Raw genomic sequence first — 72,089 nt, 5'->3', positions numbered from 1 at the left:
ATCACGTTACTAAAATCGCTCGCGACGATCGAACGCAAAACGGGTCGCATAAGACGGAAAGCCTACGAGGGCACACAAGCGCCGGGTCATAGCCATTCTTCGTCTTGCGTTCTTGCACAATGATCTCATTTATATTTCTATATTGCACTTCTCCACAAAAGCTTACTACAGTTGGGGGGGGGCCAATAAAGGGGAGGCGGCCATCTTGGAGCGCGCTCAGTAGCATACCAAACAACGCCGGATTTGGACAGGGGCCCGTTTAACCTATCGGCATGCCTTTGGAGTGTGGGAGGAGACCAGAGTAACCAATAGAAACACACCCCAGCCCAGGGAGAACCACTGTGCTGCCATAACCATGTGCAATCCAGAGGAAACCCATGCAGACTCCATGCAGAATAATGTCCTGACTGGGTCTAGAACCCAGGGAGCCCCTCTGCTTCCCTAAGCATGTCCAACTCCAGAGGGAACCCACGCAGGCACAGGGAGAACATGCAAACTCCATGCAGACAGTGTCCCTGAGTCTAGAACCCAGGGACCACTAAGCTACCCAGCTGCTCTAAGGGAGGAAACCCATGCAGGCACAGGGAGAACATGCAAACTCCATGCAGACAGTGTCCTGAATGGGACATGAACCAAAGACCCCAGTGCTGCAAGGCACCACTAAGCCTACTGTGCTGCCATAACAATGTCCAATCCAGAGGAAACCCATGCAAACTCCATGCAGATAATGCCCTGAATGGGACTTGAACCCAGGCTCCACTTAGCCCCTCTGCTTCCCTAAACATGTCCAATCCAGAGGGAACCCATGCAAGAACAATGGGACGTGATCCCAAAGACTCTCCAGTGCTGCAAGGCGCCACCAGCATGCCTTTGCAGTGTGGGAGGAAACCAGAGTAACCAATGGAAACACACACCAGCCCAGGGAGAACATGCAAACTCCATGCAGATAATGTCTTGACTGGGAGTTGAACCCAAGGGACCCCGGTGCTGAGCAATCCACCACTAAGCTACTGTGCTGCCATAACCATGTCCAATCCAGAGGAAACACATGCAAACTCCATGCAGATAATGTCCTGACTGGGTCCTAGAACCCAGGGAGCCCCTCTGCTTCCCTAAGCATGTCCAATCCAGAGGAAACCCACGCAGGCACAGGGAGAACATGCAAACTCCATGCAGACAGTGTCCTGAATGGGACATGAACCAAAGACCCCAGTGCTGCAAGGTACCTCTAAGCTTCTGTGCTGCCATAACAATGTCCAATCCAGAGGGAACCCAATGGAAGAACAGACAGTGTCCTGAATGGGACGTGATCCAAGGACCCCGGTTCTGCAATCCACCACTAAGCCACTGTGCTGCCATAACCATGTCCAATCCAGAGGAAACCCATGCAAACTCCATGCAGACAGTGTCCTGAATGGGACTTGAAACCAGGCACATTACTAAACCAGAGAAAAACCATGCAAGCACAGGCAGAACATGCAAACTCCATGCAGACGGGAAGGGAATGGGACATGATCCAAAAGACCCCAGTGCTGCAAGGCACCACCAGCATTGCCTTTGGAGTGTGGGAGGAGACCAGAGTAACCAGTGGAAACGCACGCCAGCCCAGGGAGAACATGCAAACTCCATGCAGATAATGTCTTGACAGGTAGTTAAACCAAGGACCCCGGCGCTGCAATCCACCACTAAGCCACTGTGCTGCATAACCATGTTCAATCCAGAGCAAACCCATGCAAACTACATGCAGACAGTGTCCTGAATGGGACTTGAACCCAGGCACCACTAAGCTACTCAGCTGATCTAATCATAGCTAAACCAGAGGAAACCCATGCAGGCACAGGGAGAACATGCAAATACATGCAGACAATGTCCTGAATGGGAGTAAATACCAGGCCCCACTAAGACACTATGCTGCCCTAAACACATCCAGTCCAGAGGAGAACATGCAAACTCCATGCAGACAGTGTCCTGAATAGGACATGAACCAAATCTGTAGGGTTGATTTTCTATCAGCGATCGATCTCTAGCGGTCACCCACACCTCCCAACTTTTTGAGATAGGAATGAGGGACACCTATCAGCAAATGTATGCAGGCATAGGACACACCCCTGGCCACGCCCTCCTTAAAGGAGAATTGTACAAAAAAACAAGATTGGTTAAACCCACAAGTGCTTTTTTTTTTTTTCTTTTTTTACCACTACTATTCCTTTATATTGGCTTTTGGAATTTACAAATGCAGCAATTTAGAAATTAGATGAAAGGTTTAGTGCTGGAAAACACTAGCTAAAAAGTTCTTTTTTTTTATATACATCTCTATAGATCAGAACAAAATGAGGGACAAATGAGGAGGAATGAGGGACAGAGAGACATCACTCCAAATCAGGGACAGTCCCTCGAAATCAGGGACAGTTGGGAGCTGTGGTCATGTAGAAGGTCCCCTGCACCCCTAAGATGACGGGGTGATGGCCAGCGAGTGCCTGAACCTCACCGCAGCACAAAATGACCCCCCCCCCTCATATGTAGCTCAGCCCTCGCTTTCAAAGATGGCAGCCTTCCCCAAAAAAAAAAAAAAAAAAAAAAAAGTACAAACTGTTCCTGTAAAAAAAAATGGAAATGTAACAAGTCTGGACAGAGCAAAGTCTGCTCGACCTTCACATTGCACAACCCCCGGCCGATCGCACGCCTGAGCGCAGAGCGTGACGCCTGCTTTTGTTTTTCCACCCAGGAATGCCGAGAGTTCCAGGAACTGACAAACACCTCAAATACACAATAAAAAGAAATGTCGTTGCCTAAGAAGTCTGCAAATATTTCACCTGCTGGAGCAAAAAACAAAAAAAAAAAAAGGTCTAAAAAAAGGTGCCCACCAGGGGGCAGCATTCTGGGAGATAAAATGTCTAATTCCACAAATAATACACAAAGTGATGAGAATGACAAAGAGCATCAATTTTATACAAAATGAGCAATATATATATATATATATATATATATATATATATATATATATATATATATATATATATATATATATATATATATATATATATATATATATATATACGCAAATAGAATAATAATTATATATATATATATATATACACACACGCAAATAGAATAATAATTATATATATATATATATATATAAATAAAAATAAAATAAATATATATTCTAAAACCAGAAAAAAAGAAAAATGCTATTTTCCTTCTTGATTTTTTTTTTCTTCTTTTTTCTTCACTCCAATTTAGTTTAAAAAAAAAAAAAGGATAAAATTTCCTTTTTTTTTTTTTTTTTTTTTTTCTTTTTTTTTTGCATTTAAACACATCATCTCAGCCCGTCAGGAATTTCCCTTTGTAAAATACAACAAGAAAACAAAAATTCCCAAATGCTGATCACAAGACATCAGTGAGATCAGAGGTATTACAGAGCCGGCCAATGGCAGGCCGGGGAATGTGACCAGGCGGGGAATTTCAGCAATGGCATACGATTGGTACAGGGAGAGGGTTAATGGTGGGCGGGGCTGTCAGGGGTGATGTCACCTCTGGATATTGCAGTATGCAGCCTGATCCTAGGGCAGTCACACGTTATCTCTTCTTCATCTTCATCCTCATCATGGCTGTGTAGAGTTCCTCCCGCATGAGAGACAAGCTGGCATCTGCCAACATGGAGTGAGTACCACTGTACAGGGCACGGGGGGGGGGCAGGGGGGGGACATGCCCCCCGTGGGGCTTCTTATCACGTTTTCCTAAAATGTAATCAGTGCGAAGATGAAATCCATAACTCTAAGCTCACCATATACCATACAATCTGATTGTACAATCTCCTTTAAATCTACCATCAGTCATGTAATGCAAAACCCTGCCTGATGGGATACTATTAGAATGGATTGTTTAGGTTTGTCCTCAGATTGCATAGTATTGGTGAATCCTAAAGAAGATTGTACAATCGGATTGTATAGTGTATGGCCAGCCTTGGACAAACTGCTCTTTGGGATTGCTGTTCTTTACCCATCGTTCCCTGTTTTTGTAGCAATCAATTTTTTGTGTTAATTTACTGTTTTTACATTTTTAGTTTAGTTATTTAGTTAGTTTAGTTTTCATTTAGTGTTCTGTTTCCTTTTTTGTTACTATTATATAATGTAATATCTACAATAACCAACAGCAATAGTTTGTAAAAGAATTAAACCGGGGGGGGGGGGGGGGGGTTGTCTGATGATTTGGAATTTTTTTCCAGTTACCTTTTTATGTCATTTCATTATTTTATTTTTTTTATTTGCCAGTTTTTTTTTTTTTTTTTTTACTTTTTGGGTACTATTTCTTATTTTTATGTTATAGTAGAAGATCTACAGAAAGAACAAAATGCATTGACATAAAAAAAAAAAACTAACCGGGAGCTGTTGATTATTATTGTATGACCTTTTCCATTGGCCTTTTTTATTTAATATTTTTATCTTACTGTATTTACTAGTTTTAGTTACTGTTTCCTATTTTTGTTACTATGTTATACTATAATATTTAAAGAAGGAACACAAATAATTTGTAAAAACTACTAACCGAGAGCTGTTGATTATTACTTCATGACCTATTTTTTATTTTCTATTTTTTACATTTTAGTTATATTGTATTTTTTTTTCTGTAGTAAGTACAGAAATCAACAAAAATAGTTTATAAATAAAATAACTCGGGAGGCTGTTCATCGTTACTTTATGACCTTTCTCATTGGCATTTTTCATTTATGCTCTTTTTTTTTCTTTTAATATTTTAGTGATAGGTTTTTTTTTTTGTTTTTTTTTTTATTCTGTTACGATGTTATAAAGTAAAATCTACAAAAAAGCAAATAGTTTGTAAATACCTAATTGGGGGAGCTACTGATAAATCATTCATCATATTTTTCTATGGGTGTTTTTACTTAGCATTTTTTACATATTAGTTATATTTATTTTTTTATTATGTGTAAATAATATAGAAGGGTGTAATATAATATGTACATGATATCAGGAAATATAATAATAATATATATATATATATATACACACACACACACACATATACACAAACACACGCTGCCTTGAAAAAAATATTCATACCCCTTGAAATTTTCCACATTTTGTCATGTTACAACCAAAAACGTGAATGTATTTTATTGGGATTTTATGTGATAGACCAACACAAAGTGCAACATAATTGTGAAGGAAAATGATAAATGATACAAATAAATATATGAAAAGTGTGGGGGGTACATTTGTATGGCGCCCCCCGGAGTCAATACTTTGTAGAACCCCCTTTCTCTGCAATTACAGCTGCAAGTCTTTTTGGGGATGTCTCCACCAGCTTTGCACATCTAGAGAGGACATTCTTCCCCATTCTTCTTTGTAAAATATCTCAAGCTCTGTCAGATTGGATGGAAAGCGTCTGTGAACAGCAATTTTCAAGTCTTGCCACAGATTCTCAATGTGATTTAGGTCTGGACTGTGACTGGGCCATTCTAACACATGAATATGCTTTGATTTAAACCATTCCATTGTAGCTCTGGCTGGATGTTTCGGGTCGTTGTCCTGCTGGAAGGTGAACCTCCGCCCCAGTCTCAAGTCTTTTGTAGACTCCAACAGGTTTTCTTCTAAGATTGTCCTGTATTGTCTCCATCCATCTTCTCATCAACTCTGACCAGCTTCCCTGTCCCTGCTGAAGAAAAGCATCCCCACCACATGATGCTGCCACCACCATGTTTCACGGTGGGGATGGTGTGTTCAGGGTGATGTGCAGTGTTAGTTTTCCCCCACACATAGCATTTTGCTTTTAGACCAAAAGGTTGAATTTTGGTCTCCTCTGACCAGATCACCTTCTTCCACATGTTTGCTGTGTCCTCCACATGGCTTCTCACAAACTACAAACAGGACTTCTTATGACTTTCTTTCACCAATGTCTTTCTTCTTGTCACTCTTCCATAAAGGGCAGATTTGTGGAGAACACGACTAATAGTTGTCCTGTGGACAGATTCTCCCACCTGAGCTGTGGATCTCTGCAGCTCCTCCAGAGTTACCATGGACCTCTTGGCTCTTCTCTGATGAATGTTCTCCTTGCCCGGCCGGTCAGTTTAGGTGGACGGCCATGTCTTGGTAGGTTTGCAGTTGTGCCATACTCTTTCCATTTTCGGATGATGGATTGAACAGAGCTCCGTGAGATGTTCAAAGCTTGGGAGATTTTTTTTTATACCTAACCCTGCTTTATACTTCTCCACTTTATCCCTGACCTGTCTGGTGTGTTCCTTGGCCTTCATGATGCTGTTTGTTCACTAAGGTTCTCTAACAAACCTCTGAGGGCTTCACAGAACAGCTGTATTTATACTGAGATTAAATTACACACAGGTGGACTCTATTTACTAATTAGGTGACTTCTGAAGGCAATTGGTTCCACTAGATATTAGTTAGGGGTATCAGAGTAAAGGGGGCTGAATGCAAATGCCCCCCCACACTTTTCACATATTTATTTGTATCATTTATCATTTTCCTTCCACTTCACAATTATGAGCCACTTTGTGTTGGTCTATCACATAAAATCCCAATAAAATACATTTACGTATTTGGTTGTAACATGACAAAATGTGGAAAATTTCATGGGGTATGAATACTTTTTTAAGGCAGTGTGTGTGATGTGTATATCTATCTATCTATCTATCTATCTATCTATCTATCTATCTTATCAGCAGGAATGAAGTAGGGAGGATGTAGATCATTTTATTTATGACCTCTTCTTTTCTTCTAATGGGATATTTTTGTCCTATTATTTCCATGTTAGTTTTATTGTTTCTTTTTTGTAATACATTGTTATTATATATTTCCTATGATGATGATTATTATTATTCGGGATTTATATAGCACCATAATGTAACATCTACAGAAAGCAATGGCGTGGCAATGCCGAGTCAGGTAGCGTGTAGATCGGAGCTCCATGAGCGGTGACCTGTTTCGGTATAATTACCGGTGACAGCCCAACATCTGCTGGGACTTGTTCTTGTTGCCCCCCCAACGAATAATGGGCCCCAACGGTGGCAGGATGTGTCTGAACTTGTAGGTGTAAAGGGCAGGCTGAGACATGTAGTTCCACAGGACCTCGAGGGATTATAAAAAAAAAGATGCAAATAGGACCTGCTGGGACTTCCACTAGAGAGACAGGCAGAAGAGGATTGGCTGGGTATTCTGGGACTTGTAGTCCACAAAGAGGTAACAGAAGAAGCCTTGCACTGACCAAGTTCTTTTTAAAGAATCCGACAAACCCAAAGTCACAAAATGGACTATTTGGGGTCATTTTAGGGAGTTTACATAATAAACAGATAGCAGAGGCAGCGGAGGAGGGTGTATCTGGGTTATCCGCAGATGCCCGCCCCTCCCCCCCCCTCCTCCAGGGTTTAATTTAGCGTTGTTTTTCTGACAGTAAAAAGAAGTCCCTACAGACACTTGTAGGAGGAGCTAAACCATCCATTGGCCATGCTTAGGAGAAAGGAACCGAAGGAGCTTTTCAGTTTTTTATCTGGTCGACAAATCCGAGGTAAAGGGGTACTTTGTGCCTCGCACCTCGGCGCTGGGAGCAGATCCAAGTGCACGAGGCTCCCGAATTCTTTTTTTTTTTACAGTCCCAGCAACTCCAACACTAACAGTCAACAGTAAATGCCTTCAAATATGCTGAACCTCCCCATAAAAAAAAAAAAACAACCCCCCCCCCATAAAAAAACAACTCCCCTATAAAAAACGAAACCCCGCCTCCCCCAAAAAATGGGCATCTCAATGGACTACTCTGTCTTTTTTCTGCCATCATGTTTCTCCTATTGTTTTTAGTTGCCCTAGAAAAGGGTTACACCCCCTTATCGGGGGGGAGGGGGGAATTGGCCTTCACTTCCTGTCCTGGTGACACAACAGGAAGAGGCAATCTCTCAAGGAAGGCAACTCCTCTCTTAGGTAGCTGTCAACAAAACAGGTGTCCCCTTTTAAAAGATCCCCCCCCCCCCCTCTACGCCTGTTATGGTAACAACTGGAAAAATTTGGGATTTCCCCATCACTTTCTGCCCGACCAGGAGGAAAAAAAAGAGGGTGGATTTTCCCAGCAGGGACACAGACAGGAATAACAATACCTGGCAGGGGTTCTAACCCCCCCATGCAATGCTAAACTAAAAAAAAGAAAGCTTATTGGGATTACCCCTCAGCGCCACCTGCTGGCAGGGCTATAAATAACGCATTCCAGCATTCCTCAACCCCCCCTCCCCCCATGCCCTCAGCCGATTCCTCGAACTGCGGCGCAGGCTTGGGCGCTGAGAGCGGCTTTAGCATTGAACTTGTTACTTAATAACCGGGGCGGATAAACTTAGACGTTTTCCTAGAACTGCGGCGTCTCATCTTCCCGTCCCGTAGCTAGGAAAGGACAAACACAGATGGCCGCTCAGGATTTTGCCTTAGGTCAGCACAAGTCTTCCCTAAAGGAAGTGTTCACAGAACTGCAACATATACTGTAGATGCTTCGATGTATTTATAACAGATAGAATACACATTGTATCTTTTCACTATTTTTATTATTTTATTTAATATATAATATTTAATTTAGTATATGTATTATATATTTAATTTATTATAATATTTTATTTAATATTTAATTTATTTTACTTTTTTTTATTTTATTTAATTATTATTATTTATTTTATTTAATATTTAATTTATTATATATTGTATTTTATTATATATTTTATTTTTATATCATGTTTCATTTATTATTTTAGATTCTATATTTAATTGACATTAGATTTTTTTTATTTTAATATATATTTAATTTATTACATTCTGTTTATAGAATATCGCTGTTTAGATTTTTATTTCAATTACCTTTTTAGGCTTTTACTATCCCACAATCCATCACTCCTCTAGAGATTTCCTTCTATGTATTAAAGTCCAGACTTCACTATTTTTAGACTCTTAGATCATAAAAAACAACACGTTTCGGGGGGGGGGGCTTCATCAGGTCTGGTACTGGACTGATAAAATTTTTGGGACCCTGAGGGGCAATTAGTGTGATTCCTCCAGATGCTGGTTAAGATGAACTGAAATTCAAACCAATCATATAATTTCCCCTTCAGGATCCCTCATTTTTTTTACATCACTGATGAAGCCAGGCCCTTTGAACCGTGAAACGTGTTGGATTTCTTATTTTAGAAACATCTAAAAAAAATTTAATCTGGGATGCATACATTATTCTTTGGCACTTACCTTCTTTCACACCCAGTCCCTTCTGGAGAAAAAAGCCAACCTTGGAAGAGCTGTCTGTGCCCCACCGGGACAGTTGCTCCCTCTGTTGGTCCTGTTAACAGAAAGTAATAGGAAATCAAAAACTCTTGAGTTGTCACAAATAGGAAGAGAGTAGAAATCTCCCAGTGGGGACACCTGCTCCAGTAACCGCTATCTGACAGCGGAGCTGCTCTTGCATTGGAGAGATTTCCTCTTACTTCCTGTTCTGTCTCTGAGACAGGAAGTCAAGGGAAATCCCCTAATGAGACAAAACTACTAGATAAAAAATGGCTCTACATATCAACAGCTACACTTACAGAAATATGCAAATCAAAATATGAAACATACGCCTCAAGTCCACATGATGTGATAAAACCCACAACATTTAAAATAATAAAAGTCCACATGAATAATAATAAATAATAATCAATAATAAAAAAAATATGTAACCCCTCATGCTGTGATAAATCCCACAACATTTATAATAATAAAAAGCAATATTTATAATAGTAATAATAAGAAGAATAATAAGAATAATAAACCAATTTAAATATAAGTCCACACAATGTAATAAATTCACAACATTGAAAATCATTAAAAAAATAATAAAAGTCCAAGTAAATAATAAAACAAATATTTAAGTCCACATAATGTGATAAATCCCACAACATTTATAATGATAAAAGTCAATAATAATAATAATAAGAAGAAGAAAACCAATTTAAAATATATTCAAGTCCACACGATGTGATAAATCCACAACATTTAAAATCATTTAAAATAATAAAAGTCCAAGTAAATAATAATAATAATAATAAAATATTTTTAAGCCCACAAAATTTATAATAATAATCCATTATATATCCATATATATAATCCATTATATATCCATAATTTATAATAATAATCCATTATATATCCATAATAAATCCACAACATTTAAAATCATTTAAAAAAATAAAAATAAAAGTCCATGTAAATAATAATAATAATAATAAAAAAAATATTTTTAAACCCACATAATGTGATAAATCCCACAACATTTATAATAATAAATATCCATGTGAATAATAATACAAAAAACATTTAAGCCCACATGATCTGATAAATCCCACAACATTTAAAATAATAAGAGTCCACATGAATAATAATAATACTAACAAAAATAGTAAATAAAAAAAATAATACATAAAATAAATATAAAGTTCACGTAATGTGATAAAACACACAAACATTTAAAATAGGATGCATACACCTCAAGTCCATGACGTTATAAAACCCACAACAAACAGAATACAATACAAACAACATGCATGTATTTTACCTGTAAAACCATCCATTGTGTAGATCTCCAAAAGCCCCGTGACTGCTGCTAGGTGCCGCCATCTTAGATGTGACCTCAGCAGACTCAGGGCTATCGCTCGAATGACATGCTATAGTATTCCCCTTCCCTTCTCCGGCATCTTACTAAGAGGTTATGTAGGTGAAGGGTGGAGGAGCTGGACCAGCACACACCGTACTACTTCCAGAAGAGAAGAGGGCAAAGAGGTGGAGGAATCTGACTCTTCCTGAAGTGTCAATCCCTTAACACCTTCAAAGGCAGAGTTGGTGACAGGGTCTCTTTAATATTGAGCTAGCCAGTTTCAGCCTGCTTTTGCATACATCCTCTAGAATAACTTGGGCTTTATTGGGAACGGTTCAACTGCTTGAAGATGTGGACTGGGACAATGTCAGATTTATAAATGGTTTCCTGAATGTATAATACACCCAATGATGTCTAAAGCTATCAGTGATGGAAGTCCAGCTGGTGCTGGGGAACTTACAAGACTCATCCCTCTCGGCACACGTTGGGCCTTTTGGTTCTTGGACCGCCCAGAGGTTGGACATGATGTGAGTCTTCCAGTAGGGTCATTATTTAGGTCCATAAATGTCATAGGGCCTTATTGTATCAATTATTACAAATTTGAGAACTAAGTTGACTCTGCTCTGGTTTTCCCGGCAGGTCTTTTCCTCGCTCTGCGCCTTCCGCTGCCAACTACAGCTGGAATCGTGCCTCCGACCAATTCTCCGGCTTCAACCTGAATAATCCCGGTCAAAATGTCTCTCCTGGCGGCTTTGAATCTGGACCTGGAGATGTCCATGGTGCCAGTTAGCGCTCTGCACTGGCGGGCAGATCTCCTTAAGATCCCTGCTCATGGAAATCACTATGAACACCTATCAGTGCCCATGGAGGACGGGGTGAATGTGCACGGGGCCGAGGGAGGATGCCTGGCAGGTAAGGTGCTCCAGATTAAACCCCACTCCAAGGGGGACCCTTTAACGTACAGCTGCCTACTATATGCGTGGTGGAAAATCTTAAAGAAAACCTGCAAGGAGGCCATTTGTGACCTTTGCAGGCTGCCTGGTTCTCATGATGATCCTCTGGCTTTTGATCCAAAACAGTGGCCAGATAAGGTCTTCTGTCTCAGGCTTTCCTCATCTGTAGGCCTCTTCCTGAGGACTCGAGGATACTAAGAAGATGAGCATAACAGCCAGGCAGCTCATATTTTTGGCTAAAAGGGGGGTCAGCAATAGCACCCTCTATTTTGCAGACAGGACAGGTCCACTTTAAACTGTAAGAGAGCTTCCAAGGCTAACAAGTCCAGAGTAGGAACCTACCTTCCTCGTCCTTCATTTTCCTGCCTAGTGTCACTGACCTTACCAAGCATGCAGGACTTCAGGTCAAGACAGAGGGAAGGTGGCATTCCCCTTTAACATGGCTTGACAGATGCCTTAAAGCCAACAAGTCCCCATAAAATAGAAACTCACCAGTCATGCAAGAAATATAGGCCTGCCATTTATGACCTCCTGTAAATGCAAATTTCCTGGCTGTGTCTTGGCTTCAACACTTCTGAGTCGCAGACCTTGGGCAAGCATGCAGCAAGTGCATGTTAAACATTGGGAACCCCAAAAACTGGGGCTCTCTGTTATGCAAACGGCTACCAGATTCCATGGATGCCAGCTGTAGCCCACTCTTCTCCTGTTCCTTGCTGTTGGGCAGTCAAGCGATTCAAACACACTATTCCCAACGCACACGTTGCTGCAAGGTAGCTGTAGATGTTAAGAGGGGGCTGTAGCGACAATCGGCTGGAACCGAAGGTTATCGGAGCAAGCGAATGTCACCAGCACACCACAGACCTCCAGAGTGGGTCCAAAGCTTTTATTCAGCGATCACATCACTGAAACAGAAGCAACATTTTAGGAGCCTCGTAGAACCCCTTCATCAGGCGTGTGACCTTTCACATGCCCGATGAAAGGGGCCTGCGAGGCTCCGAAGGAAGCGCAGGAGAAAGGACAGGTCAGACGCAAGGACAGGTCAAGTCAGAGCTAGAGTCCACAGGAGATATTCAATGGTTTAGACATACAGGTTTCTCTGAACTGCTAAAAAAAGCAAATGGAAGGGTCTTCTAAGTTTTTTAAATGTTGGTTTAAGACCTTTTCATACGGACAGGAACCCTTATGTGTGACTTTACTGCCCCCATAAATAGAGGTGCCTTCATATATTCACGCTACCACTAGACCTTGTTGTAAAGTTTATCTACTGCGGTAAAATAATTTATTTCACTGGTCCTCATGAAAGCCATGGCTTCCATACACTGCACTGATGGTAACCAACAAACTTGACACAGATGTTCGCAGTTTGCATCTATAATATTAGACTGCATCTGTCCTGTGAACCAGTGGTTCTGGATGGAAAACTGTCCAAAAAGGAATGATCTGCATAGCTCCACCCAATATCCAAAAATAAACAAATTCCTTATTTTTGGATCTGTAATGGAAATAGGACCTAAAACATTCTGTTGTGAGAAGGCTCTAGTGTGCCCTTCACTTGTCCTATAAAACAGCCCAACTTGGTTCTCTATTGTTTGACCCAGAAAACCTCTATAATGGCCAAAAAACTGTGTTGTATTTATGAATATCCATAAAAAACACGTACCAACCAGCATATAAGATGTCCATGCTAGACAGGTCAAATGTTCCTCTTAGTCGGGCAACATATTTAGTTCTCCATTTCTTTTCTTTTCAGGGGATGGATTCACGGATTGGATGACGGAAAGGGTGGACTTTTCATGTTTTCTGCCAATGGTGGCGGATCCATCCATGCCAGGGCCTTCTGCCCCAGACCTGGAAATCATGGCCACCCTCCTGAAGAAGGAGCTGGAGCAGATGGAAGATTACTTCCTGGAGGAGAGTCTCTCCCCAGGGGTTTCAATGCCACCTGATCAAGTAGCTCCAAGCACACCTCCTTCTCATGAAGTCCACTTCCTCTTTCCAACGCCCGACCAGCAGCTGAGTGGGAGAGGAGTAGAGTTCCCTGCATACATTACGGAAATATCAGCACCTGCCCCCGTGGCACTGAACAATCTAGATTCGGGATGCCTCGAGCTCATGAATCTATACACAGATGTTCCAAGTGATTTCCCAAGAGAAGAAGAGCAGGATTTTATGGTGATCAACGACACCAATGACCCGCCAGCACAAACCAAACGACTAAACAGGCCTACCCCTTATGACCGCCCCGCCACAGCCAGCACCAGCTCCTCTGTCTTACACCAACCAAGAGGTGACCGCAAACAGAAAAAGAGAGACCAGAACAAGACGGCAGCGCTGCGCTACCGCCAGCGCAAACGCGCTGAATACGACGCACTGGATGAAGAATGTCAGGGCTTAGAAGTCCGAAACAGGGAGCTGAAAGAAAAGTCTGACTCCATTGAAAGAGAGATCCAGTACGTGAAAGACCTCCTCATTGAGGTCTACAAGGCCAGGAGTCAACGGCTTCGCAACAATTAGAAAGTTTTGTACACTGAAAAGCATAAACTTTGGACTAGTGACCACTTTCTAGAGCACACTATCCAGCATTGTAAAGTAAGGTATTAGTTTGGGTCCCTAAAAAAATCTAACACTTGTATCTATGCCTTATACTCTGAGACTAGCTGCAAAGCATGGATATCAACAGGTTCCATGGTTCTAATCATTCAATGCCTCTCTTGGTCCAGAAATCTCATGGTTTCCAAGATTTAGAAGCCCTTCCTGGTCCAGAAGTTCCATGGTTCTAAAATTTCAATGCCCCTTCTGGTTTAGAGGTTCCAGATTCCAAGGTTCCAACATCCCTTCTGGTCTAGAGGGTCCAAGGTTATACATTTTCAGTACCTTTCTTGGCAAAGAGGTTCCATGGTTCTAAGGTTCCAATACCCCTTCTGGTCCAGAAGTTCTAAGGTTCCTACCGCCCCCGGTCCAGAGGTTCCACGGACCTAAGGCTCCAAAACCCCCTCTGGTTCAGAGGGTCCATGGTTATAAGCTTGCAGGGCCTTTCTTGGCCCAGCGGTTCCATGGGTCTAAAGTTCCAATGCCAGAGGTTCTATGGTTCAGAGGTTCTATGATTCTAAGGTTCCTTCAGCCCCTGGTCCAGAGGTTCCATGGTCCTAAGGCTCCAATAACCCTTCTGGTCCAGAGATTGCATGGTTATAAGCTTTCTGTGCTTTTTTAGGCCCAGAGGTTTCATAGTTCTAAGGTTCCAATGCCCCTTCTGGTTCAGAAGTTCTATGGTTCTAAGGCTCCCACACACCCCCGGTCCAGAGGTTCCATGGTCCTAAGGCTCCAATACCTCTTCTGGTCCAGAGATTGCATAGTTCTAAGCTTTCTGTGCTTTTCTTGGCCCAGATTTTCTATGGTTCTAAGGTGTCAATACCCCTTCAGGTCCAGAGGTTCTAAGGTTCCCACACCCCCTGGTCCAGAGCTTCCACAGTCCCATGGCTTCAATACCCCTTCTGGTGCAGACGTTCCATGTTTATAAGCTTCCAGTGCCTTTTTTGATAAATAAAAAATAAAAGATTCATGGTTCAAATGCCCCTCCTGGTCCAGAGGTTTCATGGTTGTAAGGTTCCACCAGTACTCTTGGACAGGCCAATTACTGCAGCCCCCCTTTACCAAAGCATTGGTAATAGAATATAACTTTCTATGCATGAATCTTCCCAACATAGATCTTTTTAGAGACCCAACTGATATTTTACCAAGACAAAAAAAAAAAGAAAAAATACACTTCAAACCGGCAAAGGCGAATAATTCATAATTTTGCAGACCTCTGACTTTTTGAATGTGATGTAGTGAGGTGTTTATGTTACGTTTTTACCAAATAGTTGTAGCTTTTTGGAGTGGATAAATAAAAGGGTATACCAATTTCTGTCTCTGGGAAAAGCCTTTTACCCTCAACGTGTCCTTTAACATTTTATATTGAAAGAATAGTGATTTGGAAATTATAGAGGGATAAATACATCTCTACGGCCAAGAAAGAAACGCAAGGTTACCGACACACATCAAGGTCTCCAGAGTAAGAGGAACTTACCAACTGTGGGGAAGCCACTTTGTAAGCTATAGGCAGTAACAAAACCCCCAAAAAGGCTTCCCTTAAAAGGTGGTAGATGACTTCATGGTAAGTTCACACTAAATTGAATAATTTTGGGTTCTGTTCTCAAAAGCTTGAAAATAATTTTTGAGGGCCAACGTGCCCATTGGTAGCATACAATGGGCCACCAAACAGTAGACCTTTAATTTTATCTCACCTCTAACTTTGTAAAAAAAGGATTTGCCCAATGACCGGCTACCTCGATGACGTTATTCAGACTGACCACTTGATGGCATATATGGCTTTCCTGGTCGATTAAACTTTTTGGATTGCGGGATTTGTTGGGCAACCTATCAGGGATTAATTTTTATGTTTATTGTTGAAATATTCTAAGTGTGATTAAGAGGGATGTGGGTATTATGTTATATCTATAAAATAAAAATACAATGTTGCAATTATGAGCACTAATAAATACTAAATGTTGCACAAAAGTTGGTTCTTTTGCAGTCTATGCCACCAAACGTAACAGATTTCACCAGTCGGAGCAATCAAACTTGATTTCTGGTATGGACTAGTACAACTTACAAGTCAATCTTTATCTCTTTGCTTCAGTAGTTCTGCTGTACTTTATGTTCCAGCAAAAGCGTTGGTCGGCACTAAGGGGCCCATTCACACCAGGTGTGGTGGGACTGGCACTGGGTGGCTGTTCCATTACTGTCCCACCGCAAGTCTCATATGTGGCCAGTTCACACCATGGCATTGCGAAAAGGTACTTTTTTTTTTTTTTTTCAATGTGAGGCAATTTATCGCCTCGCAACACATGGCAGCCAATAGAATTTTCTGAAATGTCACAGTGGAACATTTTAATAGACAAGTGCAATTAGTTTAGTCCTGAATTCGTTTTTTTAACGAATTTTGACAAATTATTCGAATTTCCAAATTTTTCAGAATATTTGGAAGTTCCAAAAATTCTAAAAATCGAAAATTCAAAAATGAGAATGAAAATTCGAAAACTTGAAAATCCTGAAATATTTGGCTGTTGGTGAACGTAACGAATACGAATTTATCCGAAGTTACGAATTATCGAAATAACGAATGCCACATCTAAATGAATGGAACGTAATGAGTTAATAATAATGAATAATAATAATAAAAACGTTTTATTATTATTTATTATTCATTTGTTCCGTTCCATGTGTTCAGATGTGGCATTCGTTATTTTGGATAATTCCTAACTTCAGATAAATTCGTATTCGTTGCGTTCACGAGTCCCCAAATTTGAAAATAAATTCCAAACTGAGCTGAGCTGCTTAGCATAGCCTGGAGAGATGTGTCTATGGAGAATGGGTGGAGCTTACATCCATCCTGTGATGGTCTATGGGGCACAACAGGGAACAATGTCCATCGTGATCTGCAGAGCAATCAAACCGCAAAAAGATGCCTACTAAGAACTTGATATATAAGGAATTATACCACTGCAACTGCTATGTTCTTTTAATCTTCCTTGTTGCTTGGCCATCAGCCTAATTCTTGGTGACCCGCTGAATGCAGCCAGGAAATTTGGACCGCGCTGCTTTTTTCCTTGTCGGTATCTCAATGAGCCAAGGACAAGCATTATTGTAACGAAACAGGAAATATTCATTATAAATGAGCAGTGACACCCTTAAGTCTAACCTGACAAGTTCTCTTAACATCTTAGGGGTTAGTTAGTCCATCCAAAACTCAATTTTTGTTAACTCGGAGGTCTCCAAACATAAATAAGTTCTATGGTTTCCCCTACGCACCCAAGTTCCTGGGAAGGCACATGTACCACAGTCATCATGAAGGGGTCCCAATCCAGGGTTAAGGAGGATGAATTAGGAAAAGTAGGAATACCCCAAAAACCATCGAAGGGAAGGAAGGCGGATATTTTATCAACGAGATCTCCCTCGAAGTCCACCAGGCCACCAGGCTCAACCTAGAACTAAAACATCACAGTTGGGTGGAATGGTCCTTTCAGGTGTTAGAGGTAGAACCTCTATCAGGTTGGTTTTGCTGCTTGTCCTTTCCATTCACTTACTGTCTTGGACACACAACAGGAATTACGTGAAACGCTTCACAAAGTGATGGGAAGCCTCCTATTTCATATCTGTTGTGAGAACAGGTTTTACCATTGGGGGATTCCCTATCTCCTTCTGGTGACATTTTGGATTTTCCATCACATTCTAGCCTGGTGACATTCATTTTCAACAACATAGACAGCTTGAAAAAAATAATACTATTGGTTGCAAACCTTATCAACTCTATCTAGGCTTAAAAGCAAACTCTTTTTCTAATTTAGCATATGCAAACAAAATTGTTAGAGTTAATCAAGTTTATGGGACATGGACTGGAGACCCAATGTAGTTTACAGGAACAAAGACAGGAGGCTCAATCTCCAGGAAAAAAGACACGGGACCCAATTTACAGGAACAAAGACACGAGACCCAATTTGCAGGAACAAAGACCTGGGACCCAATCGAGTATATGGGATAGTATAAGGGAAAGCCATAAGACCTAATATAGTGTACAGGAACTAAGACATGAGACACAAAGACAGACAGAAAAAAAAGACATAAGGCCCAATAGCCGGAAACAAAGACCCGAAACCCAAACTAGAATACGGCAACAAAGACCAGAAGACCCAATCTAGTATATGAGAACAAAGACTGAGACCCAATCTAGTATACACTCAGGAACAAGGACCCGAGACCCAATCTAGTGCATGAAAACAAAGACCGAGACCCAATCTAGTATCTGAAAACAAAGACCGAGACCCAATCTAGTATCTGAAAACAAAGACCGAGACCCAATCTAGTATACAGGAACAAGGACCCGAGACCCAATCTAGTATACAGGAACAAGGACCCGAGACCCAATCTAGTATACAGGAACAAGGACCCGAGACCCAATCTAGTATACAGGAACAAGGACCCGAGACCCAATCTAGTATACAGGAACAAGGACCCGAGACCCAATCTAGTATACAGGAACAAGGACCCGAGACCCAATCTAGTATACAGGAACAAGGACCCGAGACCTCATTTAGTATATGGGAACAAAGACCTGAGAGCCAAAGACCCAAGACCCAATCTAGTTTTTGGGAACAAAGGCCCGAGACCCAATCTAGTATACAGGAATAAAGACCCGAGAACCAATCTAGTATACAGGAACAAAGACCCGAGACTCAATCTAGTATACAGGAACAAAGGCCCGAGATCCAATCTAGTATACAGGAACAAAGACCCGAGACCCAATCTAGTATACAGGAACAAAGACCCGAGACTCAATCTAGTATACAGGAACAAAGGCCCGAGATCCAATCTAGTATACAGGAATAAAGACCCGAGAACCAATCTAGTATACAGGAACAAAGACCCGAGACCCAATCTAGTATACAGGAACAAAGACCCGAGACTCAATCTAGTATACAGGAACAAAGGCCCGAGACCCAATCTAGTATACAGGAATAAAGACCCGAGAACCAATCTAGTATACAGGAACAAAGACCCGAGACTCAATCTAGTATACAGGAACAAAGGCCCGAGATCCAATCTAGTATACAGGAACAAAGACCCGAGACCCAATCTAGTATACAGGAACAAAGGCCCGAGACCCAATCTAGTATACAGGAACAAAGGCCCGAGACCCAATCTAGTATACAGGAACAAAGGCCCGAGATCCAATCTAGTATACAGGAACAAAGACCCGAGACCCAATCTAGTATACAGGAACAAAGACCCGAGACCCAATCTAGTATACAGGAACAAAGGCCCGAGATCCAATCTAGTATACAGGAACAAAGGCCCGAGACCCAATCTAGTATACAGGAACAAAGACCCGAGACCCAATCTAGTATACGGGAACAAAGACCTGAGACCCAATCTAGTATACAGGAACAAAGACCCGAGACCCAATCTAGTATACGGGAACAAAGACCCGAGACCCAATCTAGTATACGTGAACCAGAGACCCAAGATACAATCTAGCACAGGGGGAACAAAGACTGAAGACCCAATCTAGTATATAGGAATAAAGACCCGAGACCCAATCTAGCCTATGGGAACAAAGACCCGAGACTCAATCTAGTATATAGGAACAGAGATGCAAGACCCAATCTAGTACATGGTAACAAAGACCCGAGACCCAATCTTGTATACGGAAACAAAGATCTGAGACCCAATCTAGCCTATGGGAACAAAGACCCGAGACTCAATCTAGTATATAGGAACAGAGATGCAAGACCCAATCTAGTATATGAGAACAAAGACCCGAGACCCAATCTAGTATACGGGAACCAGAGACCCAAAACCTAATCTAGTACAGGGGAACGAAGACCAAAGACCCAATCTAGTATATAGAAACAAAGACCCGAGACCCAATTTAGTCTATGGGAACAAAGACCCGAGACTCAATCTAGTATATAGGAACAGAGACGCAAGACCCATTTTAGTAAATGGTAACAAAGACCCGAGACCCAATCTAGTATACGGGAACAAAGTCCTGAGACCCAATCTAGTATATGGAAACACAGACCTGAGAAACAAGTATAAAAAAAAGTCCCAATACCCAATCTAGAATATGGGAACAAAGACCTAAAACCCAATATAGTTTACAGGAACAAAGACACGGGACACTAGACAATGACATTCCACATACAAGTTTGGAAGCAGCTCAGCACATTATTACGTAGAGCTATAGAGAAGATATGATTACGAGGTCAGTGACCGCACACCAATCCGCCATAATGCAAATATTTGTTTATCCATTTCACTAGCGGAAGTTCATTTTACTGCCACTAGCATATAATTAGCATTGATAAGATAGGTCCATTTATGATGTGGAATAGCTTTCCACTCAAGCGGCTGTGAGCAACTCCAGTCGAAGATTTCACAGAGTCGCACAGGCCAATACAACTAATGAATGGAAACAGATCGATTGTAGAATCGTTTGCCCATCAATGCTGATGTAGATCGCCTCTTCAACTTCTGTTTTCTCATCAGTATAAACAGCAGACACAATTTCAGTCGATTTAGGTTGATTTATCATTCATCAAAGGTAACACGTCAAGATAAATATTTTTTAAAAGATTTAATGAGTTTCAATAAATCTTCAGAATAATACATAAACCTGCCCACTAGGAGCACAGTCTTCCCATTGCCGGCCTTAGGGCCAGATACCCAAAACCCCATAAATGCTGGTTTGGGCTACACAGATTCAGCGTCTTTGGTGGACCATGGAGCTTCTCCTCCTAAGGTAAAGTCTGATGGGAGGGTTCATCTTCTGGCTTCTTATATGTCTTGGCTGCTCCAAAAGTGACACCTTCCAATCATAATTCCTGCAAACCTGGGAGTTTTAGGTGATCCAACCCACCATTATGCATTCTAATCTCCCCTTGTTACAGTCTCCATAATAAAAAAAAAAAAAATCCTACAGGGATGGTAGGAACCTATCACAGCGGGTGTACAGACCCGGGAACTCAGCACAGGGATGGTGGGAACCCCTCATAATGGGCACAGCGGGTGTACAGACCCGGGAACTCAGCACAGGGATGGTGAGAACCCCTCATAATGGGCACAGCGGGTGTACAGACCCGGGAACTCAGCACAGGGATGGTGAGAACCCCTCATAATGGGCACAGCGGGTGTACAGACCCGGGAACTCAGCACAGGAATATTGGGAACCCTTCTCGGGGAACTCAGTGAAGAGATCTCACCAACAGAATCCTCAAGAGACAGGAGAACCTATTGGTTCCAACATCCAGCGATCAGTGAAGAATCTGTCTTCGGTAGAGGTTGTAGGACGTTTTTCACCTTTCTACCCTTTTAATAAATGATGCATGGACTTTCCGTATTTCTGATCACATTCTGAAAGTCATCATTTGCATAGACACACCCCCTTTTCTTTATATGATAATGCTGGGAAAGGACTGGCTGTGGCACACAGTGAGCCTCTTGTTCCTATACTGAATATTTGGGCTTTTCATTGAATAAGGTGTGTGTGTGTGTGTGTGTGTGGGGGGTGGGTGGGGGGGGTACATATATATATATATATACGATAAACCACATTTTGATACGTATTAACACACATGAAGTGAATGTCCCCCAAAGGCTCCAAGACTTTTCTAGCAGGGTACAATGTGGTGGTTGTTTTGCACTGACATTCTATAGATATAGTGAAGGTGTAATTACAGGGGGGGGCCCTCAGGGACCACACATAATTGGCTGGCAGTTTATAGAGCTCGCACCTCCTTTGGGATGGCTCTGGATTCTACAAAACAGGAAAACACACACCGAAAACAACGGACGGGGCCCGGCACCAACAACGGGGGGAACGCACCCAGGCAAGTCAGCAATGGTCTGCCACCATACGGGACTGCTTCACCCATGATGTCACAGTGCAGGGGGACAACCAAGGGTCAAAGCTCCGTCCCATAATTCTCTGGCACCAGGAACATTGGGTGCCGTGTGGTCACATGACTCCCCTGCAGGAGGAAAATATCATATTTTTCCCAGAATCCTCTGGTACCAGGAACATGGAGCGGGAATGTGTAGTCACATGACTCCCACTGTGGGGGACAACATTGCTAGACCATCATACACTTTATTACCAAAAGTATTGGGACGCCTGCCTTTACACACACATGAACTTTAATGACATCCCAGTCTTAGTCCGTAGGGTTCAATATTAAGTTGGCTCCGCCCTTTGCAGCTATAACAGCTTCAACTCTTCTGGGAAGGCCGTCCACAAGGTTTAGGAGGGTGTCTATGGGAATGTTTGACCGTTTTTCCAGAAGAGCAATTGTGAGGTCAGGCACTGATGTTGGATGAGAAGGCCTGGCTCGCAGTCTCCACTCTAATTCATCCCAAAGGTGTTCTATCAGGTTGAGGTCAGGACTCTGTGCAGGCCAATCAAGTTCCTGCACCCCAAACTCGCTCATTCATGTCTTCATGGACCTTGCTTTGTGCACTGGTCCAAATCATTTGGTGGAGGGGGGATTATGGTGTGTGGGGGGAGGGGGGATTATGGTGTGGGGTTGTTTTTCAGGAGTTGGGCTTGGCTCCTTAGTTCCAGTGAAGGGAACTCTAATGCCCTGTACACACGGTCGGACATTGATCAGACATTCCGACAACAAAATCCTAGGATCTTTTCCGACGGATGTTGGCTCAAACTTGTCTTGCATACACACGGTCACACAAAGTTGATGGAAAATCCGATCGTTCTGAACGCGGTGACGTAAAACACGTACGTCGGGACTATAAACGGGGCAGTGGCCAATAGCTTTCGTCTCTTAATTTATTCTGAGCATGCGTGGCACTTTGTGCGTCGGATTTGTGTACACACGATCGGAATTTACGCGAACGGATTTTGTTGTTAGAAAATTTTATAGCAAGCTCTCAAACTTTGTGTGTCGGAAATTCCGATGGAAAAAGTCCGATGGAGCCCACACACGGTCGGAATTTCCGACAACAAGCTCCGATCGCACATTTTCCATCGGAAAGTCCAACTGTGTGTACGGGGCATTAAGGTGTCAGCATACCAAGACATTTTGGACAATTTCATGCTCCCAACTTTGTGGGAAGAGTTTGGGGATGGCCCCTTCCTGTTCCAACATGACTGCTCACCAGTGCACAAAGCAAGGTCCATAAAGACATGGATCAGCGAGTTTGGGGTGGAGGAACTGCACAGAGTCCTGACCTCAACCCAATAGAACACCTTTTGGGATGAATTAGAGCTGAGAATACGAGCCAGGCCTTCTCCTCCAACATCAGTGCCTGACCTCACAAATACTCTTCTGGAAGAATGGTCAAACATTCCCATAGACACACTCCTAAACCTCCACTGTTTAGTGAGATATTCACCCTACATGCAGCCGTTGACGTCAGTGGCGCATGCGCAGTGAAGGTCCGGCGAAGGTTCCGGTGTATCATGCCGGACCTTGCTGGGCGTGGAGGATTCCTGCGGGCATGCGCGGGAGTGACGTCATTGTGGCTCCGGCCACTCACAGCACCGGAGCCGTGAACTAGGAAGAACTGCAGGGGGAAAATGTCAGCTCTCTCGGCGGTGACCGGGAGGTGATGCCGGCGCTTCCTTCTAAGGTATTTCATAATGAGCTAGTATGTGCGGTGCATACTAGCTCATTATGCCTTTGCCTTACAGGTTTTTTTCTTTCATTGGCGAGTATACAACCACTTTAAATCAGGGGTGGGCAACCTGGGGCCCTCCAGCTGTTGTGGAACTACATTTCCCATGAAGCATTGCAAGGCTGGCAGCTATAATTACTCCCAGAGGCATGATGGGACTTGTAGTTCTGCAACAGCCGGAGGGCCCCGGGTTGCCTACCCCTGCATTTGAAACCATCATGCACTGGGAACGTGGGGCAGATGCCTTGTAGTCACAGGATTTTGTTCCTTTGTTCGCACCTGGTGACCCAGACCGTACTACAGTTCCTCTCCCAGGGTGACAACTCTCAATCACCATACTGTATCTAGGGAGGGGCAGTGTTGTCACCTCCCGGACTACAGAACACCTTCCCCTCTCCTCCTCAATAACATAGGTGGGAGGCTTTCAACAGAGATAGCCGAGAACAAGGAGAGCCGATAACAGTCAGCCTAGGTAGAGAGCCAAGGACGTTCTCAGCTCACGAGATTTCGGGGCAGGATCAGCGGCGGCCGCCGGTCCATAGGGGCACCCGAGGCTCTAATTGGCTTCAAAAAGGTTGGGCTTTGGAGCGCCCACTTGTGACATTAGCGAATCAATAATCGATATGGTCTTCCGGCTTCTCCTCCCGGGCCAATCAGGACAGGAGGCGGATCTCAAGACCAGATTAGCCAGGAGGAGAAGCCGCGACCGTGGATGGGGTTTGTTTGCCGCCGCCCGGAAAAAAAATAAAAGACTGAGCACCAGCCGCCAGCGGGCAGGATCAACAAGTATAACAACAAATCTGATTCCCCAAATCAAAGCACTTAAAACACAGGAGCCCCTGGCTGAGCAATGGTGTGTACCGGGCCCCCCCCCCGGACACAAGACAACCTTTCACCCTCAAAGTCACGGCATGCTTGGCGGCCTAAAAAACACAACACGATCACCCCCCCCCCCCATCAATCCAACATTCGCCAACTGAAGTCAAAAGCTTTGGATGGAGTTGGGAAGGTTTGGACCCTCTGTCAGGTTTTTATTGCTGTCTGTGTCCCCTCTGGAGAGATTCATCCTCCTCTCATTGTCCTGGTAACCACCGGCGTCCATCGACGGGAAATCTACAAAATGTTACCGTTGTCACCAGAACACGAGGTGACGGGAAATCTTTCAATTGGGGGGGGACACCTCTTCCAGATCCTAATGTCTCTGAGATGGGATTTGCCTTTTTTCAATGGAGAGATTTCCTCTTACTTCCTGTTACATCTCTGGGACAGGAAGTGAAGAGAAATCTCCCCAACGGTATAGAGATAGCAAAAAAAAAAAAAAAAAAAAGAAATGATTAAACTGACGGGGGTTGTTAACCCTTCCCTACTCAATCAAAACTAAAAAAGTTTTTTTGGCTTAACTCAGCGTTTAATTAGTAGCAAAAGACTGAAAATAATTCTAAGTGATGCAAACTGGACGGAGAATTTAAAAAAATGCACCAAAAAAGACGTAAAAAAAAAATGAATAAAATGTACACAGAGTAGTAGAAGATGTATTTTGCAAACACACTATTGCTATATTTATACACACACAGGATTACACATCTTTAACAATAAACAAAAGCAAAAAACACACCAAAAATTCTCATTTCCTACCCAACCAAAACACAGATTTATTACAATGTAACCTCCTGGAGACAAAGTAACAGTGTAAGCTGTACAACAGACACATGGCCAGAGAAATGTGCAAACTTTACTCCACACATCAGCAGCTGCAGACAGCACACAGGTGCACACGATAGTTGCTAAAAAAGCTATATAAAAAAAAAAAAAAAAAAAAAAAGAATGAAGCAGAGAAGAGATGAAAATAGAAATCTATAAACTCACCTGTCATGGGGGCAAAACACCTGTGCTGACACTCACACCTTCCATGCTGCTTCCCTGATCCAATTCTCTGCAGCACAGCGCCACCTGCTGGCCGGAGTGTGATAATACAATACAGGCTCCTTACAGTAGGGGTTGGGAATAAATGTATACATAAAATATATTTATTATATAAAAGTAATTTATATTATATTACGTGCACTGTAATTCAAATATATATATATGTATATATCTAGATATAGATATCTATATCTATCTATCTATCTATCTATCTATCTATCTATCTATCTATCTATCTATCTATCTATATTACAATACAATATACTATAATTACATTATAATATAATATAATATATATAATTATATTGAATTTTATATATACAGTTAGACCTTGCTTTGCCTTGAGAGTAACTTGGTTTGAGAGCGTTTTGCAAGGCAAGCAAAAATTTTTAAATAAATTTTGACTTGATATACAAGTAGCGTCATGTCACAACAGAGTATAAAAGAGAAGAGAGGCGCCTCTAAGTGTAGCAATATGGTTACATTACATAGTTACATAGTAGGTGAGGTCGAAAAAAGACACAAGTCCATCAAGTCCAACCTATGTGTGATTATATGTCAGTATTACATTATATATTCCTGTATGTTGCGGTCATTCAGGTGATTATCTAATAGTTTCTTGAAGCTATCAATGCTCCCCGCTGAGACCACCACCTGTGGAAGGGAATTCCACATCCTTGCCGCTCTTACAGTAAAGAACCCTCTACGTAGTTTAAGGTTAAACCTCTTTTCTTCTAATTTTATTGAGTGGCCACGTGTCTTGTTAAACTCTCTTCCGCGAAAAAGTTTTCTCCCTATTGTGGGGTCACCAGCACAGTATTTGTAAATTGAAATCATATCCCCTCTCAAGCGTCTCTTCTCCAGAGAGAATAAGTTCAGAGCTCACAACCTTTCCTCATAACTAAGATCCTCCAGACCCTTTATTAGCTTTGTTGCCCTTCTTTGTACTCGCTCCATTTCCAGTACATCCTTCCTGAGGACTGGTGCCCAGAACTGGACAGCATACTCCAGGTGCGGCCGGACCAGAGTCTTGTAGAGCGGGAGAATTATCATTTTATCTCTGGAGTTGATCCCCTTTTTAATGCCAATATTCTGTTTGCTTTGTTAGCAGCAGCTTGGCATTGCATGCCATTGCTGAGCCTATCATCTACTAGGACCCCCAGGTCCTTTTCCATCCTAGATTCCCCCAGAGGTTCTCCCCCCAGTCCATAGATTGCATTCAGATTTTTGCCACCCAAATGCATTATTTTACATTTTTCTACATTGAACCTCATTTGCCATGTAGTCGCCCACCCAATTAATTTGTTCAGATCTTCTTGCAAGATTTCCACATCCTGCGGAGAAGTTATTGCCCTGCTTAGCTTAGTATCGTCCGCAAATACAGAGATTGAACTGTTTATCCCATCCTCCAGGTCATTTATGAACAAATTAAATAGGATTGGTCCCAGCACAGAACCCTGGGGAACCCCACTACCCACCCCTGACCATTCTGAGTACTCCCCATTTATCACCACCCTCTGAACACGCCCTTGTAGCCAGTTTTCAATCCATGTACTCACCCTATGGTCCATGCCAACGGACCTTATTTTGTACAGTAAACGTTTATGGGGAACTGTGTCAAATGCTTTTGCAAAATCCAGATACACCACATCTACGGGCCTTCCTTTATCTAGATGGCAACTCACCTCCTCATAGAAGGTTAATAGATTGGTTTGGCAAGAACATTTAGCAACATATTGCTACACTTAGAGGTGCCTCTCTATACTCTGTAGCTCCTGCTGGATTTTGCTTCCAATCCCCTTGTGGAGGCTTCCATTTGTGTGACCCTGGACTGGGGCTCGGGTGCATGCAGGAGGAGTGACGAGATCCTGGAAGCCACCACAGATACTTTGTCTAATTTTTTGGGGCACCCCCTGTTATAGTAGGTGTCTTCTATACAGAGCGGTATTGGCCAGCTTCTTCCAAAACGTGTGACAGCGATGGCCTTCTTGGCGTAGAATAGGAGAAGCCCTAATAACGTCCATTTGGCCACTGTGGAGACCACTGTAGATCTTTGACCAAGCCTACATAGAGAGGGGGAAAAAGCTACTCCTGAGACCATGTGGATGATTCGGACTACTGACTCCCAACATTGGGTGATAGCAGGCCATGACCAGAAGACGTGGTTGATATCTCCGAGAGGGTGAGAGCATCTCTAACAATCTTGATCTATCTTAAGAACTTTGTATGGGGTGAAATAGGCTCTGTGCATCTTAAATTGAATAAGCCTGCCTCTGAGAGAGACAAGTTGTTTAAAGGGAAAGTCCCAAATATCCGACCAGTCATCACCTTCACCATCAAGGTCCTGGGAAGCCATCTTCTCCAGAGGGAGGTTAAAGTGTAAAGGGCAAAACCTTTTTTTTTTTTTGGTTTTGGATGGAGAGGAGAGGGATTAGAACACCGGTCAGTTTCCATTGCTCTCTGTGCCCCCCCCCCCCCCCGTTACGTAGGTTCCCCCTCTCTATTGGTCCCGTTATCATTGAAAGCAAAAAGAAAATACCAAATTTTGGGTTGTCACCAGAAAAGTTTTAGACCTTGTTCACACCTATGCGTTTTTAAATGCTTTTTTCAAAAACATACTACAGTCGATCTAACATGGTTTCCTGTGGGACACGTTCACATCTTAGCTTTTTTTCAGCCGCTGTGTTTTTGGAAAGGGTAAGGAACCTTTTTAAAAGCAAAATGGTGCTTTTTTTGCTTTTTTTGGCTCAATTGCAGTGGTGCCCCGTCCATACAGGGCGCAGGGATGTGCGCCTAGACCTTATTTACATGCAGAGCGCCAGATGCATGGATTCCAATGGTTTTTTTTTGGTTTTTTTTTAAGCACATGATTAGAGCCAGAGGCTCTAATTGGCTTCAAAAAAGGGTGGGCTCCAGATGCGGAGCACTGCGCCCCCCCCCCCCTGCTCACCCAGTTGTGTAACAATAGCGAATTAATATTCACTATTGTCTTCCTGATTCCCCTCCCGGCCAATCAGGGAGCAGTTCCTGTGACCCGATTGGCCAGTCTTGAGACTCCTTGGCCAATCGGGTCTCAGGATTTGCTTCCTGATTGGCCGGGAGGAGAATCAACGGCCCTGGCTCTTCATTCCCCCTGACTCCAAAGGTAATGCCCTGACTGCCACTGTCCCATCTCCCAGGGAGCAGGGGGTTGTGGGGGTTGGACCACCGAATTCCCGCCTGTCTCCCATGTGATTTTACGGCGATTTTCTGTATTTTGCAGTTTAATTCTGCCCAACAATAAATTGACCAAAAAAAAAAAAAATGCAAAATGCAAATCGTGGCAAAATCACTTGTGCAAAAACGCACAGCAAAGAAGCACCGCAGACATGATCAAAAGCAAACTGCTTAGGTGTGAGCTGAGCCTGAGAGGGGAAATCTCCCAATGTGGACACTAGTTCTAGTGACCTGGGGGGGGGGGGGTCCCCAAGGGATTCCCTTAATTTGCAGGGATTTCCTCTCACATCCTGTTTGGCTATGGGACAGGAAGTGAAAGGAAATCTCTGCAATGGGACACAAATGGCAAAAAAAATAAACCTGACAGGGGTTATAACACACCTCCCAACATTTCGAGGTGGGAATGAGGGACATCTACTAGCAAACATATGTAGGACATATCCCCTGCCACGCCCCTTAAAGGGGACATAACCAAAAAAAAAAAGGATAGTAAAATCCACAAGTGCTTTTTTTTACCACTAATATTCCTTTATATTGGCTTTTAAAATTAACAATTGCAGCAATTTTGGATGAAAGGTTTACCATTGGGAAACACTTTTTGAAAGATAAAAAAGTGCATTTTATATACAACTATACAGATCAGACCAGAATGAGGGACAAATGAGGAGGAAAGAGGGACATTGTTCCAAATCAGGGACAGTTGGGAGCTATGGTTATAACCCCTCCCTTACACTATCCAAAATGAAAATAAGCTAATTCGCCTTGATCTACCAGATGGGGAATCAGCTTTATTATTCATTTAGTCCAGGCCTGTGGGGTCAGGCAGGGAGTACAGATGGGGCAAGTTGTGATTAAGCCTGGGGGGGGGGCGTTGTTTGGGGAATACTGCTGTGGGGTATGGGGTTCAAAACCTAAACCCACCCTCCAGGCCCTCAGGGTGCTGAGCATAGATGGTGTTAGGGGATACGGGGCCTTTTATGTATACTTTTATTCCTAGTTCTTAGCCTGCCCTGTGTTATTACACTCTGACCAGCAGGTGGCGCTGTCCTTCTATCTATCTATCTATCTATCTATCTATCTATCTATCTATCTATCTATCTATCTATCTATCTATCTATCTATCTATCTATCTATCTATCTATCTATCTATCTATCTATCTATAGATAGATATATCTATATAGGCATCTTCATGCCTTTACTTTGAATTTCGGTGCAGTAAAGGTAACCAGTATACTTCTATGGCTATTCTAGAAATATTGCAACCTTTTTTTATTGTTTTTTTTTTTTTTTTTTTTGCAAAAAGGTTCAGCAGGCTTTTCACAGGGTTTCTGGGTGAGATTGCAGCTGCTGGTCACATTATTATCTTCCTCTAGTGTTGGTGTAAGGGGGAAGCAGTGGGCTCAGACCCAAATAAAAGGCCAGTATTTTCTGGCTACACATGTCACAATCTGATGGTACAATCTGTTTTAGATTTATCACTGGGCATATTATGTAATGGAACAGCTGACTGCTCGTACACCAACTTGATTGTAGGCACTAAATCGCATTAAATCGTTTTTTTGGCGATTGTACAATAATTGCGCAATGTGTGCCCATTTTTTTTGACCCATGTCACTAAACGATCCAATCGCTGGAGGCCAGGAGAACGCTCACCGGCCACTAAAGAGTCGCTCCCTGGCTGAACCAGTCTCAGCATTGCTGCTTCTTAACTGCCAAGCTGGGTTCTGTAGTGCAGGAGCTTCCTGTAATAAAGACCGATCACTGCTGCTCTCTGTCCTTGTGCAGGATGACTGGTCTTCTCTCCGTCCCCCTCCTGTAGTTTTCTGCAGGCAGCCTGCAGTGGGTGGAGCCTGCCAGACCCCTCCCACAGCTCTGCTCCCTCTCCTTGTGCAGGGTGACTGGTCTTGTCTCCGCCCCCCTCCTTAGGGTGACCACATCTCCAAACTTCCATTCAGGGGCACCCCCCTGCCCCCCTTCCCTCCTTCCCAAAAAAGATGGGGGGGGGGTTGGGGGAATGTAGTCTCGGGGTTGACGGGGAATTCGGCGGCAGGGGTGATTTGTCGGGTGAATGGCTGGTGTTGTACTACATTGTAATATATAATGAAATTGTTCAACTCACCATTATGCAGAATCAGTGGGGACCCTGAGCTTGTCACTTGCCACCTGATGCAGTGTGCCACTTGCCACAGTTGTCTGCCACTAGATGCAGCTTGTTACTTGCCACTGGTCGCCTGCCCCCAGATGCAGCGTGTCACTTGCCGCCATTGCCTGCCGCCAGATGAAGCGTGTCACTTGCCACCAGATGCAGTGTGCCAAATGTAACCCATTACCTGCCACCAGATGCAGCATTTCACTTGCCACCGTTGCCTGACGCAAGATGCAGTGTGCCACTTTCCACCTGTAGCCTGCCACCAGTCTTATACACCGGAGCCCCGGGAAAGTGAACACCCCTCCCGCTGCTGGCTGCTGATGTTACTTCTCCCATGCGGGGACGGTGGGGGGGGGTTGTCACATCTTCAGCTCTGAGGGGTTCATGCTGGGACCTGTAGTCCTTCACTTTTGGTGGGTCACATCCCCCCAAAAGCGAAGGTCTACAAGTCCCAGCATGAACCTCTGTTATCTAAGGATGTGATCCCCCCCCCAAAATTGAAGAACTGCAGGTTCCAGCATGGACCCCTGAGAATTAAGGGAGTGACCCTATAGATTTCACATGCTAATGCTGGGACCTGTAGTTCTTCACAGATTGGGGGGAGCATCACATCTTCAGTTCTGAGGGGTTCATGCTGAGACCTGTAGTCCTTCACTTTTGGGGGGGTCACATCCCAGCATGAACCCTGCCCTGATATCTAAGGATGTGTCCTCCTTCCATCTCATCTGTCAGTGTCCTCTCCTCTTCTGCAGACCCCTTATCTGCCTACTGTCCTCTTATGGGCCAGGGGGCAATTCCGGGACACTGTATTGTCCCGGAATGAGGGTGACCAGGACCTGGGACAGACCTGCTAATTGCGGGATTGTCCCGGGCAATCCGGGACACGTGGGCACCCTACCCCTCCTGTAGTTTTCTGCAGGCAGCTTGAAGTGGGTGGAGCCTGCTGAGCCCCTCCCACAGCTCTGCTCACTCTTTCCTTGTGCAGGGTGACTGGTCTTGTCTCCGCCCCCCTCCTGTAGTTTTCTACAGGCAGCCTGTAGTGGGTGGAGCCTGCTGGGCCCCTCCCACAGCTCTGCTCTTCACACAGGCTATGTACAGCGCACAGCTACTTTTGCAAGGTAATATCTGGGTCTGTAAAGGCAATTGGTGCGAACTAAAATGGATTTATCCTTTGTGGCTATTAAGGAATATATTTAAATTTTGTTTTCTGTGTGTATAGTTCAGCTTTAGGCACCTCCACCGTCTGACAGGTCATTACCCACGATCACTGAGACTGCCCCCCCCACCCCAAAGCACCTTGTCTCCATGTTGATGGGGACAAGGGCCTCTTCCCCACAACCCTGGGCTGTGGTTGTGGAGGTCTGCGGGCGGGGGGGGGGCTTATCAGAATCTGGGAGCCCCCTTTAACAATTGTCAAAAACTGTGTGTTTTTATTTCTTTTTGACATTTTGGTGAATGAGTAGAGGTACAATGTACCCTATACCCATTCACATAGGGGAGGGCGGGATCTGGGGGCCCCCCTTGTTAAAGGGGGCTTCCAGATTCCGATAACTCCCCTGCACGCAGACCCCCACTGCCCAGGGTTGTTGGGAAGAGGACTCTGTTGAGTGGCCTGGTATGGTTCCTGGAGGTTTTATGCCAGGCTGCATTCTCGGATAAGGGTCTGGTATGGTTTTTGGGGTGGACACCACGCCATTTTTTTGTTTTTTTTTACATTTTGGCGTGGAGTTTCCCTTAAAAACCATACCAGACCTGAAGGGCTTGTTATGCATTGGGGGGGGGGGACACCCCACGCTGTTTTTTACGTAATTAATTTCTAATTACCGGCATGTTGTTTATACATTCAGATGTCGGCGGGCAACTCGTTACCAGCTAATGAGTCCCCTTGTTAAGGAAGTGGCGGCCGGCTTCCTGACACGCTCCTTAGCAACCAGCTCAATGCAAAAAATTACCACATGTAAAAATGCGGTAATTACCGTTCAATCAAACAAATACCACATTCATTATTTAATGCAACAATTCTTAGTGAATTGCACTTTTAAAACTTTTTTTTTCCCTTGACCTGTAAAGTAAAGGCATAATGTGCTACCATGCACTAGCACATTATGTGAAACTTAACTGCAAACGAAGCCCTCGCTGTCACCGCTGGAGGCCGCACCCGTCTTCGCCCCGTCTTCCTTTCCGGGTCCGCGGACTCCGACTGTGTGAGTGGCCGGAGCCGAGTGACGTCACTCCCACGCATGCGTGCGGGTGGCCCAGCCGGTCACATCACAGAAACGGCACAGGTGGTCGGTCCTTCAGAGCGCAAAGCGCCGATGACGTCATCATCAGCTGCATATGCAATACATATCACCTAAACAGTGCACGTTTGGGAGATATTTACAGTACCTATAGGTAGAGTAAGCCTTATTATAGGCTTATCTATAGGTACAAACTATCGATGGAAGTTAATTCGTCTTTAACTCTTAATAAATCAACCCCAAAATGTTCTATTCTTCACACTGTGTAGGGTCCTTGTGTACAGCACATAAAGAACTGGCAGACCTCTCATTCAGAATGACACCATGTATGACACCATGTATGACACCAAGTATGACACAAAGTTTTTCCATTACATTTTATTTATTTACAGCCCTTTAAAAGGTCATTCAAGTTTTCAGGGGGTGGGATTATTGCATACAGATACGTACAGTGCTATCAGAATGGCTTACAGTGCAGTGCCGGTTGCTGGATCCATAGTCTATAGAAGTAATGCTGCATCAGCAGTTTATCGTACCTTCAGTAAACAGGACCTGTAGGCTTTATTTATTTATTTTTTTTTTAAGACCTATATGTTCTTTGCGTAGCCTCTAAAGTTTTGTACTGATCCTCATCCTACTACAGTCTCTAATGACATGAAAGGCCCATAATGCTCCTGCTAGTCAGATAACAGTAAGCCCAATCTACCTAGTCTGCGGGGGCTACATTTGCCATTGACTTATCTTGGGAAAAAAACAATAATGATCAAGCAGGCTGGTCTATAGCTCTGCCCTCAAGGAAACAATATTAATCAAGCAGGCTGGTCTAGAGCTTTACCCCCGAGGAAACAATTATGGTCAAGCAGGCTGGTCTAGAGCTCTGCCCCCAAGGAAACAATATTAATCAAGCAGGCTGGTCTAGAGCTTTACCCCCGAGGAAACAATTATGGTCAAGCAGGCTGGTCTAGAGCTCTGCCCCCAAGGAAACAATATTAATCAAGCAGGCTGGTCTAGAGCTCTGCCCCCAAGGAAACAATAATGATCAAGCAAGCTGGTCTAGAGCTCTGCCCCCAAGGAAACAATAATAATCAAGCAGGCTGGTCTAGAGCTCTGCCCCCAAGGAAACAATAATGATCAAGCAGGCAGATCTAGGGCTCTACCCCAAGGAAACAATAATAATAAAACAGGCTGGTCTAGAGCTCTGCCCCGAGGAAACAATAATGATCAAGCAGGCTGGTCTAGAGCTTTAACCCCAAGGAAACAATTATGGTCAAGCAGGCTGGTCTAAAGCTCTGCCCCCGAGGAAACAATAATGATCAAGCAAGCTGGTCTAGAGCTCTGCCCCCAAGGAAACAATAATGATCAAGCAGGCTGGTCTAAAGCTCTGCCCCCGAGGAAACAATAATGATCAAGCAGGCAGATCTAGGGCTTTACCCCAAGGAAACACTAATAATAAAACAATAAAATAATAATAAAAGAGCTCTGCCCCCGAGGAAACAACAATGAACAAGCAAGCTGATCTATAGCTTTACCCCCAGAGGAAACAATTATGATTAAGCAGGCTGCTCTATAGCTCTGCCCCCGAGGAAACAATAATGATCAAGCAGGCTGATCTATAGCTGTACCCCCCGAGGAAACAATTATGATTAAGCAGGCTGGTCTATAGCAATCAACATCGGAAGAAGTTCTGGACAGCCGCACTCCAAAAAAGTTTTTGCCTTTTATTAAAAAAATATCATCAAAAATACATGCCACAGCAGAGCGGACAAAAGAGCTTATGCGTTTCACACTACAAACAGTGCTTAAGCGTAGCTAGCAATCACAAGAATCAAAAGTGAAATAAATACTCTTTGTTACAACCCATGTGACTCCATAATTAGTGGATTGATCAGTCAATTGACGTGCCAATTAAGTACCGTGAGGCACCTGAAGTTTCAAAAAATGCTGAGAATAAAATAAAACCTTTATTATGTGACTGAACAAAGTGCAACTAAGTAGAACCATGTGCAAACAATATGCGTATAAATATATGTGAAAATAAATAAAAAGGGAATATAAAGTGATGTGTAAAAGAATATTAAATAGTATATGTAAAGTACTTTGTTTGCACATGGTTCTACTTAGTTGCACTTTGTTCAGTCACATAATAAAGGTTTTATTTTATTCTCAGCATTTGTTGAAACTTCAGGTGTCTCATGGTACTTAATTGGCACGTCAATTCACTGATCAATCCACTAATTATGGAGTCAGATGGATTGTAACAAAAAGTATTTAGTTGATTCTTGTGATTGCTAGCTATGATTAAGCACTGTTTATAGTGTGAAACGCGTAAGCTCTTTTGTGCGCTCTGCTGTGGCATGTATTTTTGATGATATTTTTTGAATAAAAGGCTTTTTTGGAGTGCAGCTGTCCAGAACTTCTTCCAATGTTGATTGCTATATGCATTGCCAGTACCTGGGCTTCTAAACTGGAGGAGAGGTTTACCACCTTTGTCTGACCTACCTGGAGCGGTGATTATCCCCTTACCAGGCTGGTCTATAGCTCTGCCCTCGAGGAAACAATAATGATCAAGCAGGCTGGTCTATAGCTCTACCTCAATGATACTTGGCCAGGCATTGGATTCAGGGACTTATTGAGGACATGCAGGCATATCTGCCAGATCTGGTTGTCTTTCTCTTTTGTCTTTAGGCGCCAAGGTCTTCACTTAAAGTAATAATGGGATTTGATTAAGCAAACATGTGCGCTGTTCATTTATGTGAAATGCAGATTATTATTATTATAATGATAACTCCTCTTTAAAGTTGACCTGTCACTAGATCACACGCTATAAATGTCTATAAGCACTACAAATGTCTATAAGTGAGTGACAGGAGGCACTACAAGATCCTGGTGCATGTCTTATCAAACCTTTTCTCTGCAAGTCCCTGGGCTGGGGGTTCCTGGGGAAAAAATACTGAGCGGATACAGGGTGGACGGAGGTGCAAATACTGTCCTACTGGTTGCAATCTCATCTATAAGCTCTCCAAGTTAGAATGGGGCCCTAGGCAGGGAAGCAGCCCCCCCCCCCATTGACATTAATTACTCCATTTGCATTGTCTGTACCAGTCTTTATAAACCTTTTACCCCAAAGGAACTCTGTAAATATTTTTCAGCTCTGGGGGAACCCCTGCTTAAACCAATTCATTGGTGGTCATTAGGAAACATTCTATTTACATTGGTGTCATGCACCTGGCTTGTTGACCCCAAAAACAATCAAATGGAAGGTCAGTCAGCTACAGCTCAAGAAACCCCTAGCAACCTCTGGAGGAACCCTAGGGTTCCACAGAATCCTGGTTGACAATGGCTGATCAGTACTGACACCAGCTGCCTACAAGTCCATCCTTCTCTTGTGAAGTCACCAATTGCAATAGCACCCTGGTTTAGTGCAGAAGCATGAAGGTCAAAGCTGGGCCTCCTGAACATCTGACTAGCTCTTGGCTCCTGCCTGAAGATGATCTGCCTCTGGCTCTGTTGACTCCAGAAACTATACAGACATCATCATATGGGAGGGGAGGTTAGTCAGCTACAGCTCAAGGAACCCCTAACAACCTATGGAGGAACCCCAGGGTTCCACAGAACCCTGGTTGACAATGGCTGGTCTGTACTGACACACGCTGCCTACAAATCCATCCTTCCCTTGTGAAGTGACCAATTGCAATAGCACCCTGGTTTAGTGCAGAAGCATGAAGGTCAAAGCTGGGCCTCCTGAACATCTGATTAGCTCTTGGCTCCTGCCTGAAGATGATCTGCCTCTGGCTCTGTTGACTCCAGAAACTATACAGATACCATCATATGGGAGGTTAGTCGGCTACAGCTCAAGGAACCCCTAGCAACCTATGGAGTAACCCTAGGGTTCCACAGAACCCTGGTTGACAATGGCTGGTCTGTACTGACACACGCTGCCTACAAATCCATCCTTCCCTTGTGAAGTGACCAATTGCAGTAGCACTCTGGTTTAGTGCAGAAGCATGAAGGTCAAAGCTGGGCCTCCTGAACATCTGATTAGCTCTTGGCTCCTGCCTGAAGATGATCTGCCTCTGGCTCTGTTGACTCCAGAAACTATACAGATACCATCATATGGGAGGTTAGTCGGCTACAGCTCAAGGAACCCATAGCAACCTATGGAGGAACCCTAGGGTTCCACAGAATCCTGGTTGACAATGGCTGGTCTGTACTGACACACGCTGCCTACAAGTTCATCTTCTCTTGTGAAGTGACCATGAAGGTCCTAGCTGGGCCCCATGGACATTCAACTGACCCTTGACTTCTGTCTGAGGATGATCTGGTTCTTCTTACCTGCAATTCATATCTACGTTTTAATGGACCCAAGATGCAGTAAAAAGTTGTTGAGCTATGATGCGCCCCAATCCCCAAAAGGAATAATCCACAAATTAAAGTGCACAAACTACGAGTGCAAACGTTGGTAGGAAATGTCAGGAGTTCAGTGTTTATATACCTTTTGCCAACTCACCTCTGTGTACATACCCTCACAGGTCGATGGCAGGGTGAGGTTCTAAACCAACGACGAGACCCACCAAAATAAACAGGGGAGGGCAGGGACTTGGAATGCAGCAGCTGTGGAACGTCAAGGCTTTATGTGGTCTGTGCTCGGAGAACCTTACCTGCTACTGAATATTTACACTCTAAAAAAATACATCTAAAAGGAATATTCTACATCTACAAAATAAAGCACGGCTTGTTACAACGAGCCACTCCGTACCTCTGCTACATAGCAGCCAATGGACATAGTTTACAATCAGGGACTCTGCAGGCCTGTGCCTATGGACACCGGAGGGGCACTTACCTATATACCTACCCACCAGTAAAAATACAACCATCTCATGTAAGGTTATTTTCACAATATTTTTTTTTTTTTACCAGGATAGGGCCAGTAAAAGAAATGTCCTGTGTAAAAAAAAAAAAAAAAAAAAAAAAAGCTGACCCTACAAGAGTGGTGGGTGCCAAAGGCCATGTGCCGGTGGAACTCCCGATCTGCGCGACGTACACAACAGACCTGCCGAAATACCCAGCTTGTCCGCTTAATAAATATACAGTATCTAAAATATTACATATTTAAAGCTGAATGTCAGGAAGATAAAAAAAATCAGCATTTCATGCAGGTAAGTAATCATACAGTGCAAATACCTCAATTTGACTTGCTATCAGCCTTTTGTAATTGCTGTACAGCAGAGCTCAGACTAGGAGAGGAAGAGGTAGGACCGGGAGCTAATGAACTGGAAAAAAAAACTTGCTGGTAGAAGGAGAGAGCAGAGTGACAAATGAGCTTATTAATCTGCTGCTCCTCCTTTCACGGTCCAATCCACAGACTGGGGAAAGGGCCTAGCTTTATTATTTAAAGTGCAGCAGAGGAAAAAAAAAATCAGGTCTCCTGCCTTACGTCTTGTGGCGGAGCTGTGTAATCTCAGGACTGGATGGACAGAACCGCAAAACCTTTGGCAGGCAAAAAATAAATAAAAAATAACTAAAATATATAAATTTTATCTGTGTGTTTAGCTGTCTGCCCGGAGTTCAGCTTTAAATATTTCATTTAAACAACATGTCTAAGGTGCCCGCGAATTAAGATTGTTCTCACGATTCTTGACAGTTTTGATCAGAAATCAGCTCAGAAAGGACCTGGAAGATCCTGAATCTGAAAACATTTAAATTAAGTAAACAAAAAAAAAAACTAAGTCCACCCAAAAACTGATCTTCCTGTTTTTTGGAGATCGTAGAGAGTCAAATGAGGTATGAGCATCTGAGGAGGTTTAACACTCCCCGGCCAGTATTTAGATTATCTTATATTATAGAGGTTGCAATAAGAGGAATGGAGATGGTGAGGTGAACACAAATCTCTAAGGTGGACGGGAACAGAGTCAGTGATCCCGCCCCTGAGGTTTCCGGCTCATATAAGCAGGGTGACTCTTCATACCAGGCTCCACCTATGGAGGATGTATTATTTCTTTGAGAAACCCCTTTTTTTTTTCCTCTCGGAAAAGCAGATTGGACTTGTGCATTAATTGCGCCGATGTCTGATATGGAGGTAATGGATATTTCTTGCCGATGTCTGATTTGGGGGCATTGGATGACTCTTGCCAATGTCTGATATGGAGGCATTGGATATCTCTTGCCGATGTCTGATATGGAGGCATTGGATATCTCTTGCCGATGTCTGATATGGCGGCATTGGATATCTCTTGCCGATGTCTGATATGGAAGTATTGGATAATTCTTGCCGATGTCTGATATGGCGGCATTGGATAATTCTTGCCGATGTCTGATATGGAAGAATTGGATATCTGTTGCCGATGTCTGATATGGCGGCATTGGATAATTCTTGCCGATGTCTGATATGGAAGAATTGGATATCTGTTGCCGATGTCTGATATGGCGGCATTGGATAATTCTTGCCGATGTCTGATATGGAAGAATTGGATATCTATTGCCGATGTCTGATATGGCGGCATTGGATAACTCTTGCCAATGTCTGATATGGAGGCATTGGATATCTGTTGCCGATGTCTGATATGGCAGCAGTGGATATCTGTTGCCGATGTCTGATATGGCGGCATTGGATAATTCTTGCCAATGTCTGATATGGCGGCATTGGATATCTGTTGCCAATGTCTGATATGGAAGCATTGGATATCTGTTGCCGATGTCTGATATGGAAGCATTGGATATCTGTTGCCGATGTCTGATATGGCGGCATTGGATAACTCTTGCCAATGTCTGATATGGCGGCATTGGATAACTCTTGCCAATGTCTGATATGGCGGCATTGGATATCTCTTGCCAATGTCTGATATGGCGGCATTGGATATCTGTTGCCGATGTCTGATATGGCGGCATTGGATAATTCTTGCCGATGTCTGATATGGCCACATTGGATATCTCTTGTCAATGTCTGATATAGAGGCATTGCATATCTGTTGCCGATGTCTGATATGGAGGAATTTTGATATCTCTTGCCAATGTCTGATATGGAGGAATTGGATAATTCTTGCCAATGTCTGATATGGAGGCCTTGCATATCTGTTGCCGATGTCTGATATGGAGGAATTTCGATATCTGTTGCCGATGTCTGATATGGAGGTATTGGATATCTGTTGCCGATGTCTGATATGGAGGTATTGGATATCTGTTGCCGATGTCTGATATGGAGGTATTGGATATCTGTTGCCGATGTCTGATATGGAGGTATTGGATATCTGTTGCCGATGTCTGATATGGCGGCATTGGATATCTGTTGCCGATGTCTGATATGGCGGCATTGGATAACTCTTGCCGATGTCTGATATGGCGGCATTGGATAACTCTTGCTGTTGTCTGATATAAAAGGTATTGGATATTTGTTGCCGATGTCTGATATGGCGGTATTGGAAATCTCTTGTGATGACTGATATGGAGGCATTTTATATCTCTTGCCAATGTCTGATATGGGAGTATTAGATATCTCTTGCAGACGTCTCATATGAAAACATTGTATATCACTTGCTCTATTGCTCATTGTTTATAGGGCCTTCACTGGAGTAACTAACGACCGGCTGGAGGGCCACAAACGGCTCGCTGAGTTTCCGCTCATCTTTCAGCGTTGCCACCTGGTCTGAGATGGAGGAGAAGGCCAGCTGGTCACGCTCCATGATGCTCTCCTGATCTTCGTCCTTGCTCCTCTTCACGTAGAACAGCTTACGGAATGTTTTCAGTTCCTGAAGCTCACAAAATGTTTCCAGGGTCACCAGCATGGCCAACAGGCCCAGCATCAAGTAGCCTGTGGAAAGAAACAAGCAATGACGTGACATGGTCAAGAAATGAAAGTCCTACTCTGGTCAAAATATGTTTTAGTGTTGGATAGGGTGGGGGGAAGAGTTCCCCATCACTGGTGTCAGTGGGAGGAATAGTACTCCATCATTGGTGTCAGTGGGAGGAATAGTACTCCATCATTGGTGTCAGTGGGGGGAATAGTGCTCCATTGTTGGTGCCAGTAGGAGGACTAGTGCCACATAATTGAGGTCTGCGGGTTTAGGGGTGCCCATTTATAGTATCAGTGGGAGGAATAGTCCTCCATTGTTGGTGTCAGTGGCAAAAATTATGCCACACCCCTAGTCGGTGTCAGTAGGAGGAATATTGCCCCAAAGGCCAGATAAAGGCAAGCAAAGGACCGCAGTTTGGAGACCACTGCTCTACAGTATTCACTCCTATGTGAGGAGGGAAGGAGGAGCTGGGCCAGCATAGAAAATAATTAAACACTCACAGAAGACGAGGGGTGGAGGAGCTGGGCCAGTACAGACTGTAATTAGACTTTCCCAGATGAGGAGTGGTGGAGTTGCTGGGCCAGTAGAGTAGAGACAGTAATGAGACCCTCCCAGCAGAAGAGGGGGCTGTGACTAGGTAATAGACTTCCTAGCAGTGGCGGCCGGTCCATAAGGCGCGGAGGGGCACCGCCTCCCCCCCCCCCCAGTTTGCATGTGAAGCGCCGGACTAATGCCTTCCTATGAGGTCTTTCTTTTTTTTTTCCCCCCAAAAAATTAGATGGTTAGAGCCTGAGGCTCTAATTGCCTTGAAAAGGGTTGGGTTCAGGGCGCAGTGCCTCTCCCACTTGTGATACTAGCGAATCAATATTCGCTATCGGTTCCTGGCTTCTCCTCACGGCCAATCAGGACAGGAGGCGGATCTAAAGAAGACAGGGTTAGCCGGGAGTAGAGAAGCTGGGAAAGCTGTTGCACCGTGACCGCTAGAGAGGGGTGAGTGCGGACCTGGGGAAGGGGGGGGGGGGTTGTATGCCCCCACAAAAAATGTTTAGCACTCACTGGTCTCTTGGACATGTTTTGATTAGAAACAAAAAAGTAAAAAGATAACATTTAGAAGAACGGCCCACACAGGCCTCTTGGGGTGAGAGACGGGAGATGAGATGTCAGCTGTAAAGTGTTCTGCAAACAACGAGCTAACCGGTGTGTGTGTGTAAATATTGAAGTGAAGTGTTGTATCAACAGGCGAAGAAATTACACAACACTTTATACTAGATACAAAACAGAGGAAGAAGTCATCTGGAAATTCACTGTAAGTATTGTAACCTCGGGGGACAGAAAGGTCTGACCTGAGTCCTGGACATAGAGCCCAGTTAAGGTCCGACCTGAGTCCTGGACATAGAGCCCAGTTAAGGTCTACCTCGAGTCTTGGACATAGGGGCAAGAAAAGGTCTGACTACAGTGCGCCATAGGGGCCAGTAAAGGTCTGACTAGAGTCCTGGACATAGCGGACAGTAAAGGTCTGACTAGAGTCCTGGACATAGCGGACAGTAAAGGTCTGACTAGAGTCCTGGGCATAGGGGCCAGTAAAGATCCGACTAGAGTCCTGGACATAGGGGGCCAGTAAAGGTCTGACCGTGTCCTGGACATAGGGGGCCAGTAAAGGTCGGACCTGAGTCCTGGACATAGAGCCCAGCTAAGGTCCAACCTGAGTCCTGGACATAGAGCCCAGCTAAGGTCCAACCTGAGTCCTGGACATAGAGCCCAGTTAAGGTCTACCTCGAGTCTTGGACATAGGGGCAAGAAAAGGTCTGACTACAATGCACCATAGGGGCCAGTAAAGATCCGACTAGAGTCCTGGACATCGGGCCAGTAAAGTTCTGACTAGAGTCCTGGACATAGCAGACAGTAAAGGTCTGACTAGAGTCCTGGGCATAGGGGCCAGTAAAGGTCTGAATAGAGTCCTGGGCATAGGGACCAAAAAAGGTCTGACATGGGTAGAGATGAGCACTGACAACTTACTGCAGAGGAAACAATGGCAGCTGGGCATCTTATTTATTCCTGTCCAACAATGACGGCCCTCCATAAGGGGCGCCTGGCCCCTAATCTACATGCAGGGCACCGGACGCATGGATTTCAATGGGTTTTTTTTTTAAGCACATGATTAGAGCCTGAGGCTTTAAGAGCCCTTTCATACTGGAGGCGTTTTTCAGGCGCTAAAAATACAGCCTGAAAAAAGCCTCAGCTGCAAACCCAGTGTGAAAGCCTGAGCGCTTTCACACTGGGGTGCTGCGCTGGCAGGGTGTCACAAAAAGTCCTGCCAGCAGCTGCTTTGCAGCAGTGTAGGAGCGGTGAATACACCGCTCCTACACCGCTCCTTCCCATTGATAACAATGGGGCAGTGCCGCAATACCGCTGCAACTTTTTGGCCACTAGTGAGGGGTTAAGACCGCCCCGCTAGCGGCCAAACAGCGCCGCTAAAACGACGGTAAAGCGCCGATTTACCGCTGACGCCCAGGGCGGCTCAGTGTGAAAGGGATCTAATTGGCTTCAAAAAGGGTAAGCTCGGGGCGCAGAGCACTGCGCCCTGAGCCCAACCAGTTGTGTAACAATAACGAATTAATATTCTCGGCCAATCAGGAAGTATTTCTTAAGACTCTCGATTGGCCGAGAGGAGAATCGACCGTATTGGCCGCAGAGGAGGAGGCTGCCAAGGAGGAGGAGACGCAGGTAGGAGCCGAAGCTGCCTGCGACCTAGATGGGGTAAGTGTGGGGCTGGTGGGTGGACGAGCAAGCAACGGGGGGCCTAGTTGGGTTTGACTGATTGACCAACAGACCGAACAACTGGGGGGGGGGTGATATGTGGTTTGTACATTGTACAAAATGGAGTACCAGCCGCCACTGCTGCCCAACAATAATTTTCCTGCGAATATTATCTATGAGATCCCATGGAGTCAGTGATGGGACAAGGTCCTCTAGTACGAATGGTGAATAGACCACAGTGACTCCACTCTTGCTCTGTGACCAGCTTCAGCAAAAGATAGGTTGCAGGTTGTGCTATTTTTGTGCTCCCTCCTGCTAAAATGCCCAAGGTGGTCACCTCTCCAGCCAACCCCTGAGTCCAGCCCTGCGTGGAGCGCATCAACCAATGTGATTGGATCTGCTGACCATCATCTCAAGTTTATGGGTAGCTTACAGCAGTGGCGTCGCTAGGGGGTGGCTTTTGGGGCCATAGCCCCGAGTCTCTGCAGGGGTCCCCTAGGGGAAGGGAGGCTCTATGGGGACCCTGATGCAAGGGGGAGGCTCCCTGATGACCCTGATTTTAAGGGGCAGGCTCTCTGGGGACCCTGATTTGGCAGTTTGTATATGGAAGGATTAGAACCCTTTCAAAATTTTACTGATATCCAGAGCACCATTAGAAAGATAGGGCTGGACATACCCTTGAAATGGGCAAAGCTGATGTTATTTTTAACAGTAAATGTTTGCTGACCTCTGTTCTAGAGCAGTGGTCTCCAAACTTGATCCTGTGGGCCAGATGTGGCCCTTTGCTTCATTTTATGCAACCTTTGGGGCACCGTTTCACCCACTGACACCAACAATGGGACACAACTCCTCCCACTGACACCAATGATGGGGCATTGTTTGCTCCCACTGATGCCAGGACATTTTCTACTCCCACAGACCACAATCCGGCCCCCCCTAAGGTCTGAAGGACAATAAACTGACCCTTTGTTTAGCAAGTTTGGAGACCCCTGTTCTAGAGAACCACTCTGCAGAAACAAAAGGAACCCCAAAACTTCTATATTAGTGTTTCTTCACTTACAAGTGATGCCAAACTTGTAGAGCTCTCGGAATCGCTGGTTGTAGCCCTCACCGGGGACGTAATCGCCCAGGCCGATGGTGCTGAGTGAGATGAAGCAGAAGTAGAAGGACTCCAAGAAGTTCCAGTCCCCCTCCAGGTCGGTGAAGACGGCGGCCGGGATGAGGAAGAAGCAGGAGACGGTGAGGATCCCCAGGAGAAAGGCGTGAATGATGGCCACGATGTGCTTGGGGTAGCCCCAGCGCAGGTGGATGAAGAGGACCGGCCTCCGCGATACGTGGACGATGATCCGCTGGACCACGGCCGTGAACAGGAGCAGAGTGAAGGGGATCCCGATGATGGAGTACAAGATGCAGAACGTCTTTCCTCCGTCCGACAATGGAACTGTGTGTCCGTACCCTAGAATCACAAAATGACACATGAGTTAGTATGTACAATGGGGGGGAGGGGGGGGGGGTTATATGAACAAACACCAGAGGCCTACAATGTCTTACCCAGAAGGTTTTGTCATGTTACAACCAAAAACGTAAATGTATTTAATTGGGGTTTTATATCATAGACCAACACAAAGTGGCACATAATTGTGAAGTGGAAGGAAAATGATAAATGATTTTCAACATTTTTTACAAATAAATATGTGACAAGTGGGGGGGGCATTTGTATTCAGCCCCCCTTTACTCTGATACCCCTAACTAAAATCTAGTGGAACCAATTGTCTTCAGAAATCACCCAATTAGTAAATAGAGTCCACCTGTGTGTCATTTAATCTCAGTATAAATGCAGCTGTTCTGTGAAGCCCTTAGAGGTTTGTTAGAGAACCTTAGTGAAAAAACAGCATCATGAAGGCCAAGGAACACACCAGACAGGTCAGGGATGAAGTTGTGGAGAAGTATAAAGCAGGGTTAGGTTATAAAAAAAATCTCCCAGGCTTTGAACATCTCACGGAGCTCTGTTCAATCCATCATCTGAAAATGGGAAGAGTATGGCACAACTACAAACCTACCAAGACATGGCCGTCCACCTAAACTGACCGGCCGGGCAAGGAGAACATTCATCAGAGAAGAGCCAAGAGGTCCATGGTAACTCTGGAGGAGCTGCAGAGATGCACAGCTCAGGTGGGAGAATCTGTCCACAGGACAACTATTAGTCGTGTTCTCCACAAATCTGCCCTTTATGGAAGAGTGACAAGAAGAAAGACATTGGTGAAAGAAAGTCATAAGAAGTCCTGTTTGTAGTTTGTGAGAAGCCATGTGGAGGACACAGCAAACATTTGGAAGAAGGTGAACTGGTCAGATGAGACCAAAATTTTACATTTTGCTCCAAAAACAAATCCTATGTGTGGGGGAAAACTAACACTTCCCATCACCCTGAACACACCATCCCCACCGTGAAACATGGTGGTGGCAGCATCATGTGGTGGGGATGGTTTTCTTCAGCAGGGACAGGGAAGCTGGTCAGAGTTGATGGGAAGATGGATGGAGCCAAATACAGGACAATCTTAGAAGAAAACCTGTTAGAGTCTGCAAAAGACTTGAGACTGGGGCGGAGGTTCACCTTCCAGCAGGACAACGACCCGAAACATCCAGCCAGAGCTACAATGGAATGGTTTAGATCAAAGCATATTCATGTGTAATGCCCCGTACACACGGTCGGACTTTGTTCGGACATTCCGACAACAAAATCCTAGGATTTTTTCCGACGGATGTTGGCTCAAACTTGTCTTGCATACACACGGTCACACAAAGTTGTCGGAAAATCCGATCGTTCTGAACGCGGTGACGTAAAACACATACGTCGGGACTATAAACGGGGCAGTGGCCAATAGCTTTCATCTCTTTATTTATTCTGAGCATGCGTGTCACTTTGTCCGTCGGATTTGTGTACACACGATCGGAATTTTCGACAACGGAAAATTTTATATCCTGCTCTCAAACTTTGTGTGTCGGAAAATCCGATGGAAAATGTCCGATGGAGCCCACACACGGTCGGAATTTCCGACAACACGCTCCGATCGGACATTTTTCATTGGAAAATCCGACCGTGTGTACAGGGCATTAGAATGGCCCAGTCACAGTCCAGACCTAAATCACATTGAGAATCTGTGGCAAGACTTGAAAATTGCTGTTCACAGACGCTCTCCATCCAATCTGACAGATCTTGAGATATTTTACAAAGAAGAATGGGCAGAAATGTCCTCTCTAGATGTGCAAAGCTGGTAGAGACATAACCAAAAAGACTTGCAGCTGTAATTGTAGAGAAAGGGGGTTCTACAAAGTATTGACTCCGGGGGGCGCCATAGAAATGCACCCCCCACACTTATCACATATTTATTTGTAAACATTTTTGAAAACAATTTATCATTTTCCTTCCACTTCACAATTATGTGCCACTTTGTGTTGGTCTATCACATAAAATCCCAATAAAATGCATTTACGTTTTTGGTTGTAACATGACAAAATGTGGAGAATTTCAAGGGGTATGAATACTTTTTCAAGGCACTGTAAGTCTTTATTACAAGAAGTCAGTAAAAATAGCAACGTGTTTCAGGGTCAGAATTCCCCCCTTCATCAGGGCTTGGATTCTGGCTGTGACTAAGCAGGATACTGAATAATTTGCTGCACAGTAAGGATGCAATTATTATTATTATTATTATTAGATTATTATTTTATATTATTATTTTATATTACTATATTGCTGTAAATGATTGTTGTTTTTTATATTATTAAAATTTTTTGATTATATTATTATTTTATATTATTTTAGTTATTAAATTATTATTATTATTATTTTATATGACTATATTACTGTATATTCTTATAAATGTTACTAACTAATTATTAGATGTGATTGTACAGGTTATGTTTTGCAGAAGAGGAGCTTGGATTCTGGCTGTGTCTAAGCAGGATACTGAACAATTTGCTGCACAGTAAAGATGCAATTATTATTATTATTATTATTATTATTATTAGATTATTATTTTATGTTATTTTTACTATTATTTTATATTACTATATTACTTTAAATGATTGTTATTGTTATTTTATATTATTAATATTTAATATTATTTTATTATATTATTTTAGTTATTACATTATTATTTTATACGACTATATTACAGTATATTATTATAAATGTTACTAATATTATGAGATGTGATTGTACAGGTTATGTTTTGCAGAAGAGGAGCTTGGATTCTGGCTGTGACTAAGCAGGATACTGAATAATTTTCTGCACAGTAAAGATGCAATTATTATTATTATTATTATTATTATTATTATTATTATTAGAGTATTATTTTATATTATTTTTATTATTATTTTATATTACTGTAAATGATTATTATTGTTATTTTATATTATTAATATTATTTAATATTATTTTATTATATTATTTTAGTTATTATATTATTATTATTTCATACGGTTATATTACAGTATATTATTATTATAAATGTTACTAATATTATGAGATGTGATTGTACAGGTTATGTTTTGCAGAAGAGGAGCTTGGATTCTGGCTGTGTCTAAGCAGGATACTGAACAATTTGCTGCACAGTAAAGATGCAATTATTATTATTATTAGAGTATTATTTTATATTATTTGTATTATTGTTTTATATTACTCTAAATGATTATTATTGTTATTTTATAATATTAATATTATTTAATATTATTTTATTGTTTTATTTTAGTTATTATATTATTATTATTATTTTATATGGTTATATTACAGTATATTATTATTATAAATGTTACTAATATTATTAGATGTGATTGTACAGGTTATGTTTTGCAGATGGATACTGATCAATTTGCTGCACAGTAAAGATGCAATTATTATTAGTATTATTTTATATTATTTTTATTATTATTTTATATTACTATATTACTGTAAATGATTATTATTTTATATTATTAATAATATTTTATTTTCGTTATTATATTATTATTTTATATTACTGTAAACTATTATTATTAATTTTGTTATAATTATTAGATGTGATGGTACAGGTTCTGTTATGTGATGCAGAAGAGGAGAGGTGGATGTGTTCAGCAATCCTGTCCTGGGGTGACAATGTTGCTTTTTGCTGAGATACAGTACAATGAGCGTTGTCACCCGAGAGCAGGAAGTGTGTGACTAGCAGGATCACCAAGTTAAAATGAAAAGGAAAACGAATGCAGCCACCACATCTGAGAACCGGTAATCTGCACAACATATTATATTTCTTTTCTTGGGTTTTAGATACACATCAGCTGATCCAGGCCGACTCCGGGGAGAAAAGCTCCTCGGCAGACGAGGGATAATCCTTTAGACAAACAGCAGAAGAGTCTATCTGTGTATTGGGTCTCTCTTCACACAGACTGAATCCTGTAAACTAAAATATAATACACGATCGTCTTACAGGAAGATGTGACAGGACGAGCGGGCGGGGGTGTCACCATCACACGTGTCCGCTGCCAAGTCAATGCGAGGAATCATCAGAGATTCCATCTACAAACTTAGTCACCGTGTGTATGAGGTCATGTTATAGATCTTCTCAGGGCGGCACAATGTGTGTCCTTGTATAGCAGATTGTAATTTGTAAAAGAAAAAAAAAATAATTATATATATATATATATATATATATATATATATATATATATATATACACACTATATTGGCAAAAGTATTGGGACGCCTGCCTTTACACACACATGAACTTTAATGAATCCCAGTCTTAGTCCGTAGGGTTCAATATTGAGTTGGCCCACCCTTTGCAGCTATAACAGCTTCACCTCTTCTGGGAATGCCGTCCACAAGGTTTAGGAGGGTGTCTATGGGAATGTTTGACCATTCTTCCAGAAGCGCGTTTGTGAGGTCAGGCACTGATGTTGGACGAGAAGGCCTGGCTCGCAGTCTCTGCAATAATTCATCCCAGAGGTGTTCTATGTGGTTGGGGTCAGGACTCCGTGCAGGCCAGTCATGTTCCTCCACCCCAAACTCGCTCATCCATGTCTTTATGGACCTTGCTTTGTGCACTGGTGCGCAGTCATGTTGGAACAGGAAGTTGAATAGGATATTTACTCAGCATAACAGGATAGTCACTCAGCATCAGCATAGGCAGTCTTGAAGGGATCTCACATAAAAAAAAAAATGTATTCGGTTACACCAGCATCAGGTGATTGGTAGCTGGTGATCCAAGACTGATTCATTTTTATGAAGGTGAGTCGATCGACCGAGTCGGTGGACAGACGCACCCTGTGATCGGTTACAAAGCCTCCAGCAGCACTGAATGTGCTTTCCGAAAGAACGCTGGATGCAGGACAGGCCAGTAGCTGAGTTGCATACTGTGCAAGCTCTGGCCAGTGATCCATCCTCAAGACCCAGTAACCCAGTAGATTTTCGGTTGGAAAGGTCTCCAAGTCTGATCTTGCCCCTAGGTATTCCTGCACCATGTGAATCAGACGCTGGCGATGGTTGCTGGAACCGATCATACCTTGGGGCTGAAGACTAAAAAAATGTTTGAACGCATCGGTCAGACGGCCACCTTCTCCAACGCTCCTTCTTTGACTGACCGAAGCCTCAGCAACACGTTGTCTAGGAACAGGAGTTTGTAACCTCCCAGTCTCTGGGAACGCGTTGCACAGACCTTTCTGCAAGGCCTCCCGAAGATGTTTCATCCTCTGCTCCCTCTGCAACGGCAAGATAAGGTCCGCAACCTTACCCTTGTAACGTGGATCAAGGAGGGTTGCCAGCCAGTAATGATCCCTCCCCTTGATACCATGAATACGAGGATCCTTCCGCAGGCTTTGCAGGATCAGGGAGGCCATGCAGCATAGGTTTGCTGAGGCATTCGGTCCGGAGTCCTCTGGGTCACTAAGGACCACATGATCCGCAGCCACCTTCTCCCAGCCACGTACAAGTCCATGGGTTTCTTCGGACTGTAAATGATCCCTTGAAGACTGCTGCTGATGCTGAGTGCCAGGCTCCACCTCCATGCTGATACAATCCTCCTCCTACTCCTCGTCCTCTTCCTGTGTGATTGGCGGGCACGCAGGAACACTGTCTGGATAAAGGGGGCCTTGAGAGGTAAGGAAGTCCTCCTCTTCCTGCCTCTGTTCTGCCTCAAGTGCCCTGTCCATTATTCCACGTAGCGTGTGCTCCAACAGGTGGACAAGGGGGACAGTGTCACTGATGCATGCACTGTCACTGCTCACCATCCTTGTGGCCTCCTCAAATGGTGACAGGACAGTGCATGTATCCCTGATCATGGCCCACTGGCGTGGGGAAAAAAAACCAAGCTCCCCTGACCCTGTCCTGGTGCCATAGTCACACAGGTACTCATTGATGGCCCTCTGCTGCGTGTGCAGCCGCTGCAGCATGGCCAACATTGAGTTCCACCTGGTGGGCATGTCACAGATTAGGCGGTTCTTGGGTAGGTTAAATTCCTTTTGGAGGTCTGCCAGCCGAGCACTGCCATTATATGACCAGCGGAAATGCCCACAGACTTTCCTGGTCTGCCTGAGGACATCCTGTAAGCCCGGGTACCTGCCCAAGAACCGCTGCACCACCAAGTTAAGGACGTGAGCCAAACAGGGCACATGGGTCAGGTGTCCCTGTCGGAGGGTAGAGAGGAGGTTGGTGCCATTGTCGCAAACCACCATTCCTGGTTTAAGCTGTCGTGGCGTCAACCACCTCTGAGCCTGCCCCTGCAGAGCTGACAGAATCTCTGCCCCAGTGTGGCTCCTGTCCCCCAAGCACACCAGCTCAAGCACCGCATGGCATCTTTTTGCCTGCGTACTTGAGTAGCCCCTTGAACGTCTACGGAGCACCGCTGGTTCTGAGGACAAATCAGCACAGGAAGAGGCCATGGAGGAAGAAGAAGAGGAGGGGGTGGAGGAGAGAGGTGTGTCAGAATCACCTCTAGTAGCATTTTGGAGGCGTGGTGGCGGAACAACCTCCAACTCTACCGCACCCTGTCCTGCATCCTTCCCAGCTGCCAGCAGAGTCACCCAGTACGCGGTGAAAGATAGGTAACGTCCCTGTCCATGCCTGCTGGACCATGAGTCAGCAGTAATATGCACCTTGCCGCTGACCGCCCTGTCCAGCGAGGCCAAGACATTGCCTTCCACATGCCGGTAGAGAGCCGGAATCGCCTTCCGTGAGAAAAAGTGGCGTTTGGGAACCTGCCACTGAGGAACCGCACATTCCACAAACTCACGGAAGGGGGCAGAGTCTACCAACTGAAAAGGTAGCAGTTAAAGTGCTAGCAATTTAGCCAAGCTAGCATTCAACCGCTGGGCATGTGGATGGCTGGGAGCGAACTTCTTTTGGTGGTGCAGCAGCTGGGGCAGGGAAATTTGCCTGGTACATTGGTGTACCGATAGCAGATTGCCTGCAAGTACTTGGCAGTGACACACCTAATTCTACACCTTCATTCCTCTCAGTGCAGGTCTCAGAGAGGACTGAAGGTATAGTGGGGTTGGAGATCCCAGCTGATGAGGAGCAAGGAGAGGTCCTCTTTGTTCTTTGGTGTGGGTCTTTTAGGTATGCTTGCCAACGGACTGCATGTCTGCTCAAGCATGTGGTTCTCAAGCGGCTGCTGTTTTGGCCACGCGAGATACACTTCAGACATATGTTGCAAATAGCAATGGTGCGATCTGCTGCACTCGTCTCAAAAAAGGCCCACACCGAAGATCTTTTGAAACAACGCGCAGAGACAGCCCTGCATGAGCTCTGCGGTGTGATGCAGTCGGTTGGCTGCCCTTAAGCTCTTGCAGCATGTACCCAACACTGTGGTCAAACAGTTCGAGGGACTCCTCAGGAGGACATGATGGGGCTAGGGAAGGAGTCACTGATGACATTGAGCCGAGGGAAGAGGCTTTGGCAGCTGCTTTGGCAGACAAAGTACCCTGAGCCCGGGTGAGAGAGGATGAGGAGGATGAGGACGGCTTGGTCATCCACTCTACCAACTCTTCTGCATGTTGTGGCTCAACACGGCCAGCTGCCGAAAAAAAGGACAAGCGTGCCCCACAGCCACGTGCTGATGAGGATGCCCCGTCTCCACGACCAGCACTGTTGCCTCTAGACACAGAGCCTGCTTGCCCCCTTTATTGGCCTGTGTGTGTCTGCCTCTCCTTGTGGACCTTCCAGACATACTGCCTTTGATGTATTGGAATAGGTACACAAGGAATTGTCTGCAGTCAGCTTTACCTGCACACTGAGCCCAGTATACAGAAACTGCAGCAAGAATAACAGGAACACTCTGAAGTGAGATCTAAACTGAATACAGTGTATATATATGGGATGCATATATATATACTAAATACACTGACTGTGGCTACCTGAATCGCCTGCCTGCTCTATCTAACTGAAATTAAATGACACTCTGACTCTCTCTCACACGCCGCTACACACTACACAAGGCCGACACGCAGGTGGCCTTATATAGTGTGGGGCGTGTACCTACTCCCCTGAGCTATTATTGGCCAAAGGCACCCTTTCTTTTGGCCAATTATGGCTCTCTGTGCTGAGGGCGCTGTGATTGGCCAAAGCACGCGGGTCATAGTGCAGGCTTGGCCAATCAGCCAGCAATGCACTGCGATGCCGCAGTGAATTATGGGCCGTGACGCGCCACTCGAATTCGGCGCGAACGGCCCATAATGTTCGAAATTTGGTGAACGGATTGCAACCAGGAGCGTGCAATATACTGCCTGCATTTTTGTACAGAGCAGCCTAGTCCTCACGTTCTACGGGTTTGGGGGTATCCCATGCTCCCCATCCCTATCCAAGTTCCTGTTCCCAATAAAAACCATTAAAGAAACCCCTAGACTGATTCTTGAGCTAAAAGGAAGAATGCTGAAAATGCTGTGCGTCTGGCTGTGCATGCTGTGAGTGGAGGGATATAAGCCCAAATTAGGTAACATGTGAGTTTAGAGATCCGGGGACATTTTCGGGGCAGTTTTTCAGGAAGCAGAGCCTGTCCCCGGAGACCAGGTGTGGGGGAGGGGCTCAGATCAGAGGGTGCTCAGCTCTGTACAGTGCAGGAAGTGGACTCACTGCAGACAAACAGAAACGGGAAACCGTCTGCATTGCATCACCTAGAGATCTCCCCACCGCTCTCCATCCCTCATATGGTGCACACAGCTCTGTGCCCGACATCAGCTATGAACATCAAACCCCGTCCTGTATGTGAACCCTAATAATGACCTTCTTCCAGGAACTCAGCACAGGGAAGGTGGGGACCCCTCATAATGGGCACAGCAGGTGTACAGACCTGGAAACTCAGCACGGGGTAGTGGGAACCCCTCATAATGGGCGCAGCAGGTGTACAAACCTTGGAACTCAGCACAGGGATGGTGGGAACCCCTCATAATGGGCACAGCGGGTGTACAGACCTTGGAACTCAGCACAGCGATGGTGGGAACCCATCATAATGGGCACAGCGGGTGTACAGACCTTGGAACTCAGCACAGCGATGGTGGGAACCCATCATAATGGGCACAGCAGGTGTACAGACCTGGGAACTCAGCACAGGGATGGTGGGAACCCCTCATAATGGGCACAGCGGGTGTACAGACCTGGGAACTCAGCACAGGGATGGTGGGAACCCCTCATAATGGGCACAGCGGGTGTACAGACCTGGGAACTCAGCACAGGGATGGTGGGAACCCCTCATAATGGGCACAGCGGGTGTACAGACCTGGGAACTCAGCACAGGGATGGTGGGAACCCCTCATAATGGGCACAGGTGTGGCAATATGAGCACAGAGAAGCTCCCCCATGGTTTCTTTCTCCCGTGTGACGTTTGGGGTGGGGTGTCACTTCTAGCGGAGCTTCTGAAGGACAATGCGGAGGTATCAGTGCAGAGAACATCCCGATATAGTAACATGGAGGAGTCATGTGTTATTGACTGTCAGGACACATGGTCTCCAGCGCCGCACCGGCCTTCGGGGTTAAAGTCTATGAAGAGTATTTGCTTATCACCGGCTATAAAATCCCTATAGTCCATGTTCCAGGGTGTGGAAGCACCTACACATACCGACACGTCCCCACCCCCCACCATCCATAGAAAGACATGGCAGAACAATGGACACATCTCACCAGTTTATTGATATGTGGTTATAAAACCAATGAAAGATTCAAGCTGAACTCGGGGCAGATATAAAAGACACAGATTAATGCAGCTCTGTATTCATTAATACATCAATAAAGTAGAACTAAAGTCAAAACTTTGTTCATTTTAAATAGAGTATGGAAGGGTTAGAACCCCTGTCAGTTTTTTTTTTTTTTGCGATCTATGTCCCATAGGGGAGATTCCCCTTCACTTCCTGTCCCAAAGCCAAAACAGGAAGTGAGAGGACATCCCTGCAAAGTGAGGGAATCCCTGGTTGTCACCAGAACTAGCGTCCCCATTGGAAGATTTCTCCTCTATTCCTGTTCTGGGGACAAACCTAAAGTTTAGGATTTTCTTTCACTCTCCAGGACAAATAGAGAAGGTGACTCTCCCAGACGGGGACACAGATGGCAATAAAAACCTGACAGGGGATCTAATCCCTCTTCAATCTATCCAAAACCTACATTTAAAAAAAAAATGCCTTCAGTCATACTTTAAATGTATCTGTTAAATACAAACAGTGTAAGCTCTTGAAAATCAGCTTAGTTCTCACAGTCCTTGTACAGCAGAGCTCAGACTGGGAGAGAGAGAGAGAGAGAGAGAGAGAGAGAAGCAGCACAAGGAGCCAATCAGGTGTACTGCAATGCTAACAAGAGACAGGAGGAGAGAGCAGAGTGACAGATAGATGAGCTCATCAGTTTGCTGCTTCTCCTTTCACTGTCCAATCACAAGCTGGGGGAAGGACAAGACCTGTAAGCAGAGTGACAAAGAGATGAGCTCATCAGTCTGCTGCTTCTCCCTTCACTGTCCAATCAAAAGCTGGGGGAGGGACAAGACCTGTGAACATCACATAACTGTAGCATAGAAAAATCAGGTCTCCTCCCCTGTCAAACAGGACAGTGCTAGAGAGAGAGGCAGCACATGGAGCCAATTTAGATGTACTGCAATGCTAACTAGAGACATGCTGGCAGGAGAAGAGAGCAGAGTGACAGAGATGAGCTCATCAGTCTGCTGCTTCTCCTTTAACTGTCCAATCACAAGCTGGGGGAGGGACAAGACCAGTAAGCAGAGTGACAAAGAGACAAGCTCATCAGTTTTCTGCTTCTTCTTTCACTGTCCATCCACAAGCTGGGGGAGGGACAAGACCTGTAAGCAGAGTGACAAAGAGATGAGCTCATCAGTCTGCTGCTTCTCCTTTCACTGTCAAATCACAATTTGGGGGAGGGACAAGACCAGTAAGCAGAGTGACAAAGAGATGAGCTCATCAGTCTGCTGCTTCTCCTTTCACTGTCAAATCACAATTTGGGGGACGGACAAGACCTGTAAGCAGAGTGACAAAGAGATGAGCTCATCAGTCTGCTGCTTCTCCTTTCACTGTCCAATCACAAGTTGGGGGAGGGACAAGACCAGTAAGCAGAGTGACAAAGAGATGAGCTCATCAGTCTGCTGCTTCTCACTTTATGGTCCAATCACAAGTTGGGGGAGGGACAAGACCTGTAAGCAGAGTGACAAAGAGATGAGCTCATCAGTTTGCTGCTTCTCCTTTCACTGTCCAATCACAAGCTGGGGAGGGACAAGACCTGTAAGCACAGTGACAAAGAGATGAGCTCATCAGTTTGCTGCTTCTCCTTTCACTGTCCAATCACAAGCTGGGGCAGGGACAAGACCAGAAGGCAGAGTGACAAAAAGATAAGCTCATCAGTCTGCTGCTTCTCCTTTCACTGTCCAATCACAAGTTGGGGGAGGGACAAGACCAGTAAGCAGAGTGACAAAGAGACAAGCTCATCAGTTTTCTGCTTCTCCTTTCACTGTCCATCCACAAGCTGGGGGAGGGACAAGACCTGTAAGCAGAGTGACAAAGAGATGAGCTCATCAGTCTGCTGCTTCTCCTTTCACTGTCAAATCACAATTTGGGGGAGGGACAAGACCAGTAAGCAGAGTGACAAAGAGATGAGCTCATCAGTCTGCTGCTTCTCCTTTCACTGTCAAATCACAATTTGGGGGAGGGACAAGACCTGTAAGCAGAGTGACAAAGAGATGAGCTCATCAGTCTGCTGCTTCTCCTTTCACTGTCCAATCACAAGTTGGGGGAGGGACAAGACCAGTAAGCAGAGTGACAAAGAGATGAGCTCATCAGTCTGCTGCTTCTCACTTTATGGTCCAATCACAAGTTGGGGGAGGGACAAGACCTGTAAGCAGAGTGACAAAGAGATGAGCTCATCAGTTTGCTGCTTCTCCTTTCACTGTCCAATCACAAGCTGGGGAGGGACAAGACCTGTAAGCACAGTGACAAAGAGATGAGCTCATCAGTTTGCTGCTTCTCCTTTCACTGTCCAATCACAAGCTGGGGCAGGGACAAGACCAGAAGGCAGAGTGACAAAAAGATAAGCTCATCAGTCTGCTGCTTCTCCTTTCACTGTCCAATCACAAGTTGGGGGAGGGACAAGACCAGTAAGCAGAGTGACAAAGAGACAAGCTCATCAGTTTTCTGCTTCTCCTTTCACTGTCCATCCACAAGCTGGGGGAGGGACAAGACCTGTAAGCAGAGTGACAAAGAGATGAGCTCATCAGTCTGCTGCTTCTCCTTTCACTGTCAAATCACAATTTGGGGGAGGAACAAGACCAGTAAGCAGAGTGACAAAGAGATGAGCTCATCAGTCTGCTGCTTCTCCTTTCACTGTCAAATCACAATTTGGGGGAGGGACAAGACCTGTAAGCAGAGTGACAAAGAGATGAGCTCATCAGTCTGCTGCTTCTCCTTTCACTGTCCAATCACAAGTTGGGGGAGGGACAAGACCAGTAAGCAGAGTGACAAAGAGATGAGCTCATCAGTCTGCTGCTTCTCACTTTATGGTCCAATCACAAGTTGGGGGAGGGACAAGACCTGTAAGCAGAGTGACAAAGAGATGAGCTCATCAGTTTGCTGCTTCTCCTTTCACTGTCCAATCACAAGCTGGGGAGGGACAAGACCTGTAAGCACAGTGACAAAGAGATGAGCTCATCAGTTTGCTGCTTCTCCTTTCACTGTCCAATCACAAGCTGGGGCAGGGACAAGACCAGAAGGCAGAGTGACAAAAAGATAAGCTCATCAGTCTGCTGCTTCTCCTTTCACTGTCCAATCACAAGTTGGGGGAGGGACAAGACCAGTAAGCAGAGTGACAAAGAGACAAGCTCATCAGTTTTCTGCTTCTCCTTTCACTGTCCATCCACAAGCTGGGGGAGGGACAAGACCTGTAAGCAGAGTGACAAAGAGATGAGCTCATCAGTCTGCTGCTTCTCCTTTCACTGTCAAATCACAATTTGGGGGAGGGACAAGACCAGTAAGCAGAGTGACAAAGAGATGAGCTCATCAGTCTGCTGCTTCTCCTTTCACTGTCAAATCACAATTTGGGGGAGGGACAAGACCTGTAAGCAGAGTGACAAAGAGATGAACTCATCAGTTTGCTGCTTCTCCTTTCACTGTCCAATCACAAGCTGGGGGAGGGACAAGACCAGTAAGCAGAGTGACAAAGGGATGAGCTCATCAGTCTGCTGCTTCTCCTTTCACTATCCAATCACAAGCTGGGGGAGGGACAAGACCTGTAAGCAGAGTGACAAAGAGATGAGCTCATCAGTCTGCTGCTTCTCACTTTATGGTCCAATCACAAGTTGGGGGAGGGACAAGACCTGTAAGCAGAGTGACAAAGAGATGAGCTCATCAGTTTGCTGCTTCGCCTTTCACTGTCCAATCACAAGTTGGGGGAGGGACAAGACCAGAAGGCAGAGTGACAAAGAGATAAGCTCATCAGTTTGCTGCTTCTCCTTTCACTGCCCAATCACAAGTTGGGGGAGGGACAAGACCTGTAAGTAGAGTGACAAAGAGATGAGCTCATCAGTTTGCTGCTTCTCCTTTCACTGTCCAATCACAAGCTGGGGGGAGGGACAAGACCAGAAGGCAGAGTGACAATGAGATAAGCTCATCAGTCTGCTGCTTCTCCTTTCACTGTCCAATCACACTCCGGGGGGAGGGACAAGACCTTAACTGCAGCATAGAAAAATCAGGTCTCCTCCCCTGCCAGGCAGGGCTGTACTGTGTGATAGGGCTGTGAAAATCTCAGGACTGGATGGACAGAATTACAAATCTTTTGACAGGTAAAACAACTGCCATAGAAGTATGTTATCGGTGTATTTAGCGGTTTGCCAGGAGTCCATCTCTAAAGAGGTCATATAGGTGGTGAGTTGGTTATTACCTGTGGTGGAGAGCACGGTGCTGGCGAAGAAGAGCGAAGACATGAAGTCCCAGTTCCAGTTCCCGGAGGCGTTGTTGAGGATGGACACCCCGTAGTTGCTGGCCTCCAGCACCCGCTCCAGGAAGACCTCCAGCTGCTCCTCGGACAGGCACTGGTTTTCCCGGAGGAAACTCCGCTTCACCTCCGCCAACTCCTTCCTCATCAAGTCCTCGTAGGGCAGCTCCACCGAGGAGAAGATCAGCGCGCCGAACACCAGATACAGGAGGTAGCTGGCCAGGAGGAAGGCGAAATACCACGCCGAAGGGTTCCTGTCCATCACCCGCACGCAGCGGCTGCCCGCTAACGACTGCAACATCGTCCTGTGTGGGGGAAATGTAAACAAAAAAAAAGAAAAAAAAGAAAATAACACCCCCGCTCCAAAAAAAAAAAAAGTCAACCAGATCCCCCAAAACTGAACAGAGGAAGGAGCAAGACAGCGGCCATGTTTAGCGTGGAGAGCGGGCGGCTGGCTGCGGAGTCTTGCTGCTTTTTCCTTTCTTTTTTTTTTCCTCTGACCTCCTTTCACCGGAGATGGTGGCAGCTGATGTGGCAGAATTTTCCAGCCCCCCCTCCCTCCCTGTCGGCTCTCCCACCCTCTCTGGTGACAAAGGGGGACGCGGAGCTCAGCTTTCCGAGGCGAAGTTTTCAGCGATGGAGCCGGGCGTACCCGCGAATGCCATCACAATACGTCTCATTGGCATAGATAGAGAGAGAGAGAGAGAGAGAGAGAAACCTGAGCAGAGCCGGAGAGGAAATGAGAGAAGAGATGAATTACCTCGCACAGGACCCGCCCCCTCCGCTGACGGGGCCAGTTCTACTGGTTCAGCCATGTGCTGCACCTTTCCCAGCCGAGTCCCCCCGCATTCGTCATCGATCGCTCTCTGTTCAAGGGACCCATTCAGCGACTTCATGACATGCGCATTTAAAGGAACAGTACACCCAGAAAAGAGAAAGAGAAAAAAAAAGACTTTGTAACAACCACTGGAGACTTTCAAGGGGTTGGTTTACTAAAACTGGAGCGTGCGGAATCTGGTGCAGCTTAACCAATCAGCTTAACCCCTTGCCACCCAGGCCAATTCTGACATTTCTCCCCTACATGTACAAATCAGCATTTTTTTTTTGCTAGAAAATTACATAGAACCCCCCCCCCCCTCAACATTATATGTTTTTTTTTTTTTGTTATTTTTGCAAAGACCCTAGAGAATACAATGGCGGTCGTTGCAACTTTTTTTATCTCGCACGGTATTTGTGCAGCAATTTTTCGAACGTGTTTTTTTTTTGGAAAAAAAAAAACAGTTTTGTGCTTTAAAAAAACAAACAAAAAAAAGCAGTAAAGTTAGCCCAATTTTTTTTTGCATAATGTGAAAGATGAAGTTACGTCGAGTAAATAGATACCTAACATGTCACGCTTCAAAATTGCATGCGCTTGTGGAATGGCGCCAAACTTTGGTACTTAAAAATCCCCATAGGTTACGTTTTAATTTTTTTTTTTTTTTTTTACATGTTTTGAGTGACAGAGGTCGAGGGCTAGAATTGTTGCTTTCGCTCTAACTTTTGCGGCAATACCTCACATGTATGGTTTGAACACCGTTTTCATATGTGGGCTGGACTTACGTATGCGTTCGCTTCTGCGTGCGAGCTCACGGGGACAGGGGCGCTTTAATTTTTATTTTTTTTTATTGTTAATTTTACTCTTTTTTTTTTTTTTAATTTGACACTTTAAAAAAATATATATATATATTTTTTTTTAAAATTAATTTTACTTCTTTTTTTTTGCAACTTCTGTGGTTTTGACAAAGCACTTCTATCGTGTGAAACGCGTCAACCTACCTGCATTTCCCCGTCCTGTACCCATCCAGTGCTTTTAATATTTAGGCCTCATGCACACGGATGTTTTTACAGCTGCTTTTTTTAACGTTTTTTGCAGCTTAAAAAGGCCTGTCTATGTTAGTCTATGGCTTCATGCCCACCTAGGCGTTTTTGAGCTGCAAGTGACATAGGCGTTTTTAACATCCCGTGTGCATGAGACCTTATGCTTCAATAAAGACTTTATACTTTACGTTCTGTGTGGGTGTGCTGCCAATCCGAAGAGTCTCTGTTCATTGTTTTCTGCTGCAGTGGCGGGGCGTGCGCCCCTCCTCACAGAAGCAACATTGGAGTGTTAGCGATTGCATCACCTATGAGCAGCGATCTCTTTTTCTCAACCCCCAAACATTATATGTTCTTTAAGCAAAGACCCTAGAGAATACAATGGCGGTCGTTGCAACTTTTTTTATTTCGCACGGTATTTGCGCAGCAATTTTTCGAACGCGTTTTTTTTGGGGGAAAAAAAAAACAGTTTTGTGCTTTAAAAAAACAAACAAAAAAAGCAGTAAAGTTAGCCCAATTTTTTTTACATAATGTGAAAGATGAAGTTACGTCGAGTAAATAGATACCTAACATGTCACGCTTCAAAATTGCACGCGCTCGTGGAATGGCGCCAAACTACAAGGAATGTAAAAATCCCCTGTAATAGGAATATGACATAACAGGTCCTCTTTACAGTGAGATCTGGGGGGGTCAATAAGACCCCACATCTCACCTCTAGGCTGGGAAGCCTACAATAAAAAAAAAAAAAACGGGTCAGGATCCAGTCCAAATCTGAGACAGACCTAGCAAATCAGGAAAATACCCTTTAAAAATCTGGGACTGTCCCTCCAAATCCGGGACAGACCTAGCAAATCAGGAAAAGACTTAAAAAATATGGGACAGTCCCTCCAAATCCGGGACAGACCTAGCAAATCAGGAAAAGACCTCAAAAATAAAATCCCGGACAGACCTAGCAAACCAGGAAAAGACCTCAAAAATCCGGGACAGTCCCTCCAAATCTGGGACAGACCTAGCAAATCAGGAAAAGACCTCAAAAATAAAATCCCGGACAGACCTAGCAAACCAGGAAAAGACCTCAAAAATCCGGGACAGTCCCTCTAAATCCGGGACAGACCTAGAAAATCAGGAAAAGACCTCAAAAATCCAGAACAGTCCCTCCAAATCCGGGACAGACCTAGCAAACCAGGAAAAGACCTCAAAAATCTGGGACAGTCCCTCCAAATCCGGGACAGATCTAGCAAATCAGGAAAAGACCTCAAAAATCCGGGACAGACCTAGCAAATCAGGAAAAAACCTCAAAAATCCGGGACAGTCCCTCCAAATCCGGGACAGACCTAGCAAACCAGGAAAAGACCTCAAAAATCTGGGACAGTCCCTCCAAATCGGGGACAGACCTAGCAAATCAGGAAAAGACCTAAAAAATCCGAGACAGTCCCTCCAAATCCGGGACAGACCTAGCAAACCAGGAAAAGACCTCAAAAATCTGGGACAGTCCCTCCAAATCCGGGACAGATCTAGCAAATCAGGAAAAGACCTCAAAAATCCGGGACAGACCTAGCAAATCAGGAAAAAACCTCAAAAATCCGGGACAGTCCCTCCAAATCCGGGACAGACCTAGCAAACCAGGAAAAGACCTCAAAAATCTGGGACAGTCCCTCCAAATCGGGGACAGACCTAGCAAATCAGGAAAAGACCTCAAAAATCCGAGACAGTCCCTCCAAATCCGGGACAGACCTAGCAAATCAGGAAAAGACCTCAAAAATCCAGGACAGTCCCTCCAAATCCAGGACAGTCGGGATCTATGCATTGCTGCACCATTCATTTTTTGCAGAGATATTTATAGAGATAGAGGGACTGCAGGATCCTTTACCTTCCGCAGGTGTGCACTGAAAATCATCTTCCCCTCAGGATTAAAACTTTATGTGAAAAATCTTGAATGTACAGCATATTACTGCACGCATGTTACATGTTTGTGTGGTAAGGATGTCACTGTTTTTTTCCTGCTATTCCCCATAATCAGGTTGTAAAGATGTCGGAGAAATTATATCATTGAATGTGATCTGTTGGGGAGGTCGTGTATCTGGAGCGACAGTGACAGCGTTGTGTCTCGGAGGGCGACCCCTGCAGGGTGTGTCTGGGTTATGTGACTCAGGACCGCCTCCCGTCATTGTTTCCGGGTCACACTGAGCTGCACATTCACACAGGTGTTCATTCATCCCAGCATCTGGCACATACCAGGATTGTACACTGAGCTGCGCATGCACAGAGGAGTTCATTCATCCCTGCATCTGGCACATGCCAGATGCTGGGGGGGGGGGTATGGGTGGGGCTGGCAGCATTATGGGGAGGTGTGTGTGTATTGCAGCAATGTGCCGTCATGGTACGACGAGTTTGAGCTTAGCTGTCGCAAGGACAGGAGCCCTAATTGTCGCAGCACCCGTCTCCCACAAAATCACCTCCCTTACCCCAACTCAACGACTGAAAACGTTTGAGAAGCCAAAGCTGCATTGTATTGGTGTTGGCCACTAGGGGTCCCCATAAGGCATTTGATGTTGTGCTATCAGGGTACTTTCGCACTGCTCTGCAGCAAAATTGTAGTGAAAAAACGCATATGCATTTTTTACTGCGATTTTGCTGTGTTTCAGCTGCTTTTTCTGGTGCGTTTTTGGGTTGCCTGCACCTGTGAAAAAATTGACATGTGACTCAAAAATGCACCAAAAAACAAGACAAAATCGCAGTGCGATTTTTACAGCGATTTCTATTCATTTCAATGGGAAGCTGCGTTTTTGGTGCAGGTTTCAAATCCGCACCAAAGAAGGCGCATTCAGGTCTTTTCAAAATGCAGTGGTGTGAAAAAGCCCCATAGGATTTACAGGGAAGCGTTTTTTCTTGCGTTTTTGTTGCAAGGGAAAATAAAAACGCAGGAAATAAAATGTATCAGTGTGAAAGGGCCCTTAGCCTGGGATCACGCTAGATGCGGTGCAAATTCACAGTGAATTGGCAGCGGATTCGGCACCACATCTACAATCGCAATCCATCCATGCATGTTAAGTTAACGACACCCCCCCCACGCAATCGGTTTGCAAATTAGGAAAAGACCTCATAAATCCGGGACAGTCCCTCCAAATCCGGGACAGACCTAGCAAATCAGGAAAAGACCTCAGAAATCCGGGACAGACCTAGCAAATCAGGAAAAGACCTCAAAAATCCAGGACCGTCCTTCCAAATCCGCGACAGACCTAGCTAATTGGGAAATGACTTCAAAAATCCGGGACAGACCAAGTAAATCAGCAAAAGACCTCAAAAATCTGGGACAGTCCTTCCAAATCCGGGACAGACCTAGCAAACCAGGAAAAGACCTAAAAAATTCGGGACAGTCCCTCCAAATCTGGGACAGACCTAGCAAATCAGTAAAAGACCTCAAAAATCCGGGACAGTCCCTCTAAATCCAGGACAGACCTAAAAAATCAGGAAAAGACCTCAAAAATCCGGGACAGTCCCTCCAAATCCGGGACAGACCTAGCAAATCAGGAAAAGACCTCAAAAATCCGGGACAGTCCCTCTAAATCCGGGACAGACCTAGCAAATCAGGAAAAGACCTCAAAAATCTGGGACAGTCCCTCTAAATCCGGGACAGACCTAGAAAATCAGTAAAAGACCTCAAAAATCTGGGACAGTCCCTCTAAATCCAGGACAGAACTAGCAAATCAGGAAAAGACCTAAAAAATCTGGGATAGTCCCTCTAAATCCGGGACAGACCTAACAAATCAGCAAAAGACCTCAAAAATCCAGGACAGTCCCTCCAAATCCAGGACAGACCTAGCAAATCAGGAAAAACCCTCAAAAATCTAGGACAGTCCCTCCAAATCCGGGACAGACCTAGCAAATCAGAGAAAGACCTAAAAAATCCAGGACAGTCCCTCCAAATCCAGGACAGCCATACAAATCCATGGCTCAAACCACGCCCCAGAGACCCTGCATGTAATTCGCACAGGAATGTGCTCCAATTCCACTGCGAATTACATGCGGTGTCTCGCACCACAGCAATGTGAACCCGGGAGTTAGCCCTGGTTCACACCGGTGTGGCTTTGAAATCACGCTACTTCGGCGCGCCGCACATCAGAGTGATTTGCACTGCCGATTTCATTGCGGCTTGCGACTTCATTTACCTGAAGTCTATGCAAGTCGCAATGAGGTAAAAAAAAAAAATAGCACAGGAACCTCTTTTTTATAATCACTGCGACAATATGAACGGTTCCATTGCCGGAAATGGGGTGTGGCTTGTGGTGCGATTTGGAACTGTCAAATCGCATAGCAAGTTGTACAAGTGTGAACGGGGGTTGAGTCCCATAAATGTGTTCTTCAGCTTATAGCGGACCATTCACCCCCTTTTCACTTAAAAAAATGTGCCCATGCATGCAGGCAACAAATCATCTTACCAGCTTACGTGTTTCAAGGGCGATGCCCTCTTCATCAGAGCCAACCCAGCTCAGAGCTCTGGAGGAAGAGAGCACTGCCCTTGAAACACTTAAGCTGCACCTCTGTGGATGGGACACGTTTTCAGTGACGGGGCTGGATTTGTTAACTAATCGGTTACTCCGCATGGACGAGATTGAAGCCTACATGTTGACTCGCATTTCTGCGGAAGGGCTGAGCCTAGCCCTGACAGTGAGTTGGGATTGTCCACCACCAAATCTGCGGTGGAAGGGTCAGTTACTTGAAGAGTCCTTTTTGCAATGAGAACGACCTCCTCAGAGCTTTCACCCAAAGTATCATATGTTAGTCTTTTGGGCGGGTGAATAACCCTTCACTCTCGCTGTTCTTTAGGTTCTGGGGTTACAGGCACACTGGTCTCTTCTTCTTCCTGCATATCAGCTTCAGCTTTCTCAATGAAGGATGGAAAGTCTTAGGGTTCTATTGTCAGCAGGGAAGATTGAGGGTCTTCCAACTCTTCAAAAGGTGAACTTTGAGGTACAAACTCGAGAGCCTCTAGCCTGAGTGTCACCTCAGTTACCTTGGGAGGAGAAGAAAAAGGGGGGGCGGGGTGGCAGGCCCTGGCATTTGAGATGGCCACAGACAATCTTTCACTTCATCCTCGCTGTTCTCATCTTCAGCTAGGGGTATAGAGTGAGATCTAGTCACTGGCTGGGATCTTTGAGAGGCCGTGGGTGTGGACTGTAAATCTGGCTGTGGTAGCACATGAACTGCTTCTGACAGAGGCAACAGATGGTTGTGAAGCCAAGTCTTCAGCGGGCCTGTGCTTCCCTCTGGCCGGATTTGATATACTGGGTGTCCTGGCAGATGCTTGCAAACGACATAGGGCTGCAACTTTCAGCTGGTTAGCCAACTTGTGCTTTCCAAGGACACCCAGGTTTCTCAGCAGTACCTTGTCATCCAGCTGTAGGTCCTGCACTCGTACCCTGAGGTCAAAGTTTATTTTGTTTCTCTGTCCTCGACCATATGAGGCAGCTTGATCCTTATCATAGGCAGTTTTCAGACGTCTCTGCAGGCGATCCACATACCCTCTGTAGGAAGTTGCTGAGGCATGGTCGAGGGATGTGCCTAAGGCCAAGTCTACTGGCAGCCGGGCCTACGGTCCGAACATCAAACTATAGGGAGAGTAACCTGTGGCATCATTGGCGGTGCTATTATAAGCATGCACAATAGCCACTATATGCTTGCTCTAGTGCTGCTTTTGTTCTGAATTTAGAGTTCCAAGCATATCCAGGAGGGTTCGGTTGAATCTCTCTGGTTGAGGATCTCCTTGAGGATGATACGGGTGGTTTTAGACTTCATGATACCCAACAGGTCTAAAAGTCTCTTGATGAGACTACTCTCGAAATCTCTCCCTTGATCAGAGTGGATGCGTTGGGACAGACCATAGTGCACAAAGAATTTCTCTGCAAAGATCTTGGCCACCGTGGATGCTTGTTGGTCCCTCGTGGAAAATGCCTGGGCATACCGAGTGAAATGGTTAGTCACTACCAGGATATTTCCCTGCCCGCTTAGATCAGGCTCCAAGCACAGAATGTCAATGCACACCAGCTCCATGAGTCCCTGACTCTGAAGATGGCCCTTTGGGGCAGCTCGGTGAGGAAAAGTCTTCCTTTGGATACATCTGATGGAGGAGTGGCAATAGTCCTCAACTCCAGCCTGCATGCAGGGCCAGTAGAACCGGTCCCTCACCAGGTGAAAAGTCCTCTTGGGCCCTAGGTGGCCATGGTTGTCGTGTAGGGCAGTTAATACTGTCTCCCTATGTTTTTCAGGTAGAAATACTGCCATTTTTCTTCAGAATCGTCAGAGGGGCCCCTTCGTTTATCAAACCTCTGTGCACCTGAAACCGATCCCACTCTCGGTGTAGCAGATGGGTTTCCTTCGGGGAGTCAGTGAGGAGCAAGTCAGGGCGTTGGCTCTCCAAGGGAGGGTCCTCCAACTGGTCCCTCCGCAGGTCTTTCTTTGACAGCGTGGGCAGACCTTCATCCTCGACTTGGATGACATTGCAATGACATCTGGGGACACCAGCGGCTGACAATCCAACCTCTTCGGTCCTGGATCCTACTCCAGGTTGATGTTCTGCTCCTTGACATAAGGCTTGTACCCCTTCAGGTGTCAGCTGGGCCTATTCTTTTGGAGGGTCTCTGGAACAATGGGGCCTTCTTGACAAAACATCCGTGTCTTGTTTCCCGACCCTGGTCGATACTTCAGGCTGAAAATAAACCCTGATAGAGCAGCCAACCATCTGTGACCCATGGCGTCCAACTTGGTGGTAGTGAGGATGTAGGTAAGAGCATTGTTGTCTGTCTTGATCACGAACTCTGCTCCATACAGGTAATCCCTCAGCTTATCCACCACCGCCCACTTCAAGTCCAGGAACTCAAGTTTGTGCATGGGGTAGTTTTTCTTGGCGGGGGCCAAGTTCCAACTCACGTAGGCAACAGGCCATAGATGCTCTTGATATAGCACCCCACTTAACCTATCTCGACTGGCGTCAAAGTGTAGCTCGTATGGCTTGGTTGGATCTGCATAGGCCATGACTGGAGCGGTTGTTAGGTTTCACTTCAGCTGCCTAAAACCTCTTCACATTTTGGAGTTCATTGTTCCTTAATGGACTCTCTGGGTTTTCTGGGCCCTCCAGCTGGTCTGAGAGGCTTCGCCAGATCAGGGTCAGCGTCTTAGCGAATCCCTTGACAAATCTTCTGTAATAAGAGCAGAATCCCAAAAATGACCTAAGCTCAGTCACGTTGGTAGGCCTCGGCCAGGAGGTGACAGCTTCCAGCTTCTGGAGGTCGGTGGCCACTTTGTCAGCAGACACAATGTGGCCAAGGTAGTTGACTGAGGGTTGATAAAACTGCCACTTTTACAGAGACAGCTTCAACCCCCTCATCATGGAGTCTCTTCAGGACCTTCTGCAGACGCTCTTCGTGCTCTTCCAGGGTCTTGCCGAAAACTTAGATATCGTCTAAGTACACCAACACCTCGATCAGTTTCATGTCATCCACGGTCTTCTCCATTAGCCTTTGGAAGGTGGCTGGGGCACCAGACAGGCCTTGATGCATACGTTCAAATCCAAAGATCCCCTCCGGGGTAATGAAAATGGTCTTCTCCCGATCCTCAGGGTGCATGGGGATTTGGTAATACCCAGTTTTCAAATCCAGCATGCTGAACCACTTCGCTCCTGACAGGCTCTGCAAGGCATCTTCTATCCTTGGGGTGGTATATTGGTCGGGAATGGTCCTTCGGTTCAGCGTCCAGTAGTCAATACCCAGCCTCAGTGACCCATTCTTCTTCCGTACCACCACTATTGGGGAAGCATATAGACTCTGGGACTTTCGGATGATACCTGCCCTCTTCAACTCTACCAGTTGTTCACGCAGATCCTCCAAGCCCCCTAAAGGAATCCATCAAACTCTTTCCCTGAACGGCTTATACACTCAAAGAGATAGATCTGGTATTGGGCACTTTTTGCACACCCCACATCAAATTCACTCTTGGAGAATGCAGCCTGCCATCTCAGGAGCTGAGTCTTGGCCCTTTCTTTCCATTCAGGCAAAAGGGGAGTATTCTTCGGACAGAACTCCTCCACAGAGATCCCATCCTTTGCTCCCCCCACCAAATCAGACGGTGGGAATGGGGTGGCCAGATTCACTTGTCCCAGCAACATTTGAGCCGGCATCTTTACTGGCGAGGCTGTTATGTTGCGGACACTAACCAAGATCTTCCTGTGACTTCTTTGCAACCCTTTGGTTGAAACCACCTCGGGAATTATCTCCACTCCCATGTCTTCTCTCTGTCCGTCCGATTCAAGGACAATGAAAGGGCCTGCTTGCTTCCAATTTAGCTTGACAGATGCTCGTAAATAGGCCACTTTACCAGGCTGGAACACCTTCTCACACTGGTCCAAGCGCCAGATCTTTCCCACTCTTTCAGCTGGAACCTTCTGTTTTTGTACCAGTTGCTGATAGGCTTGTCTCAGCATGGGGTGCACACTTGTAGTTGAAGTGCCCGACTCCAGAACAAGAGATGTCAAAAGCCTTCTGACAAGATCAATATTGGTCCCTATGATGAGAAAACTCTTACTGACCACTGTTGGGCGAGGACAGACCACTGCCTGAGTGTCAAAAGTCTTGGCTTTCCCAGCCATGGAGGGATCGAAGGTCAGCTTGACCAGTAGATAGCCATCATAGGGGAAGTTCTGAGTCACAATGCCCCATATCTGCAGCTCTTCCAACTTCTGCAAAGGCAGGTGCTTGAGGTGCCTGTCATAGAAGTCTCTGTAGAGAAGGGTCACTTAAGCTCCAGTATCCAGAAGGGCCTTGGTGTAGACTCCCTTTACTTGGATGGGAACAACAGGAGAAGGTCCCACCAGCTTGTCAGGGAGCATGGAGGAAGTGGTGGCCCTGACCTGTTCGGTGGTTTGTATCCGCGCTCCTCTCTGCGGAGATTCTGATCGGGCTTAAGTCTGCGCTAAGTTCTGGGAGTCTGGTGTGCATTGACTCTCCGACACCAGGCAGCATGTGTCAAAGGCAATGGGACACTGGGTTGCTTGGAGGCAACAACGGGGGGCCCTCTGCAAGGGTTTGGACTTCGCTGCTGTCTCTTCGTGTCATTGGTTTTGAGCCAGCTACCGTAGATGGGCACCCGATTGGCTCCTTCACCAGAGCCCTCCGAAGTTTCCCTTTGGCTTCTGGCACTGTGCTTCAGGCTTCACTGGGCTTGAAAACACCTGTCGATTAATGTCCCACATAATTTCAGTATGCTCAGTGGCACTCCTCACTGGTACACGTGAAAATGCTCATTTTTGGCTCTGATATAGACACTAGTATGGATATCCGTGCATCGCTACCAAATATCCATAATATCCCTGTAATTATGGATAATCAAACATTAAAATCACTTGATCTTACCGGATCTAATGAACATCAATTAAATTTGATAAGAGGGGGCCAGCCCACTGCCCCCCAATAATCACTTAATAAATTTCTAATTATGTGAGATCTAATCTCATCCTTATGTACCACCACCCAATATCTCTAACGTTAAAACCACTGGATCTTACCGGATCAAAGGAATATCTATTAGCCTAGATGATTTTTGGCCAGAAAATTGCATGTGGGGGGGCAATCCTGTCCTTATGTACCACCTAATATCTCAATTTTTATGGGGAATATTTCTGAAATTATGTGAGATCTAACTTTAAAACCACTTGATCTTACCGGATCTAACAAATATCTATTAGTCTGAATGATTTATGGCCAGAAAATTTGATAAGGGTGGCCAACCCGTCCTTATGTAACACCTAACCTCTCAATTTTTATGGGGAATATTTCTGAAATGATGTGAGATCTAACGTTAAAACCACTTGATCTTACCGGATCTAACAAATATCTATTAGCCTGAATGATTTTTGGCCAGAAAATTTGATAAGGGGGGGCCAGCCCCCCCCCTCATTAATCACTTAATAAATCTTTAATTATGTGAGATCTAACGTTAAAACCACTTGATCTTACGGGATCTAACAAATAGCTTCCAAAATAGCTAACTGTTTGGTCAATTTTTTGATAAGGAGGGCTGATGACGGGTTAGCCCTCCCAGCAAATAACTGTTAATATTGCTTTTTCTGTGTGAGATCTAAAGCAAACAACAGTTGATCTAACCTGATCTAACAAGGATTTAAAAAACTGCATAAGATTTTTTCAAAAATGTTGATATGGGGGGGCTAACCCGGCAGAGGTGAATTTAGCAGCATTATGAGCATTTGAGGTTCATTTTTTTAAAAAGATAACCTCAGGAGACCCTCCCAAATGTCTACAATGCAGGAAAAACACGTAAATTATTAACTATTTCAGCCATTCTGTGAGAGAAGAGAGAGCTGTATGCTTTAACTATGCAGACCCTCTGTCTCTCTCTGTCTCTCTCTCTCTGCCCGTCTGTCTCCCTCACTCTGTCTGTCTCTCTCTCTTTCCCTCTCTCTGTCTATCTCTCTCTGTCTCTCTGTCTTTCTCTCTGTCTGTCTCTCTCTTTCCCTCTCTCTCTGTCTGTCCGTCTGTCTCTCTCTGTCTGCCTCTCTCTTTTCCTCTGTCTGTCTCTCTCTCTCTGTCTGTCTATGTGTCTCTGTCTGTCTGTCTCTTTCCCTCTCTCTGTCTGTCTGTTTGTCTCTCTCTGTCTGTCCCTCTATCTGCCTCTCTCTTTTCCTCTATCTGTCTGTCTGTCTCTGTCTGTCTGTCTATCTGTATGTCTCTCTGTCTGTCTATCTTACTCTCTGTCTCTCTCTCTCTTTCTCTCTATCTGTATGTCTCTCTCTTTTTCCCTCTATCTGTCTGTCTCTTTCTTTCCCTCTCTGTCTGTGTGTCTCTCTCTGTCTGTCTCTCTCGCTGTCTGTCTTTGTCTGTCTCTCTGTCTTTCTCTCTGTCTGTCTCTCTGTC

General features: G+C 44.9%; 2 protein-coding genes across 4 annotated transcripts in view; one reads left to right on the top strand and one right to left on the bottom strand.

Annotated features, from left to right (window-relative positions):
- The window catches only part of ATF5 (activating transcription factor 5), a 20,041-nt gene extending 4,430 nt beyond the window's left edge, over nt 1-15,611 (top strand). The window contains exons 2-3 of the mRNA XM_073607215.1: nt 11,263-11,535; nt 13,327-15,611. Coding sequence (XP_073463316.1) covers nt 11,358-11,535; nt 13,327-14,090 — 942 coding nt within the window. The 5' untranslated portion in view covers nt 11,263-11,357 and the 3' untranslated portion in view covers nt 14,091-15,611. The remainder of the gene's footprint in view (nt 1-11,262; nt 11,536-13,326) is intronic.
- A 20,119-nt stretch (nt 15,612-35,730) lies between these two features.
- KCNK1 (potassium two pore domain channel subfamily K member 1) lies at nt 35,731-60,070 on the bottom strand. 3 transcript variants are annotated; one of them, XR_012236826.1, is made up of 4 exons: nt 59,260-60,070; nt 44,938-45,333; nt 40,810-41,137; nt 40,644-40,774 (listed from the first exon to the last, which is right to left on the bottom strand). XR_012236826.1 is itself a non-coding variant. In XM_073607214.1 (3 exons), the coding sequence occupies exons 1-3, from the start codon at nt 59,612-59,614 to the stop codon at nt 40,866-40,868; spliced, it is 1,023 nt and encodes a 340-aa protein (XP_073463315.1). In that variant the 5' UTR covers nt 59,615-60,069; the 3' UTR covers nt 40,634-40,865. The 3 variants fall into 3 exon arrangements, 2 of the variants coding, with proteins under 2 accessions (XP_073463314.1, XP_073463315.1); XM_073607214.1 differs by having other exon boundaries at nt 40,634-41,137; nt 59,260-60,069; XM_073607213.1 differs by lacking the exons at nt 44,938-45,333; nt 59,260-60,070 and having other exon boundaries at nt 35,731-40,774; nt 40,810-41,008.
- Nucleotides 60,071-72,089: the final 12,019 nt, after the last annotated feature.

Source organism: Aquarana catesbeiana, linkage group LG12 (assembly GCF_042186555.1).
Source record: "Aquarana catesbeiana isolate 2022-GZ linkage group LG12, ASM4218655v1, whole genome shotgun sequence".
Lineage (NCBI taxonomy): Eukaryota > Metazoa > Chordata > Amphibia > Anura > Ranidae > Aquarana > Aquarana catesbeiana.
Note: the sequence above shows the minus strand (reverse complement) of the source record. Positions and strands in the feature narration are given on the sequence as shown.

Coding starts and splice junctions, on each gene's coding strand:
- KCNK1 (XM_073607213.1), bottom strand. CDS start 40,876: ATGAGCAATAGAGCAAGTGATATACAATGTTTTCATATGAGACGTCTG. Junction 40,775..40,809: donor GCAAGAGATATCTAATACTC/CCATATCAGACA, acceptor TATAAAATGCCT/CCATATCAGTCATCACAAGA.